Raw genomic sequence first — 62776 nt, 5'->3', positions numbered from 1 at the left:
AATTTGGCAAAAAAACCATTTACTTGGTACCAACAATGAACTGATAAGATTTGGGTGTTTAAAGGTCAAAGGTCACTGTCACCTCACATTAACCTATGACTGTGAATGCAATTTTTCAGGAACGCCTTGGGGGGTAATTTACTCAAATCTGTCACAAATTTTCACTTTGGCTCAGCAATGAACGGTTTAGATTTGGAAGTCAAAGGTCAAGGTCACTATGACTTCAATATCTATGTGAGCTTGGACAGATATACGTGCAAAGTACAACCTGGATGGTGAACGGAGGCGTAAAACCTCTCGGCAGTAATTCTAGTTTGAGGATTAGAATAACTTTTAGATTCGAGTTAGTTTAAGGTTTATGTTTAATTTAATCAAGTTGTAGTTAAAGGTTCAGGTCAGTCTCCAGGGTGAGATTAAATGAATGTTATGTCCTCTGAAGGGACAGTAACAGGAGTGTGTGTGTGTGTGTGTGTGTGTGTGTGTGTGTGTGTGTGTGTGTGCGTGTACATCTCTACTAGGTGTTATCTTTCAATCCAGGTAAGTCTCTGATGCAGGAAGCCAAAAAAAAGTCTAATACGACAAAAACCTTGAATTTAAATTCCATTACAATTAATAAAAGATGAAGTCGCTTTAATTCTCGGTTAGAAGTTTTATCATTGAGTTACATGTGTTTTACTTATTAATACAACCACGACTCAACTTACTGCTTCCTCCTTTATCCTCATTGACTTGTTCATTTAATAAGATTAAACTTAAACCGTCAGATATCATTGTATGATTGTGTGATTATACATGAGAATGAATTATATCTGAGCTTTTATGATAAATATGACAGAAAACCTGAGTCTAACTGGGAGGAAGCCATTTTGTGGCTCTGCAGACTGTTTCAGAGGAAAAATGTAAAGACAAAGACAGTTCGACTTTGAGGTAAAAACCATTAGCTGGACCACGTGACCTGCTTTTAGAAAGAGATATATGACCTGCAGGAAGCTCTGACATGAATCTGAAGACTGGACTGGTTCTGCAACACAAAGGGCTGAAACTCATTTTCACACTCTGCATACATTCGGGACACGTGGTACGTACGCCACCCTCGTCCTCGTCCTCGTCCTCACACTATTCCACCCAGCACAAAATGTGACCACCAACTGTGTTATGCAAAACGGCTTAAAAACTGACAGATTCTGGTAAACTGAGCCAGAGCCTCTGAAATGGAGAAATAGAGGAGAAATGGAGGAGACATGGAGGATATCTAGAAGAGACCTAGAGGAGACCTGGAGGAGACATGGAGGAGACCTGGAGACCTGGAGGAGACCAGGAGGAGACTAGGAGGAAGTCCCCCCCCCCTTCCACCACACCACCCACCACTATGCCCCCAGCAGGATGCAGAGGACGACATCTACGTCACTGTGACAAACACAAAACTACAATCACAGCAAAAAATAGGGAGAAGATTTTAATGTCATTATTACATAAAAGGCCGTCACATGATCGGCATTAAAACATAAAACATCATTCATGGTGCTAAAGTTTTGGAAACAAAATATTTCCCAGGTAAATATTCTAATGTAAAGGATTTGTGTTTCAGGTTTTGTGATTTTAAAATGTTGAAAAATGACTGGGTGATGAAATTCCTTCCAGAAATGACACTGCCCCCTAGTGGTGAGAATAAGAATGAACGTTCACTTCCAACCATGGAAATATTGTGCAACAGAGCCATCTGCTTTACACATATATGACAGCAGATATTCACCTGCAAGAAAACAGAGAATAAAGCAAAATAGATCAAATAATTCTTAGTAAGTTTATAATTACAGAGAAAAAGAAGAGCTGCTCTTTTAGAGTCAACAGTTCTTCCACATTTAGTATTTGGGTATTTTTATACACAATGAAACTGTGCAGGAGTCAAACTGTGAGGATTGCACATATAATGGAAGCACAGTTCAAGCTCTGCAAGATCCCGTCAGTGAGTTTGCCTTTTATGTTGTGACAGCTCTTATAAAGCCCAGCTACAGCGAAGCATTACATCAAATCATGGCTTTACATGGATTTACAACACGCAGTTTAATACAAGCAGAGCTGATGCTGCAACTCTGACAGGAAGTTTAAAACAAAAAACAACTCGGCAAGAAACTGTCCGATTTTGGTGATTTTTTTCTATTTCTAATTCTTTCTCTTCCTGAAACTTATAACCTGCATGCATTGAATATTGAGTGTTTTTCTCTAAGTTGGTCAGACACATAAAAACTTTAGAGCACTTCTCAGCATCGAAAACATGTCCGATATCGTCCCAACTCAACATACTCTTTGTCCCACATTTGATTTGCTGGAATCTGGTCTCCGTTTATCCCGTTACATCTGCACCGCATTTGCACTCATAAGCTGTTTTTCTTTTCTTTTATTATTCTGAATAACTGGACATTTGTCTAAAAAGAGGAAAAAAAGGGGAAAAAGGCTGTGTGAGCACAAAGAGCAGATTTTATTCATCACATTGATTCTTTGGGATTCACGGCAACAAAACCTCAGCGGGTCGACGTCATTTCAGGCACCAACACTTTACAAAATATACACCGAAGACATATGATGACAAAATATGTAGCTATAAAAAGAAAAACCTACATCTTATATACACGGACAAGGTAAAGATTAAGAGTTTGTGCGGTTTCCTTGTCACAGTCGGATCGTTTGGCCACAGAATGAAAGATTTCCGTTCTTCTCTCCGTCTCACTCGATCTCAGTGAAGCGTGCGAACATGGCCTTACGAACAGCATCCTTGTAGGTGTCGGACGCCGACAGCTCGTACGAGCTTCCTTTAATGCCCAGGCCTGTGCCCTTAGTCCTTAACGAAGCCTGTGAGTGATCAGAGGAGACAGATTGGACACCGGTGGCCCTCAGGTAACACTGCTAATTGCAGAAAGAGCCCGCTGACGTGCAGAGAGCATCTGTCAGAGGAGGCGTGTCTTAAAGAAAAGGTGGCAAAGTGTCGGTGTGCTCACCGAGATGGGAGTGGTGATGCCCTGCTGGCGGCGGCCCAGACCTCGGCCCTCCTGCCAGCCCATCGCCTGCAGCATTTTGTTCCCGATGTTATCGCTGGTGAGGCCGTCTTTGGTGGGCTGCTCGTAGCTGCTGTGGACGGTGAAACAAAGGAGGAGTCAAAAAAATAAACCAAATCATTTAAAAAAAAGGATAAAAAGAAGGCGCCCATTTCTGGGAGCTCATTTAGATCCGCTGCTCAACACGAGGCCTGAAGGAGGCGTTCGCTGCTCCGAGACTCACAGCTGCTGAACTGAAGCCTGATTGTAGGAATTAAATGTGACAGACATTATTATATGTATAACAAAGCCTCTCACACATTTACTCTCACTTCATATAACATGTTATATAAACCCAGATACACCGTTTCATTAAGATTCAAACCAGCGGTGTCGTTTTTGCTCTCCAACTATTCAATAAGCAACTTTACATCTCCAATCTGACTCCGCTCATTATTTCTTGCACACTTTAATATGCATCAACCTTTAATAATGATGAAATGAGCATTAATGTTTGAATGTGGGCGTTAGATATGAGGCGGATGAACATCTATGGAGGGAACATTGCTTGTTTTCATAAATCTCTTTTGTGCACACGTACACTTTTATTCAGGATCCTACTCAATGTTTTATAAATAGAGGTCCCTGGACTGTCACAGACAGTTTGTAGAGATTAAGCTCCTCCCACTTACATTGTTGGAGCCAGCGCTTGATAGAATTTCTTCTTGGGCGCCGGAGGTTCGGGAACGCCGTACTTCTCCCTCCTCTCTGCTGCTCTGTCTCTGTACTTCAGCTGTTAAAATCACCAGGAAACTCTTTTTTCGATTTGTTCTCATTGGAAATAAAAAATTAAATAAACCCTGATAAAGAAAAATGAGCCAGATACCTCCGTCTCCTTCCTCTCCAGCTCCTCCAGCTCAGCCTCCGAGAGACGCGACCTGCTGTGGATTTCCAGGTTTTGCTAAAACAATTCAAAGCGATTTTAACGTCCAAATCATAAGAAAACTAAATAAATGTGTCATCTGTTTGTTTGTTTCTGTGAAGCGGTGAACAGATGGCGGAGCCCGGGATGCTCAGAGCTCCCTGCTGCTCTCCTCCTCACCTTGTGGAGGTCAGAGAGCTGCTGGTGACGCAGCAGAGCCTCTTTGGTGGGGAACTGACGCCGACACAGCAAACACACCATCTTCCTCCAGTCCGTCACTCTCGCCTCCTCGTCGGCCGCTCGGTCCGAGCCGCCCTCCTCCGGGTCGCTCTCCCCGTTGTAGGCGACCAACACATCCACCTGTGATATGAAAACAGATTCGTGGAACGTGTTCCGAGGTTTGTTTTTATTATCAGCTGTGAAGATGAAATGAAAGAGCAGACGAACCTTCGCTGGAGTCTCCTGCTCCGTGAACTTGAACTGTTCAGTGAAGAGAGGCAGCATCTCAAAACCTCCCGTCTGCTGAGAGAAAACAAACTGTCAATCAAATATCTGACATTACAACCGGCCGTCTCCTCCTCAGGTTCATGATGAACAAAACGCTAAGAGCCCTTCAGGCTGGTGAAGGTGTCACGGAAAGCGACGCACGATGGTACAGATGCCGATTTTTGTTTTGGTAAACAAATAAATTAAATTATGAAATTAAATTCACAACAGCACTACTTTCTAAAAATGCATTCTGCTTCCTTCTATAACTTAACTGTTATTAATGTGTTGTCTTTGCAATTTTATCTGTTTGTTTGCTTGTTTCTTTTTTATTGTTAAATTACATTTTCACAGGTTTTTATGTTCCTTTATGCTTTTTATGTGAATCACTTCATGATATTTTCTTTCTGTAAAAACTTTCAGCTGCATTTCTTGTATGAAACATGCTTTGCAAATAAAGTTATTATTAACAAAATCCAAATGTCAGTCAGAGTATTTTTCTAGACTGCATCAGCTGTTTCCTGTTTGTCATTACATCATCACAAAGAAATCCTCCTTGTTCTTGATGATGATGATGATAATAATAATAATAATAATAATAATAATAATAATACAGTACCTTCTTCTCGAAGAGGGAGAACCCTGCGTCTGCAGCTGCAGACTCTTTCCTGTCTTCCTCCTTGGAAGGTCCGAATCCCTGGAAACTGCTCTTAAAGCTTTCTTTTTGCTTGTTCAAGCTTTTGGCCCAGCGCTCCATGTCCTTTGCTATCTGCAATTTAACATATAAATAGATGTTATTTTGAATATAAAGTAAGAGCCATTAGCAGAGACCAGTTGTTGAAGCAGCATCTACCTGCTGAGCCGACTTGCTCTTGGGTTTCTTGTCTTTGGGCTCTTTCCCGCCTGCGGTGACGGCGGTGGAGGAAGCGGCCGCGGCGTTCGCGGCGGACGTTTGTTCCGAGTTGGCGTCGGTGTCGGACGGTGCCGGGATGTACGTCTGCTTCTCACCGTCCCAGTAGAGGTACCGCTGAGTCTCCGAGTTAAAGTAGTACTGTTGACGACGAGCACGGGAAAAGAAAATATAAAATACCGACAGAAATGCCGTGATTGTCAGTAAACGCGGAGTTCGGAGTGGAGTGTACATACTTGGCTGCCGGGGTCGTAGTAGAGGCCCGTCTGTGGGTCGTAGTAATAACCTGAAGACTCGTCGTACTGGTATGCGGATGTGTCGGGTACAGCTGCAAAAACAAAGAGGAGGAACATGGAAAACAAAACGCTTTATCTAACAGATTTACGCTGCGTTCAGAATCACACACTTCTTTTTACTTTTAGTTCGTACTGCAGCTCCTCTTACACAGTATGTACTGTTACATGTATGTATACGGTTGGGTCATACTACTGCGTCATAAGAAATACGCCTTGACCTTTGACCCTCTTGTTCATATCTGTCTCGATCCTTTGAAATAAAAAGAAAAAAGGATGCGATTTGAAACTTCTTCTTCTTCCTTTTGTGGGCGGAGCTTCAGCGCCACCACCTGCCAGAGTAGCATGCTGGCCTGCGGACTGCAGAATACGATGCAGGAGGACATCCTGGTACTTTTACCATCCCGTGTATCTGGACATAATACATCTTTTTCTGGCAAACTCAATAGTTTGTTAGACTTTGGATCTCCGCCTCCACATACAGAGGAGTAATTCTGTAGTTGTTGATCTCACCTGATGTGGTCGGAGCAGCACAGAGCGGCGTTGCAGCCGCGGAGGACGCCGGCGTTACCGGTGACGTGGTGCCAAACCCAGCAGCCTGTTGTGCTGCGACAACCGGCCTCACGAGCTGAGGAGTCTGAAACGAAGGGAAATCAAAAGAAACCATGATTAACTTTTGATTTCACTGGGAGTGATTAATTATAGATGAGGACAAGCCATGTTTACACGCTGCTCACCTGTACGGCCGGCTGGCTGATGATCAGAGGTGGGTAAACATGAGCGCCCTGAGACACGAGCACACCTGAGGCTGCTGGGATTCCTGGAGCAGCTGCACAGGCACAATAAATTCATAAATCTTAGCCCCCTTATAAAAATGACCCACAATATGTGAGTGATGACACCTCTTATTACCTCCGAGTAATCCATCTCCCCCGACAGGAGCCAGTCCTTCAGGCTGCTGCGGCCACACCGGATAACTCTGCCCCTGAATCACAAGTGATGAACGTCACGTCAGCCGTCGGACGTTACAGGTGAAGTCTCTGATCAATGATAAAGTGAGCTGACCTGCGTTTGCTGTGTGAAGCCGTCTGGAAGAGGAACGTACTCAGAAGAGGCAGCTGAACTCCGCTGTAACTACAAGGACAGAAACAGACCCAGTTCAAATATGACATTAACTGAATGACAAATATCAACAAAGGAAAACTAACAACCATTTTTCATCTGTAGTTCCTGAACCAGTCAGGAAATATTGGATTTGAATTTGACACTCAACCACAGACTACTTAATTAAAACAACGGGCAGAACTCAGAGAAGACATAATGACAGGCATTTTAAATCACAGCGGATGATTCGATTTAATAATTTAATATTCTTCTCAAATTCAGATTTTCTGCATTTTAAAATTATATTTATTTTGACAGATGCATTTGAATTGTAATCTTCAGATCATCTCTGGAGGGCTGGCTGGTAAACACAAGCTCTTCCTACACGTCACACACTCGGCAGCCAGATATCAAGTTCAACAAACAGCAACACAAATGACCAAAAAAAGCTTCTCTAAACTCTCACGTTTGTGTTCTTAATCTTATGTTACTTGTGTGCCTCAGTGATTAAAGATGAACTCCCGATAGATACCTGACTGGACGACCACTGAGCTGCAGCGATGGCGGTGCTGGCGGCAGACAGAGCGCTGGCTCTGATGCCCTCCGGCTGCGCTGCATCTCTGCAGAGGACACACGAGTATTAGAGCTAAACCTTCATTTTGAAGCCTGTAAAGGATCCGAACCACTCCCAAATACTTGACCTTCAGGGACATTCATTATAAATGAAGAATTTAAGGACAACTGGACCAGTTTCATTTCATTCTAGGAACATAAAAAGGAAGCAGCAAATTACACCATGTGGGTCTAAATGAGTCCTCACAAAGCTGAATCAAACATTGTGTGTGTGTGTGTGTGTGTGTGTGTGTGTGTGTGTGTGTGTGTGTGTGTGTGTGTGTGTGTGTGTGTGTGTGTGTGTGTGTGTGTGTGTGTGTGTGTGTGTGTGTGTGTGTGCGTGTGATGACTCACTTCCTGGCACTCTTGGCGTAATCCACTCCGATTGTTTTCCCGTCCAGTTTGAGTGGCGGCTGAAGACTCTGGAGGATCGTGAGCAGCTGAGACGCCTCCTGTCAAAGAGAGAAAGACGCACCGTCACACGCGTGTTCGACCACCACCGTGTGACCGCAGCACGGCGACATACCAGTGGAGACGAGAGCTGCACGAAGGCGAAGCCTCTGTTCTGTCCCGTCTGTTTGTCTTTGATGAGGCGGATGTTACTCGCCGACAGGTTGGCGTACGGCGCCAACATGCTCAAAATCCCATCGCCGGTAGAGAGGGAGGAAATGTTCCTCAGAATGATGGCTGTGAACAAAAAGATCAGCTGTTAATCATGCTGGCCTTCGCCAGAAAAGTTTATTTAATTCCCGTCTGCCTGTAGGTGGCGCTATCACTGTGGCAGAATATAATCATGCAGATGTCTGCAGACCGGCACTTTCATGAAACATGAAAAGTTTGGGGATGATCGGTGGCGTTAAGATTGCACAGACCCAATTTTAAATCGGTACGATGAAGTTTGTAGGAGTTCGTTAAGAGCATAACGTGTGACAAATCGCTAAAAATGGCCACTAAATTCAAGATGACAGACTTCCTGTTGAGTTGAGGCAATGGTGCCAACAAGGTTTTTTGTAGATCAAGATATGATACACATGTCCACCGAATTTTGTGCATGTAGGTGAAAGTAGCGGGGACTGCAGTTTAGGGGGCGCTAGCGAGTCATTTGGCCACACCCACATGCAAGCCCACTAAAATATGTCATTTTTCGCCATGACTGACGCCAAGTTTCATGACTTTGAGTATGTTAAAGCCGCCAAAAATGAAATTCTTTGTGGAGAATAACAGTAATTCTTTGCATAATAAATGCAAAATATATCCTCTGGAAGAACGTAGCATTTAAATATGTGGTAATAAAGCACACTCACTGTCTCCGCTGTATTCTGCTGGCGGCTGAGACTCAATATTCAGACCGTTGACTAGGAGAGATTCTGCTGCACTCAGCAGGAGCACAGAGACACACACAGGTTAGCGGACGCTGCAACAAACCGCCAACAAGCTGCAAGAGAAGCTGCAGATTCTAGAAATTTAAAAAACTCACCGACTTTTGTCGCTCCGCACCTGAAACACTTCAGCCTCTTACGGAAATTATACAAACCACACTGTGATAAAAAAAAACAAAAAAACAAAAAACGAACAGATGCAGAAGAAAACTGGGATCAATACTCAGTCTGATTTGTATGAAATAAAACACGTCACTTCATGTAATCATATGATGAAGGAGAGAAGATGGTGTTGAAGGCCTGAGGAGGGAAATGTCTTTTCTTCCCAGGTTATCTGCAGACCACGCAGGTGGTGACCTTCCTGATACAGACGAGTCGCCCAGATAAATAGGTGTCTCCTAGCAACTGGTTCAGGGATGATTCAGCAGTATTTTTTTTACAATGGGACCAATCAGATAGCAGAGTGCAAAACTGTCGACCAATCAGTGTTTTTAAATCCACCGTGACAGAAAGGAGAAAGTTTCCTCGACCGTGTGAATTCAGGACCGTCGACCGGCAGGTTTGTATTTTGTACTCTTCGTTATCCAAAAAAATAAAAGCTGTGACACGAGTTCCTGTTTGTTTTGGTTCCTACAAACTAGAAGCCAACCGATGTGGTTATCAAACACAAAGATGTGTAATGGTGAATGAATATTTTACATTTACTGAAAAATACCAAAATAGCATTAGTGTATTGAAAACAGTGAATTTCAATGAGAATGTAGTAACTATAACTGACTTAAATAAAAATGATTTAAAGTACCCTGAGCATCTTTTTCTGCATTACGTTTTGTAAATAAATAAAAGTTTTCATATCGGACAACATTTCCAGTGATTTTACATGTTCGGACTTGTACTTGTTTAGTGCTTGAATGTCAACAGGATTTTGTTTTCTTAAACTGCACCCTGCTGTTCTGCACTGACCAGAAATAATAATAATAATAATAATAATAATAACAATAATAATAATGAATAAATAATGATTTATTTTATCCAGAAATTAATGTTTTCCTGCCCGGTGTTTAACACACTAAATAAACACACTGATGGCTTCAATCCAGCAGCAGTATGATGAAACATGAATACTTTTTTTGCAGTGTTCATCCACAGCTGCAACTTCCTGACACGCCTTATTTTGAAAGTTCTTTCTGTCAGAGGTCCCTCCCTTCCTTCCTTCCTTCCTTCCTCCCTTCCTTCCTTCCTTCCTTCCTTCCTTCCTTCCTTCCTTCCTTCCTTCCTTCCTTCCTTCCTTCCTTCCTTCCTTCCTTCCTTCCTTCCTTCCTTCCTTCCTTCCTTCCTTCCCTCTACGTGGACATGATGGCGACTGCTCAGTGTGGAAAGTTACAGCATAATGTTAAAAGATATTTTAGCCTGCAGGCCACGTAGATTGAAAAGGTTTAATTTAGTTGGCTGAAATCACCCAGCTGATAAATCTGTTGGGATCTGCTACAAAACTAGAAGAGGATATTTGGTCAGCGTTACGAGAGACAGAAGAAAATATTTGGAAATCCCACTCACAGCGTTGCAAAGCCAGTTTTCAAACTTCTGCCTCCGGTTGCTGTAGTGCACGGCGACGTTTTTCCCCTGGATCACCAGCTTGTTCTGTGAAGTCAAAAAAAGCCACCAGTTACTTCACAGTCCGAGACATCGGAGGCACAGAGGCAGGCGAGATCCTGCCACTAACCCACCCAATGAGTGAGCAGCTGGAACGGGAGGAGAGTGGCTAGGTTTACACTCGCTGCTTAGGTGGAGTGTCTCGGGGAGTAACGGGGGAACAGGAGACAGAGAGGAGAAGTTCAGAGAGAGAGCTGCAGTTCTGAGTATGAGCTCTTAAAAAAATAAGAAAATGCTTCTCAGTGTTTGGGACCGGAGTGCTGCCAGCTCGTCCATGTCTCACTCCAGTCTTCGGAGGTTTAATGGAGATGAGAAACTATCCAAGTGACTGAGCTGGAGCAGGATGTGCTATGAAACTACTCTGTGAGCAGGAAGTACTTGTACTCTTCATATTTAGCTGAAGATGCTGAATGTTTTCTGCACAGGGTTAATATTCTCAAAACAAATCTTACAGTTGGTGCTGCAGTTCACATCTCACATCAAACTAAGCAGACTGATTTTGATTGAAAAACTTGCTCTATTAGAAAAAAATCATCAATCAAGTGTGTGACATCCAAACTATCTACCTCTGATATCACACTTCTGTAAGATCAAGTAAAACACAAACAGCTTCAGATTAGCATGGCATTGCTGAATTTGGGCTCTGATCTCCAAGAATATTTTCTAGGCTTGGTGATTGTTGATGCAACCTGATTGGACTCCATCCATCGGGTAGAATCTTGCAAGTGATAAAACTCCACGAAGGCGAAACCTCGGCTTATACCTAGAGACAGCATTCAAATATAGACGGGAGGCGTGTTAGTCAGAATGCTTTCGGTGCAACATTCAAACTTACAATGGGCTCTTACAGGCCAGTCAAAGTCAAACGGAGGTGGGGGGGGAGGGGGTGCTTACAATGTCAGGGGGAGAGGGGGAAGGGAGGTCAGAGTTTGTTTACCATAGCTTGTCATGTCTGTACATAAAATGGTAAAAATATGGCACATACAGTTACCTTCTTACCTGACCAGACTGTCTACGTGACACAAAGGATCCTCTGACAATTTAACATGAGGCCGTGTTTGGTTTTCAGGCAGAGCAACAAAAGGAGGTAAAAGTGGGTCGTGAGACAGTGAATGAGAGACGCTCGTCTGACCGGCGGCGCTCACCTGTCCTTTTCTTCATCAAGCGGACGTCCACCGGCTGCGGTCCCTGGAGCTGCTCCAGTCCTGCGCAAATCTGGGAAACAGAAGGCAGGTTATTAAAAACTTGCCCGAACACAGCTGCTGCTCTTTCTCGTCGTTTACCTGACATTTAATTTATCTTTTAAAACATTCCACTAACAGCTTCAATAACAAGCTCGGACCGTGTCAAACTTTACGCCATTTGTTCTTTCTTTTTTTTTTTTAAATGGTTTCACGCACTAATGCACCTTCGTACCATCACAGATGCTGGCTTTCGAGCTGTGCGCTGATAAAAAGCTGGATGGTCCCTCTCCTCTTTAGCACAGATGATGCTGCATCCACGGTTTCAAAAAAAGAATTAAAAATTTTGATTTGTCAGATCACAGGACAGTTTTCTCGGGCCCAGAAAAGACGGCGGTGTTTCTGGGTCGTGTTTATATACATGTTTGTTTTGGTAGAGTTTTAACCTGTATTTGTGGATGCAGCTATGAACTGTATTCACACTGATATGTATCAAACAGAAGTGTTCCTGAGCCCACGCAGTGATTTCCACGAGAGAATCTCATCTGTTTTTAATGCAGTGCTGCCTGAGGGCCCGAAGATCACCACCATCCAACCTTGGCTTCCAGCCTTGTCCCTCGTGTTCAGAGATTTCTCCAGATTCTCTGAATCTTTTAATGATATTATGAACCGTAGATGAACATTTTTCTAATTTGTTGCACTCTTTGCCCACGCAGCCTTTTACAGAACTTCCTCTAACTAGTTGCGAGATATTCCACCAGGTGTCTTTTTTTTTTTGTTACAGTCTTTTGTTGACCCCGTCCCAACGTTTTTGAAACATGCTGCTGCAATCAAATTCAAAATGAGCATATCTTTTTTTTACAAAACAATAAGAATTCCCAGTTTTAACATTTGATGTTTATTTTCAATTCAATACGTGTCTACATAATTTGCAAATCCCCGCATTGTTTTTATTTACATTTTACGCAGCTCCATCTTCCTTAATGAGAAAAAAAGGCAGTTTAGATGAATTTCACTGACAAACTTAATTTCCTCAACTTGCCCGAACAGACTCTCAGAACTTATGGTGACGCCGCTCTGAAGACAGCCAGGAGCGTTCGTCAGCTTCCACAATCAGCTGCTCGTTGGCGGATAAGCTGTCATGCCAGAATCACTATTTGCAGAATAAGTTGGCAAATGAAGCAGATCAATGAAGAAGCTGGCTTTGATTTTAAAGTCCCTCTCCTTGCATTGATTAAACACATTTCTGTTCATCAAAATGACATATTTAGAATTGTCTTCCCCCCCAAAAAAAATCCTTTAACTAACTCGAGATCTTAGCCATGATGTTAACTACTAATTGTGCTCATGACACATCTTCCTGCACATTAAAAAAAAACACACCAGATGGACGAGTTATCAAGACTGAGGACTTGAACTTTGTTTTTAAAAGACGGTCGCTCTGCCAATCCAACAACCTCTGGTGTGATTTGGTGGAGTGAGAACTGTGATCTTACGTCATCCTCTGTGACGTGGAGAGAGAGACCTCTCAGCATGATGGTCTTGCTCTCCTCCTCCTGGTCCATCTTGAAGTCCTGGTCCGGATAGTCCCCGTCGTACTCATCGTCAGATCTGTCGCTGTTGCGTCGTTTTCGGCCCCTCTGAGACAAACAGTGACCGGATTTAGAGCCGAGAGAGAATATATTCTCCTGCAAAGGGATTCCTGTTCACTCACCTCCGGACTGTCTCGGTCTCCGCGCTCATCAAAGCGCTCCCCGTGTCGATCATCGACCCAGCGTCCATCATAATCCCTCTCCATGTCTCTGCTTCGTCTTTCGTACCACTCCGGGTCATCTCTCCGGCCATCCGAGCCGTACCTCCCGCTGCGTTCACCGCGGCTGGGCCTGGAGGAGAACCCACCCTGACAATAAACACCAACACACAGGATATGTGCCTCTACGTCACACTGCTGCGTGAAGCTCACCTCCGGTCAGTTCCCATGGTTCAGTGCAGGCGCGCCTGGAGAAGCCTGGAGGAGCCTGGAGGAGCCTGGAGAAGTCTGGAGGAGCCTGGAGAAGCCTGGAGACGTCTGGAGAAGTCTGGAGAAGTCTGGAGGAGCCTGAAGGAGCCTGGAGAAGTCTGGAGGAGCCTGAAGGAGCCTGGAGAAGTCTGGAGGAGCCTGGAGAAGTCTGGAGGAGCCTGAAGGAGCCTGGAGGAGCCTGGAGGAGCCTCTGGGGAACATGAAAACAGCCTTTACAAGAATCTTCTGTGAATTATAACACGGGGTGGATTGAGCTCACGGATGGACGTTAGCAGGCCAGATTTAACACGACTGACAGAAAACCTAATACACGTCAGACCAGACAGACGTTAGCCACCGGCTGAGAAAACTGCTCTAACTGACCTTGTAAAGTTCAGATCATCGTTTTTTAGTCCTGTTTTCACAAGCGGCCCGCTGCTAACAGTTAGCAGGGAGGCTAATCGCCGTTAAGATAGCGTTACGTTGAACACATCCGCCTGAATTAAACCACAAAGAAGACACAACAATCCCGATTTCAACAGTGTTGCATACCGGTTTAAATTAAACAGCTTTCTAGATATGATGACGGCCTTTTGATAGCAGAGGTTTTCTAGAAGTTTTCCCTGATCTGCATCAGCAGAGGAGGCTTCTGCTTTTCTTCTTCTTCTTTTTTTACATTGACAAACAGGACACGTGCTCATTACCGCCACCTACTGGTCAGCGTCATTTACAACCGGCGGATTCGATAGGCTCGTTTGAGATGAACTGTAGTTTTTTACAGTTATCACGTCCCATTAACCAGAGGTTTTTATTAATTCAATTAGTCCAAAGTTTATATACAACAGACTAAACTGGGATATATTGTGAGCAGTTTATTGATCAATAATCTGAATGTATTGATCCTCCCTGACTGATGAACAAAATGTATTATGTTAAAAGAATAAACCTTCAGAATGACACATAAAACCTGAATCTCTCCTTCTTCTTTTTTAAAGAACTTTATTGAACAAGATATAAATTTACAAACAATGTAGACAAATACTCATTATTTCCTACAGGATGGCAGCAATGTGGGAATAATAGGACAGCAGAATAACAAATAACAAAAGCAAAAATAAAATAAATAAATATAGATGGATTTGAATACAAAAATTCATTTTATGCAAAAATATCAGGAGAAAAAGACCCATACATAAAAACAGAATATTACTGCTCTTCAAGAATGACCTCATACAGTTGGACAGTTTTGTTACTTCTCTTAGTATACTAATATGATATAATATAAAGTATGAATCAAAACTTTTAGTTTAATCAAAACTTGCCATTGAGAATTAAGATGAACTCAAAATTATATTATTTTCGTGTTCAAAATATGTGATGACATTTTTTACATTCAATTTTAATATTTACATTTATTTTACAAATTATATAATCTTCCATTCTCGACCAGAAAAGAACAGAATGTGTAAAATGGTAAAATAAATGTATTAATGAATCTCTCCTTTTTAACAAAAAACTAAAGTTTCTTTAAAACGTCATGTTGTCGTGGCAACACCTGAACCAATCAGCGGGGAGCCAGGCGGTTTCCCGTCATGCTTTGAGGAGGAGAGCGAGCATCGTCCGCCGGGCTCGTCTCGAGCGGAGTGACTCAGCCGATGGATGCGACCTGTTAAACGGTTGTTTTAAGTGTCCTAACTACGTCCTAACTACGTCCTAACTACCTCACAGCAGCGCGTGAGTCGCAGCTGGAGAATAAACGACCAAGAGCTCGCGCCACGGTGACCCCGGACATCAGGAGGAAGGTAGCCAGCTGGCTAGCGGTAACATTAGCTCACGAGCGTCCGCTCTCAACCCTCGTGGCAGTTTAACACTGAAACAGTGAAGCTTTAAAACCAGTTTAACACTGAAACAGTGAAGCTTTAAAACCAGTTTCCACATCAGACATCGGAGCTGAAGTCGTGTTGTTCAGACTGAGCTCATCAGGCTGATGCATGTTAACGGCGCTGGAGCTAGCCAGCTAGCTAGCTAGCTGGAGGGAGTGACAGCCGTCAGTCTGATTTATTTTCCTGTTAGAAGAAGCACATCTCACATTGTTCAACATTTTATCTCTGATTTATTTTCCTGTTAGAAGAAGCACATCTCACATTGTTCAACATTTTATCTCTGATTTATTTTCCTGTTAGAAGAAGCACATCTCACATTGTTCAACATTTTATCTCTGATTTATTTTCCTGTTAGAAGAAGCACATCTCACATTGTTCAACATTTTATCTGATTTATTGACCTGTTAGAAGAAGCACATCTCACATTGTTCAACATTTTATCTCTGATTTATTTTATCTCTGATTTATTTTCCTGTTAGAAGAAGCACATCTCACATTGTTCAACATTTTATCTCTGATTTATTTTCCTGTTAGAAGAAGCACATCTCACATTGTTCAACATTTTATCTGATTTATTTTCCTGTTAGAAGAAGCACATCTCACATTGTTCAACATTTTATCTCTGATTTATTTTCCTGTTAGAAGAAGCACATCTCACATTGTTCAACATTTTATCTCTGATTTATTTTCCTGTTAGAAGAAGCACATCTCACATTGTTCAACATTTTATCTCTGATTTATTTTCCTGTTAGAAGAAGCACATCTCACATTGTTCAACATTTTATCTCTGATTTATTTTCCTGTTAGAAGAAGCACATCTCACATTGTTCAACATTTTATCTCTGATTTATTTTCCTGTTAGAAGAAGCACATCTCACATTGTTCAACATTTTATCTGATTTATTTTCCTGTTAGAAGAAGCACACCTCACATTGTTCAACATTTTATCTCTGATTTATTTTCCTGTTAGAAGAAGCACATCTCACATTGTTCAACATTTTATCTGATTTATTTTCCTGTTAGAAGAAGCACATCTCACATTGTTCAACATTTTATCTGATTTATTTTCCTGTTAGAAGAAGCACATCTCACATTGTTCAACATTTTATCTGATTTATTGACCTGTTAGAAGAACATCTCACATTGTTCAAGATTTATTTTCACATCTCACATTGTTCAACATTTTATCTGATTTATTTTCCTGTTAGAAGAAGCACATCTCACATTGTTCAACATTTTATCTCTGATTTATTTTCCTGTTAGAAGAAGCACATCTCACATTGTTCAACATTTTATCTGATTTATTTTCCTGTTAGAAGAAGCACATCTCACATTGTTCAACATTTTATCTCTGATTTATTTTCCTGTTAGAAGAAGCACATCTCACATTGTTCAACATTTTATCTTTATTTTCCTGTTAGATTTATTGTTCCCTGTTAGAAGAAGCACATCTCACATTGTTCAACATTTTATCTCTGATTTATTTTCCTGTTAGAAGAAGCACATCTCACATTGTTCAACATTTTATCTGATTTATTTTCCTGTTAGAAGAAGCACATCTCACATTGTTCAACATTTTATCTGATTTATTTTCCTGTTAGAAGAAGCACATCTCACATTGTTCAACATTTTATCTGATTTATTTTCCTGTTAGAAGAAGCACATCTCACATTGTTCAACATTTTATCTGATTTATTTTCCTGTTAGAAGAAGCACATCTCACATTGTTCAACATTTTATCTGATTTATTTTCCTGTTAGAAGAAGCACATCTCACATTGTTCAACATTTTATCTGATTTATTTTCCTGTTAGAAGAAGCACATCTCACATTGTTCAACATTTTATCTGATTTATTTTCCTGTTAGAAGAAGCACATCTCACATTGTTCAACATTTTATCTGATTTATTTTCCTGTTAGAAGAAGCACATCTCACATTGTTCAACATTTTATCTCTGATTTATTTTCCTGTTAGAAGAAGCACATCTCACATTGTTCAACATTTTATCTGATTTATTTTCCTGTTAGAAGAAGCACATCTCACATTGTTCAACATTTTATCTCTGATTTATTTTCCTGTTAGAAGAAGCACATCTCACATTGTTCAACATTTTATCTGATTTATTTTCCTGTTAGAAGAAGCACATCTCACATTGTTCAACATTTTATCTGATTTATTTTCCTGTTAGAAGAAGCACATCTCACATTGTTCAACATTTTATCTCTGATTTATTTTCCTGTTAGAAGAAGCACATCTCACATTGTTCAACATTTTATCTGATTTATTTTCCTGTTAGAAGAAGCACATCTCACATTGTTCAACATTTTATCTGATTTTATTTTCCTGTTAGAAGAAGCACATCTCACATTGTTCAACATTTTATCTGATTTATTTTCCTGTTAGAAGAAGCACATCTCACATTGTTCAACATTTTATCTGATTTATTTTCCTGTTAGAAGAAGCACATCTCACATTGTTCAACATTTTATCTCTGATTTATTTTCCTGTTAGAAGAAGCACATCTCACATTGTTCAACATTTTTCAACATTTTATCTTGTTCAACATTTTATCTGATTTATTTTCCTGTTAGAAGAAGCACATCTCACATTGTTCAACATTTTATCTCTGATTTATTGTTAGAAGAAGCACATTTTTATCTGATTTATTTTCCTGTTAGAAGAAGCACATCTCACATTGTTCAACATTTTATCTCTGATTTATTTTCCTGTTAGAAGAAGCACATCTCACATTGTTCAACATTTTATCTGATTTATTTTCCTGTTAGAAGAAGCACATCTCACATTGTTCAACATTTTATCTCTGATTTATTTTCCTGTTAGAAGAAGCACATCTCACATTGTTCAACATTTTATCTCTGATTTATTTTCCTGTTAGAAGAAGCACATCTCACATTGTTCAACATTTTATCTGATTTATTTTCCTGTTAGAAGAAGCACATCTCACATTGTTCAACATTTTATCTGATTTATTTTCCTGTTAGAAGAAGCACATCTCACATTGTTCAACATTTTATCTGATTTATTTTCCTGTTAGAAGAAGCACATCTCACATTGTTCAACATTTTATCTGATTTATTTTCCTGTTAGAAGAAGCACATCTCACATTGTTCAACATTTTATCTGATTTATTTTCCTGTTAGAAGAAGCACATCTCACATTGTTCAACATTTTATCTGATTTATTTTCCTGTTAGAAGAAGCACATCTCACATTGTTCAACATTTTATCTGATTTATTTTCCTGTTAGAAGAAGCACATCTCACATTGTTCAACATTTTATCTCTGATTTATTTTCCTGTTAGAAGAAGCACATCTCACATTGTTCAACATTTTATCTGATTTATTTTCCTGTTAGAAGAAGCACATCTCACATTGTTCAACATTTTATCTGATTTATTTTCCTGTTAGAAGAAGCACATCTCACATTGTTCAACATTTTATCTCTGATTTATTTTCCTGTTAGAAGAAGCACATCTCACATTGTTCAACATTTTATCTGATTTATTTTCCTGTTAGAAGAAGCACATCTCACATTGTTCAACATTTTATCTCTGATTTATTTTCCTGTTAGAAGAAGCACATCTCACATTGTTCAACATTTTATCTCTGATTTATTTTCCTGTTAGAAGAAGCACATCTCACATTGTTCAACATTTTATCTCTGATTTATTTTCCTGTTAGAAGAAGCACATCTCACATTGTTCAACATTTTATCTGATTTATTTTCCTGTTAGAAGAAGCACATCTCACATTGTTCAACATTTTATCTCTGATTTATTTTCCTGTTAGAAGAAGCACATCTCACATTGTTCAACATTTTATCTCTGATTTATTTTCCTGTTAGAAGAAGCACATCTCACATTGTTCAACATTTTATCTGATTTATTTTCCTGTTAGAAGAAGCACATCTCACATTGTTCAACATTTTATCTCTGATTTATTTTCCTGTTAGAAGAAGCACATCTCACATTGTTCAACATTTTATCTGATTTATTTTCCTGTTAGAAGAAGCACATCTCACATTGTTCAACATTTTATCTCACATCTCACATTGTTCATTTATTTTCCTGTTAGAAGAAGCACATCTCACATTGTTCAACATTTTATCTGATTTATTTTCCTGTTAGAAGAAGCACATCTCACATTGTTCAACATTTTATCTGATTTATTTTCCTGTTAGAAGAAGCACATCTCACATTGTTCAACATTTTATCTCTGATTTATTTTCCTGTTAGAAGAAGCACATCTCACATTGTTCAACATTTTATCTGATTTATTTTCCTGTTAGAAGAAGCACATCTCACATTGTTCAACATTTTATCTCTGATTTATTTTCCTGTTAGAAGAAGCACATCTCACATTGTTCAACATTTTATCTGATTTATTTTCCTGTTAGAAGAAGCACATCTCACATTGTTCAACATTTTATCTGATTTATTTTCCTGTTAGAAGAAGCACATCTCACATTGTTCAACATTTTATCAGATTTATTTTCCTGTTAGAAGAAGCACATCTCACATTGTTCAACATTTTATCAGATTTATTTTCCTGTTAGAAGAAGCACATCTCACATTGTTCAACATTTTATCTCTGATTTATTTTCCTGTTAGAAGAAGCACATCTCACATTGTTCAACATTTTATCAGATTTATTTTCCTGTTAGAAGAAGCACATCTCACATTGTTCAACATTTTATCAGATTTATTTTCCTGTTAGAAGAAGCACATCTCACATTGTTCAACATTTTATCAGATTTATTTTCCTGTTAGAAGAAGCACACCTCACATTGTTCAACATTTTATCTCTGATTTATTTTCCTGTTAGAAGAAGCACATCTCACATTGTTCAACATTTTATCAGATTTATTTTCCTGTTAGAAGAAGCACATCTCACATTGGTCAACATTTTAGTTTCAGTGTTTTTGGATGAAGGTGTGCTGAACCTGCAGAAAGCTTTGCTCACTTGTCTGTTGCCTCTGCAGGTTGGTCTCCCGACAGGATGGCGGAGCCGGAGCTGCTGCTGGACTCCAACATCCGGCTGTGGGTGGTGCTGCCCATCGTCTTCATCACCTTCCTGGTGGGGGTGATCAGGCACTACGTCTCCATCCTGCTCCAGAGCGACAAGAAGTTGACGTTGGAGCAAGTTTCCGACAGGTACGTGATCTCTACTTTTAAACTGTAATGATAATACTAATAATAAAAACCTTCAGTGGATATGAATATTAATGTAAATGTGACGTTCTGTGTCCCAAATCCAGCCAGGTTCTCATCCGGAGCAGAATTCTCAGAGAAAATGGAAAATACATTCCCAAACAGGTTTTTTTTAATTTTTAATTATTTATTTAAACTGTTTCATACTTATTCTTAAAAAAAACAAACACTCAACACAAAGCCACTGGTCATTACATGTATGTGTCGTGACTGTAGCGTGTACGAGCGCTTTAACGCACGTCTGTTCGTGTTTCAGTCCTTCTTGATGAGGAAGTTCTACTTCAACAATCAGGAAGATGGATTTTTTAAGAAGACCAAAAGAAAGGTTGTTCCACCTTCTCCGATGACAGGTAAACCTTTTGAGTGAAACCCCAGGATGTGATGATCAGTCATCGCTGGTTTAATCCACACCAACCAAAGAAGCTCATTTTGAATTAAAATGTCACTTTGCCACTTTTTATGTGGACATTCGTCAGTGTTGATGGTAAACGTGGTCAATTCAAGGCATAAATTCCTCAATAATACTCCATCAAAACAAAACTATCAGCCGCTATCTGTTTCCAACAGGATGGTGATACTCAGCAGCGTTAGCCACGTTGTTTGTGTTTATCATGGCAGCTAACGTTACAAGACATGACCGGTACTTGTAGCTTCCTGGGGAATAACATTTTTATTTCCTTATTTTTGTTGAGTGGGTGCAACAAGGGGACAAACGTGGGTTTGGGTTGAGAGGCTCGGGCACAATGCATCCCGGTGTCATGTCGGCACGACCAGCTGGAAAACTCAGAAGACGGAGCTTTCTCGGCCGAGTGATAATTTATCGCTTCAATTTAAGTCATCAAACATCAACACATCCACATAAATACTCTTCTCATGAGTAGACGCTGCCTTTTGGCCGACTCAAACCCAAAATTCATCCAGTAGTTGGAGTTTCTTCTTCTCATATCACGTTGTTAAAATGTTGTCCTTATAAAGCTAAGAGATCTCGTTATGAAACTAATCTGTAAGAATCCACAGACATGATGTCAGGATATATGTGACGGACCGGGTTCCCCATCACGAGTGAAGCAGTAGTTCTGCACGTCCAGATATTTTCTCCTTTGGTGCTTCAGTTGTTGGTCTGTTATTTGGTGTTAACTGACGTTGTCCGTGTCATTACTGAGCCGGTGTGCGTCTCACCGCGTGTTTCCACAGATCCGAGCATGCTGACAGACATGATGAAAGGCAACGTCACCAACGTGCTTCCCATGATCCTCATCGGCGGCTGGATCAACTGGACCTTTTCAGGATTCGTAACGAGTAAGGATCTCGTACACACACACACACACACACACACACACACACACACACACACACACACACACACACACACACACACACACGTTGCCACTCATCTTTTTTTTTTTTTCATGTAAATTTGTACATTAGTACTTTTGACTGATTGTCTTGTGCTCTGCTTCCCACAGCGAAGGTGCCCTTCCCGCTCACGCTGCGCTTCAAGCCCATGCTGCAGCAGGGAATAGAGCTGCTCTCATTGGACGCTTCCTGGTAAACAAATTAAACGAGAGCCGCGGACGACATAAACCGTGTTAGTCATTGTATTAATGTCTGTTTGTGCGTTTGTAATCCAGGGTGAGCTCGGCATCGTGGTATTTCCTGAACGTGTTTGGACTTCGTAGCATGTACTCATTAATTCTCGGCCAAGATAACGGTGAGTTTAGGTCATTTTGAGTGTTGTGTTGTGAGATAGTAAAGTTTAATGACCGTTTTTTTCCACAATTTGAATGTTATGCGAGTCGGCTGTGTGCTCTGAGTTAAATTATGAGGTGAAAGATCGTATTGTTTTTTTACACTGATTGTGATGTGACGTGACCCCCCCCACAGGTGCAGATCAGTCGAGGATCATGCAGGAGCAGATGAGTGGTGCTGCCATGGCCATGCCTGCAGATACAAACAAGGCCTTCAAAGTATGTACTGCGGGGTCAGCATAAGTAGCAACTGAAGGGGGATTTGGTGTTTTTGTTTGTTTTTAAATGTTTGTCCTTGATTTTTAGGCTGAGTGGGAAGCACTGGAATTGACTGACCACCAGTGGGCGCTGGAGAGTGTAGAGGAGGATCTGATGAGCAGGGAGCTGGACCTCGATGGCATGTTTAACAAGGAGCTGCCTAGTGGAATCTTCTGATGACGTCAGCACTTCCGCTTGGAGCCTCCGGTTTAAAACAAACAAAAGAATCGTTGCAGGGATTTGTTTCTGTGTAAAATCACAGAGGTGCGACGGATCCCTTCATATGATATGCAAAGTTTACAACTTGTGGTCATTCTTCATTTCACATGAATTTATATTCTCCTTCCGGTCCATAAAATATCTGAGAGGACTTAAAGATACACTGGTTTTGCTGCTGTCTCCTGCATATTAGAAACCATTGCTTTGTTATTTCATATTTGAGACAAAAAGCTATCTGGGAGAAATTAAGTGATTTATTTTCCCACTGAAATGCATTATTATTATTATTATTATTAGCTTGCAACTGTATGCCATGATATTGCCTTTAGGTAATAGAATCTGTACTACCGAGTGCTTCTTTTTTTCTTCTGTCATTTCACAGGTAGAGTAGCTGGCACCATTTTCATATGTATATGTTTAAACAATAGGACATAAAACCATGTGAATGATTTTAATTTAATTATACTTTAACAATCTTTAATCTCTCTTGTGTTAGATCATAGATAAGATGTTCTATGTGAGCTGCCTGGAGGAGGAAGCAGGTCTAGAAAGTTTTAATTGAAATGTTGTGTTTTTGAATTGTGTAGGCGGTTTATTTTGTAATGTAACTCCCTTGTGTTTTGTACAGTATAAAGTCTGATTTGATTTTAAAAACTGTTTTTTATTGGTTGCTGGGCACATCATCACATTTACAAGTCATTTGACTAATATATTTTAGTGACTTGGATGGCGAGCCTCCATACAATAAATTTTCAAAAGTGGGGTGTTTCTGCTTTTATAATTAATCAGTCATCAATATAAACACAAAGACGGCAATATGTCCTCAGTTTTAGATAATCATCCTCAACTCAGATTAAAATCTCTACGCTGGATATACAAAAATACTGTCAGGTTGTCAATCTGTTTCCTGCAGGGACACATATACTACATTAATTTAAAATATTTTCATCAAACAGATTTACATGCAGCTTATAATACACAATAGTCTTTTCAATTACAAAGAAGTTCCCTGAAATAAAATGTAAAAGTGTTAACTTACACTTTCACTGCTGCTGTTTTTTTTTTTTTTTTAATTAAAATGTGCATTTTCACATCAATATTTTACCTGCTGGATTAAAATAAACCCTTTATGTTTATTTCATTAAAGTCTAAACATATATTGAACTAACTGATCAGCTGTTCTGCAAATAAAACCTTTTCCATGCGACGGAGAGTCCGTGCAGAGTTCAGGGTTGTGTTGAGAGTTTGTGATCTTGAACGGGCCCGGTGCCGGTCCGGTGGTCGGTCCGGTGGTCGGCCCGGTGCCGGCCCGGTGCCGGTGCTGAACGCTGGGGGGCCCCAGCAGCTCTCCTCCGCTTCGCACCGACCGGCGAGGAAGAGCGCTTCCTATCAGCTGCGCGCGCCCGGTGCGTCTCCTCCGAGCGCGTTCACGATTACCGGCACACTGGCTGCATGATGGCCGAGGGAGGCGGACCCGAGTCGGGTAACGCGGCAGACTCCGACTCGGAGCCGGTAGCCGCACAAATGCCAACCCCTTCAACGGAAAGTCAAAAACAGACTATCGGGTCGCTTTTGAAAACAACTCTGAGAAAAGGCGACGAATGGTGAGAAGCAGAAGCAGGAACTAACCGGCTGTTCCGGCTAGCCGCGGCTAGCCGCCATTAGCGAGTGAGAAACAGGAAATGCTAACGTGCTAACGCTAGCAGGCTAATGACAGTCTGAACTCGACAGTTTCTTTCGCTCCTGATGTCAACAGATTAGCTCGTTAGCTGCTCGTTAGCTGCTCGTTAGCTGCCTCGTCTCGCTAGCTCACCGCTAGCTGCCCGCTAGCTGCTCGTTAGCTGCCCGCTAGCTGCTCGTTAGCTGCCCGTTAGCTGCCCGTTAGCTGCTCGTTAGCCCGACTTCAAATCGATTTATTAATAGAAGCGCGCGCGGTCGTGGACGTTAGTCGTAAACAACAACAACAACAGCAGCGACCCGAAGCGGCTCGTTTGTACAGTATCCGGATCTTATTGCCTGTTTTGGGAGAAGTTTGGCGACGTTAGCTGATGTGGCTGCTCGTCGGCTGACAGAAGAACTTAGGCCCCAGATTCAGGTGCTGGTTCCCCTTCCAGTCCGACCTGCTCCGGACGACACCAGCTGTGATCAGGAAACGGGCCCGCTGGCGGGGTCGGGCTGAGAGCTCGTTACCTGCGTGCAGTGACATGCCTGTTTTAAAGTGTGCGACCTGTCTTAACTTGGCCGGTGTAGTTTGACACCATCTGGTTCTGTTCTGGTTCTGTTCTAGTGGAACCAGTGTTCAAGAGGCTTCACCTCATCAAATAAAGATCACATCTGGGAAATGTCAGACGAGCAAGCACTTCCGCTTGTTTACCGGGAGGAACAGGCCACTGTGACTGTCAGCTGAAAGCTGTGAGCTCGTGTTCATAATGTTGTCTAAAATAGTCAGGTACTCCCTTCAGATGGTGTTTCAAGATGCTTTTAAAGACGAGCGGCCGTCCTGCTGGTTCCCAAACCTTTTGAGTTTCCAGGAGCACTTGCATAACTTGGCCAAATGAATCTCAGGTCAAAGGACAAAGAACTCGTACCTTATTTGACTGAGACTCATAAAACTTTCTTCGACCCGGCTGTGTGATTTTCCCTATGAAAGCTGGCTACTATGGGAAAACAAGCCTATTAACTAAAGGGGATTCTCTTTCAAAGAGATTAAGTCACACTAGCTTGGTGTTGCTATATCTGAAAATGCCAAGGCAGTGTGGTTGTTGTGTAATCTTCTTTGATGGCACAGGACTGCGTGCAGTGACTCCCTCATTCACATGCTGTTTATCATCTCATGACCCCCATTTTTCTGTCCAGGTGACACTGTGAGATATGATATGTTAAAAACTTTAAAGAGAAATGTTCGAGTGTCTTTTAAAAGTGTGATATATGTTTTTCCATTGTGTGTTTTAAGGTATCTAATAGACAGCCGGTGGTTCAAACAGTGGAAGAAGTATGTGGGGTTTGACAGCTGGGATATGTACAATGTCGGGGAACGCAGCCTCTACCCAGGACCGATCGATAACTCCGGGCTGTTCTCAGGTAAAAAACGCCGTCCTTTGTCGGGATACTTTTGCTTTCGCTTTAGAACGGCACACCTCAACCTTGTTTGTTTTTCCCCTAAAGACCAGGAGACTCAGGCCCTGAAAGAGCACCTTATAGATGAGCTGGACTACGTCCTCGTACCCACCGAGGCCTGGAACAAGCTCGTCAGCTGGTACGGCTGCCTCGAGGGCCAAAGACCCATCGTCAGGAAGGTGACGCTGCGAAAAGGATATTTTTTTAAATTTTATCTAATAATGATCATAATTTGTGTGGAGATCTCTGAAATGTCCTCGTTCCTTCTCCAGGTGGTCGAACATGGCATGTTTGTCAAGCACTGTAAGGTGGAGGTCTATCTGCTGGAGCTGAACCTGTGTGAGAACGACAACATGGACAATGTGGTCACGCGCCATTTCAGTAAAGCCGATACTATAGGTGAGGATCCAGCTGAGCACGCTACGGTTTCCTCGTGTGTGCTGGAGCTGACGCTGAAAACAACCTGATAAATGTCTGGCTTGTTTTCAGATACTATAGAGAAGGAGATGAGGACGTTGTTCGACATCCCGTCAGAGAAGGAGACCAGGCTCTGGAACAAATACATGAGCAACACCTACGAGCAGCTGAACAAGCCAGACAGCACTGTGCAGGATGCCGGTCTCTTCCAGGGACAGGTAGGGTCGAGCTGTGTTGAAAAATATAACCCTTAAGATCACTGATGGACCAAAGAACGCCTGGTTACCGTACAGGTTCTCCCTCTGTATACATAATTTACTGCCATTACATCGGAGAGCATAATGCTATCCAGTACATTAGCCCTGCAATTAGATGTATAATGTTCAGGTTATAATCGCTATAAGTTTCTTATTTATCACAGGAAATAAAGGGAGTTTGTACTTGCTTGCATTAGAAAGGTGTTCTTGTTGCGTCTGCAATCAAGTTCATTTACCACAGCAGCTGTTGAAGTCCGAATCTATCATGGCAGCTGGAAGTTAGATGATAATACAGTTGGTTACAATAGAAAAAAAACTAAAACGTATGAAAGTGCAGTTTGCGGACCAACCGGAAGCTGCTCAGGTTTAGCAGATGGTGTCACATGTACCGGACTAAAGTCCAACCTGAGACATGACAGCTCACAGCGTGCCAGCTTGGATTTAAGTCCACTTGTTTCCCCACAGGTGCTTGTGATTGAGCGCAAGAATGAGGATGGCACGTGGCCGAGACAAGCCTCCCATCCCAAGTAAGCAAGCTGCTTGTTGTTGTTACTCAGCTGTGAAGGAGAGGACTTATATATAGATAGATAGATATAGATATTTATAGATATAGAAATATATATATATATATATATATATATATATATATATATATATATATATAGAAATCTATCTATCTATCTATATAGAAATATATATATATATCTACAGATATATATATAGATAGATATCTATATGTATAGATAGATATCTATATATATAAAAAAAAATATATATATATATATAGATCTATCTATCTATCTCTCTCTCTCTCTCTATATATATATATATATATATATATATATATCAATGTTAAAGAATATTAAAAAGTTTGTAGGAATGTGCTTCTCTGAAACCTGCTTTATGTTTTGCTCACCAGATCCAGTACAACCCCATCCAGGAATTTCACTACCTCCCCGAAACTCTCCTCAAACTCATCAGCCAGCGCCTCCTCCACAGTAACCAACGGCGACAGCAGCTGTAGCCCAGGATACGCACTCAACAACAGCACTTCGTCTAGCAACAGGTGAGGCATCTTTTCTGATTTAATTAATTCATTGATAAAGCCCCTGTGTGGCTTGTAAGGGTGGGACTTATTTTATTTTTTTGGCTGGACAGAGTCAGTCCTATAAACACAGAAAAGTTGGTCGAATGCTGCGTGACTGACATGTGAAGTCTCTTTTGATTGGCTGAATTTGACAGCTTCCTGTATCCGTTTCAAATCAAATGCAGTCTTTCTAATTAAAAGCCTTTTTGCGTTGTGTACTTGGTGCAGCCAGGTTTTGACCTTGTCTCGTGCTTGTGTACCAGTTTCTCTCTCGGCTCCTGTAGTTTCCAGTTGTTATCTTTCCCAAGACTCATTAAATATTATGATGATTCTTAGTATCAAGTTGGGGGAAAAAAATAAACCAGCTCATCCAATATTTTTCATGCAGTTGTGTTGTAAACGCGACTAACGGAGATTTTAAGCTTGTCAGATTTGATCGTTTTCCATTTCCACTTCAAATTTCCCCCAGTTCCACTTTCATTTTTAAATTTCTTCTGGCTGGTTTTATGTTTTGCTTGCTGATGTCACCCAGAGTATCGGTGCATATCAACGTCTACTTGAAAGCAGGGTCGTGTCAGATACATACCTTTGGTCATATCAGCATTATTTAAATAGAATCGCACGGTGAGGAGCGCACACGGAGAGAACACGCTGTTCTGTGCTGTGGCAGCAGGAGTCCATTACAGGACTTATTGGAAAAAGAAACATTATGTCCTTAAGGTGCTCGTGTGTGCTGTTTGAGGCCCACCGCTGCACAGAGGATGGGGTAATACGATTAGAGGAGTTATTTAACTGTGAAATGGAAATATGCAGTTTAATAAGAAAATGATATACACTGAGGTACCAGGTCATTTGCAACTTCTAAAGACTTTATTGAACTCCAGACTGATTATGTTATATCAAAAGATATGTAGGATTTACTGCATAATTATTGCATTGGGTAGCAAATAAACTGCCTGTCGTTCATACGTTCAAAACATGCAGTAAAACATTCAAAAATAATGTCAAAATTGAGTTTTAGAGGGAGATTTCTGCTCATGTGTGCAGGCACAAGAAATGAACTTCTAAAGGCAATTAAAATGTGTAACTGCAGAATTGACATCTTGAGTTTAGTGCTGACTTGATTTTATTGCTACGCTTCATTCAAAAGGCTTTGATCATTTGATTTCCCCGAACAACCTCAGGAGGTGGTGTGACACTGGAAGAAGCAAAGAGGTTTTCATTCCTCTTTTAACTGCTGTCTGAGTGGAAAAGTACCATTGTCACTTTCACTGTGTGTGTGTGTGTGTGTGTGTGTGTGTGTGTGTGTGTCAGCTATAGACTTAAAAAAGATAACAAACTTGTCTGAATTTAAATGTTAGGCAAACATCAATGATACAATGCGATACACAGCTGCCCTGAGCTTCTGTTATCATGAACATTTGGACATACGGTACATTTGTTTACATTTTGCAGAGGGATTTGTGCCGGTACTATAAACAGGAACGAGACTCTGGTGTTGTATTAGTTGTTCATACAGGTCTGAATGATAACTGTTTGACATGTTCTCTCGAGGAGATGTTGTTTTTTTTTCCTCGCTGGTTGTCCTTCCATGTGTTTAAACATTCACCTGAAGTCTTAGTCTTCATCACAACACGGTGTCTCCAGGATACCAACAGTAACGGGTCTGTTCCTCCAACAGATTCGGGGGCTACAACTCGTACAGCTCCTCCTACAACTACAAAGAGTCGCAATCACAGCCTGGCCTGTGTGGTCTCAGTAATCTGGGTAATACGTGCTTCATGAACTCTGCCCTCCAGGTAAGAAACAAATACTCCAGTATGTCCAATATGTGCCATATTTCTAGGTATTATGTTCACACAATCCACCTTTTTTTTGTGTTTTTTTGTCTCTATTCCTCCAGTGCCTGAGCAACGCATCTTCACTCACAGAGTACTTCCTCAATGACCAGTACGAGGCCGAGATCAACCGAGAGAACCCCCTGGGGATGAGGGGCGAGATCGCTGAGGCCTACGCAGATCTGGTGAAGCAGATGTGGCTGAGCCGCAGCAGCTACGTGGCCCCGCGCACCTTCAAAGTCAGTTCTGTCAAAATGCTTTTTATTTTTTTCCTGAAGGTGAAAAACGATCGCACACCACAGATGAAGTTAAGAACATCTACCTTTTTGTTTCCAGACCCAGGTCGGACGCTTTGCCCCCCAGTTTTCTGGCTACCAGCAGCAGGACTCCCAGGAGCTGCTGGCCTTCCTGCTGGACGGGCTCCACGAAGATCTGAACCGCGTCAAGAAGAAGCCTTACCTGGCCCTGAGGGATGCAGAGGGCCGTCCCGATGAGGTAGAGCTCCCACGTGGGGATGGAGCGATGCTGTAATATGATGCCACGTCTTCACAGCGCTCTCAGCAGTTTTTTTTTGTTCTGATCGTTTCAAAGAGAGTGACTCAGCTATGAAACTGACAGCTCTATAAAACATGTGTTTTTGTATTGTGTGTAAGAGCGACATCAACGTTCAGCACCTTGGATTGATGTTTTAAATTTAACATCTAAAGAAAGATTCTTCTTCCCGTTCCAGATCGTCGCCAAGGAGGCCTGGACGAACCACCGCCTGCGCAACGACTCCATCATAGTCGATATTTTCCACGGCCTCTTCAAATCCACACTGGTGTGCCCAGAGTGCTCAAAGGTGTCTGTGACCTTCGACCCATTCTGCTACCTCACGCTGCCTCTGCCCATGAAGAAGGACCGAACCATGGAGGTGTTCCTGGTGCGGTCGGACCCACAGTCCAGACCCACACAGGTGAGTCGAAGACAAACAGGTTTTTTTTCTTTTGTACTTTCAAGAGAAATTGGATTTCTAAATGTATTTAAAAGAAGCAGTTCACACACTGAGAATATGATGCATTTTCCTTTTTTGTCCGTCAGTATCGGGTGGTGGTCCCCAAACTGGGATCAGTGGCAGACCTGTGCAGCGCCTTCTCCAAACTCTGTGGATTCCCTCCAGAAAATGTTCGAACTTTCTTCTCCTTCTTCTCTAGTTTTTTGCAACATTACAATCTTTAAAAAATATATATTTTTTGTCTTGGGTTGAAATAGCTGTTAAGTTTGAATCTCGCTTGTCTTTTCTAGATGGTGGTGGCGGATGTTTACAATCATAGGTTCCATAAAATTTACAGACGGGATGACGGCCTCAACCAGATCATGGAGAAAGACGACATCTTCGTGTGAGTCTCGTTGTTGACAGGACGATGAGACGTCCGTCGCCGTGGTTGCAGCTTTTAATGCGCGTGTCTCTTTGCAGGTACGAAGTGCAGGAGGAGGACAGTGAGAGGATGAACCTGCCGGTATACTTCAGGGAGCGCCACTCAAAGCATATTGGGAGCTCCACGAGCGCCATGCTTTTTGGCCAGCCTTTACTCATCACCGTGCCCAGACACAACCTCATAGCGGACGTTCTTTACGACAAGATCCTCGAGAGGATCGGGTAAGAAGCGGCCACGTGACCGTGTGGGAACAGATGCTGTAAATATCGTGGGATGAGATGGAGTCGAACGTAGGGAGCAAACCTGATGATAAACTAGGACACTTTTCAGCACAGCAGCAATATTATCGATGAGAAGAGGAACAAACTGCATCAATGCTGATAAATCTGTTCCCTGTAATCAAGCAGAGGCTGCTGTGGTTTCAGTTCTGTCTCTGAGTGGAATATTAAAACATTAATCCAAATAATTAATTAACTTTATTATCTCTTAGTTTTAGTACATAATGTACAGTGTTGTAAAGATAAATACAAAGTTTTAAAGCAATCCTCAAAAGTCCTGATTGGATCATCTTTATGTTAAACTGATAACATTAAAATAGTTGAAAACTTTAATTTAGATTTTCATTCAGATTCTTTTCATATTTGCTTCCTGCTGCTGCGTGTTGACTCTCCTCCGCTGCTCCACGTTGCAGACGCTACGTCAAACACTCCCAGAGCCCCAGCAGTGAGAGCCGGGCGTCGGCCTCGGCCACCGTGACCAGCTACAGCCAGGCTGCTGGATGTTCCACAGTGTCCGGTCTGAACCGCGGCGTGAGCGGCGGCCTGGCGGGCTGCGGCAGCACCTTGTCAGACGAGGCGTCCTGCAGCACCAGCGCCAGCGCCAGTGCCAGCGCCAGTGCCAGCGCCAGTGCCAGTGCCAGCGCCAGCGCCAGCTCCAGCAACGGCAGCAACCACTCAGGGACGTGCAACGAGACCAACGGGCTCTACGACGGTCAGCGGCTTCTCACCCCGCTCGGGAAAGATCCAATCACAGGGAGCATCAACTAACAGCGTTATTTCTGTGTGTGTGTGTGTGTTCAGGTGAAGAGGAGGCCATGGACCACCAGGTGAGTCCGGAGCCGGAGACCGGACAGTCCGAAGAGGAGGAGGAGACCTCGGACCTGGAAAACGGGTCCAAAGGAGACGTGGCGAAGCTCTTCACGTTCAGCATCGTCAACTCGTACGGGACGGCCAACATCAGCCCGCTGCCGTGTGACGGCGACGTCCTCAAACTTAATCGTCAGTGTTCATATTTTCAACCTGTTGTTGCTTTGATGGTTTTTACTTCTTTGTGTGAACGCAGCTCCTCTTCTCTCTGCAGCACATTCCACGGTGGCGATCGACTGGGACAACAAAGCCAAGAAGCTGTGCTATGACGAGCATGAAGCAGAGGTCAGTGGGTTAAATACTCAGCAGAGTCACGTGACACGATGTGAGAAACAGATTATGATTCGGTAAATATCTCGCGCAGGCCTACGAGAAGCACGAGAGCATGCTGCAGCCCCAGAAGAAGAAAGCCACCGTGGCTCTGAGGGAATGCATCGACCTCTTCACCACCATGGAGACGCTGGGAGAGCACGACCCGTGGTGAGGCGTCTCCGCCCTGACTCACTCTCAGACCTCCACCTCTCCGCTGTCCTGGTCCTCTAAAGCTCATCTTTTCTTCGCAGGTATTGTCCAACATGTAAGAAACACCAACAGGCCACGAAAAAGTTTGACTTGTGGTCGCTGCCTCGCATCCTGGTGGTCCACCTGAAGCGCTTCTCCTACAACCGCTGCTGGAGGGACAAGCTGGACACCGTGGTGGACTTCCCCATCAGGTACGTTGGATAAGGACGTCTCAGGGTTCAGATGGAGATGGAGTCCGTCCCAGCTGACTTGGAGCGTGCTATTAGTAATTAGTCATAATTACATTTAGGATGTATTAATTGAGTCAAACACTTCCTGTATTATTTCAAATTAAAAGCCCCAATTAGCATTTTATTAGATAGAAACCTCCTCATTTCTTAACGAGGCTTTTGTTGTGAAGTATTTTCAGGAACGTGTTGTGACTAAAAATCAAACAATCACACTTCAGATGAATAATCCAGAACAACCAGCAGGATTATTTAGTTTGTTAACCCCCTCCCCAGTGTGCACACGCATCACATGCACGCTACAGTACTTGTATAACAGCACATAACTGCAACATCCTCATTTGGACTCCCTTTTTTTTTTTTTTTACCACATTTCTCTCTTCCTCTTATTTCCAGTCTGTCTCCACTTTCACCAGCGAACAAAGACTTGATAAATTGATAATTATTCTGTCATTCAAGTGTCCTATTTCTATATTGTTCCCTGTGGAGGCAGAACTGAGAATTTAAAGAAGACTTGTGTTACATTGAATATCAAAGAAAATCTTTCAAAAATAAAATTGACTTCATCTCATTATTCAAAGTAGTTTTCTTGACATTTGTGTCAGAGGACCTCTGAACTCTGACCACTAGAGGGAGCTGTAGACACTGAAGCAGAGATCTGAATGAGGAAGTGCTGGTTGTATTTTCCAGAACTGGACTCTTGTTTCAGAGAAGTGTCTATCACACCTCGAGGAACAATTAGACTCATGTTCATATGTTTCACCTCCCTGTGAGTCATTGACCTCCTTCCTCCTGTTGGAACATGTTTTCCTCTGAGTTACGTCGGGATTACGGTCTCAAACTGGGAAGCTGAAATCCTGCTGAGTCATGCTTACCGAGGACGCACTGTTTTTCTTTGGCAGGGATCTGAACATGTCGGAGTTCGTGTGCGACCCAAAGGCCGGGCCTTACATCTACGACCTGATCGCTGTGTCCAACCACTACGGCGGGATGGGGGGGGGTCATTGTGAGTCAGCACATTCTCTTATTTACATCCACATACCATAAAGAGCCGGTTGTACTTTATTTATTTTTTACATGAAACCATCTTATTTTTAGCTCTCCGGTCTGTTTGGTCCTCATCCATCCACACCGTCTGTCAACAGATGGAGAGCTGAGACGTCCACTGTGTCGCCATGGTTACTGCAGTCTGTTAAAGTGTAACGGCACAGAGCCTCATTGTTCTCCGTGGACTCTGTCCAGTTCCATTTTACTCTCTTTATGGAGAACTGTGATACGATTTTATTTCCTCCTGGGTGGAGACAAGAACGGCATCACTGTTTACGGCTCCTTCTTCTACTGCTCCTTCTCCTTCTCCTTCCTCCTCCTTCCTCCTCCTCCTCCTCCTCGTTATGAACGTTGTTTTCAGTGTCGTCAGAAGTTCTCAGCGATGATTTTAAAGTTTGTCCGTTTACTGAAGGTGTCAGTCTGAACATTAAACTCTGATTTCGTCACCTGGAGCTAAAAAGATGCATTTTTGTTTGGTCGCGATGTGGAAAATTATTTCAATAGCGCATTTTATGATTTAACGTTTTAACTACGACATGTTTTTTATCGGGCATTAAACTTCTAAACGGGACTGATTTGAAAATGTCTCCTGGATCTCCGTCGTCGAGGGCAACTTCACCTTCATATTTAAGATATCCTACGCTGGTTTTAATATTTCTTTCCGGGTTCCTACGATCAGTTTAGTTTTCTCCGCTGCAGGTGTGTGTGTGTGTGTTGCCCGTCGCTGAGTCTGACGAGCGTCTCTGTTAGTTCAACACCGATAACAGTAGAAGCCTTCAACACTGCTGTGAACAACTCCACCTCCTCTTTGTGTGACAGACACGGCGTACGGGAAGAACAAAGTGGACGGGAAGTGGTATTACTTCGATGACAGCAGCGTGTCGTCGGCCTCGGAGGATCAGATCGTGGTGAGTTTCCCCCTCCGTCTGTCCCGCCGGGTGTCGGGTGTTCCTCTGCCTGTGGTGTAACCCGATTCCTCCCGTTTTGCAGACGAAAGCCGCCTACGTGCTCTTCTATCAGCGCCGGGACGAGGAGAGCCCGTCCAAACCTCCTCCCTCGGCCTCGCTGGGCGGAGCTCCCGAGCCGGCCGACGACCACATGGACACGAACTGAGGAGCCCGAGGGACACGAGTTGAACCGCATACGGCAAATAGAGACACTCGGACGCACACACAAAGCTACTTTAGTGACAGAGGACTCCACAGACTTTATAACATTATTAACCCTTTCCTTCCCGCCATTTGATTTCTGTCTCGCACGTGGTCAGTTCGCGCCGACGACCTCGTCAGGGACTTCCTCCCCGCCGCGGGAGGCCGGCTGATGTCTGAGCGTAGTTTTAAAGAGGACCAGATGTAGATCCTCTCACTGGATGAGCAGAACGTTAGAAGTGCCCTCAAAACATGTAGATAAACAAAATGTTTCTGTTGCCCACGAGAAATATAAAAAAAAAAAAAAAAAAAGCCAAATGCATATAAAGTTTGAACCAAAGCGTTCCCGGGTATTTATGGTCGAACCGCTAGCAGGAGGCGGGGCTTCTGAGAGCTTCTTGTTTTTAACAGTGTGACATACACACACACACACACACACACACACACACACACACACACACACACACACACACACAGACGCACACACACACACACACAGACGCACGCACACACACACACACACACACACACACACGCGCCACCGGTGGCTGGGGGCTTCCTGCTCCGGCCTGCTGGACCTGTCGCGGTCTGAACCACAGAGGGGACGTCCCGCTTTAGCACCGAGTCGTGCTCTCGGCCAGCCGTGTTTTTGTTTTTGTTGTTTTGTTTGTTTGACGCACAGCTTCGGGCTCTGCTGACGCTCGAGGCCCTAAACTCACGAGAGGAGTCCGGCCCTGCTAACAGTTTCTATTTCCTTTCCTTCTTTTTTTTTTTTTTTTCTTTTGTAATCACAATGAAAAAGCGGCCTTTCGATTCCTGCAACCTGACTAGAAGGAGGCACTTTGACTTCACATGATCTACCTGCTTCTGGTGAATCGGGACGTGACAGAAGTATTCGTGGTCGTTAAGGGGTCACGGCGCGTCGCACACCTACGGATCATTTTAACATGTCTTTTTAAGCATCATTTGACCGCTGCCTGATCTGATTGGACTCCCCCACCCCCCCACACCTCCACCTCGCTCACCTGCAACAGCTTGTCCTTATTAGTAGTGTACATTAATGCAGCTCTGTATTGAAATGGCTATGTTATTTGATATCTTAAAAGCACACTGAGTGAAGCTAAATAAACCGGTATAAAAGTGGTGCTTTTTATTCATGAAACTTGGACTTGGTCCGACTTGGTGTCGACATCATCACCGGATGGGGGCGTGGCGGGGGGGCGGGGCATCAGTACCTTTCACACAGCTGAACGTTTATGAGCCACTTGTTTTTCCTGCCAGCGATCTCAGCTTCACAGTTAATAATAAAACACAATGAGACTCGGAAACCATCCCAGGAAGCACATTTATTTATGCTCAATATCAAAAAGGTCTTCTAGTAACACCCGCTTCATGTATCTACTTGCATCAAGTCGTGTGCTGTGGCTTTGAATCCTGCAGCCTGTTGCATCGTGGCATGTTAAAGCTCGGGGCCTCCAGGTGCCTCGTCCTGCCGTCACTATCAGAACTGAATATAATCCCGACGACTAGAAAAGCTTTACATCATATCTGTAACGCTTCGTATTTAGTTGTAAACAGCTGCCAAATGCCAGAAATCATTTCTTCTCCGCCAGAAAAAATAAAATAAAATCACGAGAGCAATTCAACAGTAACTGAAGAGATGTAAATACTCACAACTATTTTAAATAGGTGTATAAATTCTTGTCGTCATATTTATCTTATTGCCAATATTTACAGGGTTTTTTTTTGTTTGTTTTTAACTGAGAAATATTTGAGTTCAAAGTACAATAAAGACTGGAAGCCTCAACAAGTTTTTTTAATTTTCTTGCTGCGCCATGATCACAGTGAGGACGTGACCCAGTGCAAACTCTTGCGCAACTCCTTGTCATTCCCGGATTATGAAATGAGCAGGTGATGCTGAATTACCTGAATTACACCTTCAGCAGCACCGACTCACTCGGTTAATGTTTCATCCTCTTTTAGAAGAATAAATTCAAACAGGACAGACAGGAAGTTGAATATTAACCTCATCGTGGAGCTAAATTACAAAGAAGTTGTGTTTGAGGTCAATAATCAAAACCAAAGCGTCGTTCATTGAGACCAATTTATTGAAAATAAATGTTTAATACGTCACACTGCAGCTGTGCTTCACGTGCACCCGAGGCAGCTGATCACTTCTGCCTGTCACGCTCCATCAGAAACCCTCCTCAGCAGTTTCAGAGGGTTCCTTCATACAGTGAGAGCAGAAACGCCGCCGCCGCGTGCAGGTGAGCGCAGGTGGAGAGCGAGAGGAGTCTACGGGAGCTGTGGAGGGACACGCGGCGGCCGGCGTTAGTTGGCCCGGCCGAGCAGCTTCTTGATGTCCCCCTCGATGTCGCTGGTGAGGAACCTGCGGCTGTAGCGCCTGAACGGCTTTCCGTCCGGCCCGACCAGGAACTTCTCGAAGTTCCAGGCCACGTCGTTCCTGCTCACCGGGCTCCACGTGATCAGCTTGGGGTCGTCCATCAGGGCGCTCGGCTCGTCGCTGGGGGACGGCAGCTCCCCCCGCAGGAAGGCGAACAGCGGGTGCGCGTCCTTCCCGTTCACGTCCACCTTCTCCATGAGCTGGAATTTGGGCTGGAAGCCGTTTCCGGGACGGAGGTACTTCAGGGACACCAGGATCTCCTCGTTCTTGCAGTTCTCCTGCACGGGTCATCACGACATCACTTATTCATTCACTTCACGGGTTGTTTGACTTTCTGCTTCTCAACAAGAAGCCTTCAGGTTCAGATTGTTTTCATTATCGATTCATCGGTTTATTATTTTCTCGATTAATCAATGAGCTGTTTGGTCTTTGAAGTGTCAGAAAAATCATGTAAAATATCCAACAATGTTTTCCAAAATCTGAGGCGCAGCCTAAAATATCTTTTGTCGATCAACAGTCCAAAAAAAAGAAAGAAAAAGGGTTGAGTTCCTTATCAAGGAAGCAGGAAATGTTCACGTTTAAAAAGCAGGAATCAAATTTTTTTTTCATGACTCAAAACAATGAATGGATTATGAAAATAGTCTGCAAATAATTGCATGTCAATCAACTTATTGATGAATCGACTAATTGTCGCAGCTCTACCATTAATAACAACTATTAACTGGCTTAATGTGACCTGGTGGAATATTTCTGAGTATGTCCTAAACCTGTCTTGTTGGGTGCAACCCTCTGACTCAACACCGACTTCCTCTTTCCTCGCAGCTCACGGCAGGCAGGAAACAAACGTAAAGAAATAAAAGCAGCACGTTACATTTTATTTTAAACGGGTAAAAATGTCCTCCTCACCTGATGGCCGAACTGGTTGCAGGGCACCCCCAGGATCACGAGCCCCTGGGCGCCGTAGCGCTCGTGGAGCTCGTTCATCTGGGTGTAATCCCTGGTGGTCGTCCCTCAGAGAGACGCCACATTCTCGATGAGGACCACTTTCCCCTGCAGGGAGGAGAACTTGAAGGGTTCCCCTGAGAGCAGCTTGCTCGTGAACTCGTAGAACTTTTTAGCCATTCTTCCGCTGCCCGTTTCCCTCGTGAAGAGCTCACCTGTCCCGCTTCAGTCTCCAGCTGACCTCCGCGGCTCCTTGGAGAATTTTTATACTGTCAAAGATCCTGTATTCACTGTGAGGGATGGTTCACTCCATGCCACTATCGGTCGTAGCTTCCGGGTCTGAAAAATGAGGCAGAGGCTCAGAAAAACATTTTCCAGTGAATCCAAGTGTTTGTTTAATTTTTAAATTTTTTAATCTAAAGCTGTGGAGTAAAAAGTCAAAGATTTGCTTCTGAGATTCAGTTGAGTTGAAGTATGAAGTTGCATGACATGGAAATACCCAAGTAAAGTACAAAATACATGTAATTTGTACTTAAGTAGCATACAGTATTTGAGTAAATGTACTTTGATGTGACTTTTGATTTGATGTTTGATTTTTTTTTTGGGGGGGGGGCTTCTTTGCGTGTTAAACACAATAATAGTCAAGAAACGCACTAATACCGTTTTTGTTTTTGAACTATTGAGCGCTCATATTGTAGTAATAAAGATATCTAAGAGGAACGGTGGTCCCTGTTTTGTTTATGTCACTCGTTTAGCTGTAAAACTGCTGTTGTACTCCTTTAATTATTTAAACCATATCGTTATACTCGTAGATCGAGACGTTAGAGGGTTGATGTTAAAAAACGGAGCGAGGCGGGCAGGAGTGAAGCATCTTGATCAGATTACTCTTCGATGAAGCTGCGCAGGTATCGCACGTTTACCAGCACGGCGTGTCCCGGATGACCTCTTCGCTCACTCACAAGTGGACAGTCCTAAACCCCGCCTGTCAACGGCAAAACGGTTTACTAAAACAAACGCCGCCTTTTGCCGGGAACTTCGAGCCGTTTAACGTGGTGAACGTGACGTTGACTGGAACTTTCAACGAGACGCAGTTCAGTCGAAATAAGTTCGACCGGACTTATGAATCATATTTGTAGTGGATTGATTTAAAAAGCTCTCCGGTTTGTGAAGACGTTTGTTTCTGGGGTTCAGGATCCCGTACGAGTGACGTCAGGTGATGACGCGGCAAAGCACATTGGCGCGAAAGTTTGTTTTGTAACTCCGGTCGTCTGCGGATCCACCAAACGTAAAGTACGTGTCACTTCTGTCTCTGGATGTTTCTGTCACACAACAACAACCCTTCGACTCGACGCTGCGCACCGGAAGGACGTCGTGGTCGCGTTGCGGTTGTTGAACGACGTCCAGCGGTTCGCTGTGACGTTCTCAGGCGGTTAGCTTGTTTGTTAGCTTGTTTGTTACCCTCTAACTCCGCTCTCGCCGTCCCCAGATGATGATGCGCACAAAGCGACGCTCTGCGGACAAAGGAGGAGGAGCCTCAACAAACAGCAGTAAGTTGGACGAGGCCTCCCAACAGTTCATCACGACAACGACCAGGTCCTTCCTGTGGAGCGTGAAGCTGATATTAACCTGCTAAAAGAGAAGTTCATGTTTAATTTAACCTGGTTTCTGGAGGACGCGCGTGCCTCTGCAGGTGTCACTCATCAGAATACAAACTGCATTTTCACTTCACTGTAGACTGTCATCATTACAATATGTATTTAAAAATGTGGTGTCAGCCACAAGAATGATAGTTAATAATCATATAATGTTAATCTTTATTTGTACGTCACTTTTCTAAACTTGCAATACAAAGTGCTTCACACACCATTAAATTAAAGCCATTAAATCACTTTATTAAATCCAGTTACACAATGATTTTTATAAAGTAAAGCAACGACCTGAGGCACAACCAAAAAACAAATAAAAGAAATACGGTAAAAATAACATGAAGTCTGAGACGTAGCAATAAAACAAGGTAGAAAAAGCTGTCCACTAAAAATATGATGAGATTTAATGATCAAACTTTGGTCAAATAAAGTTAATAGTGAAGCTTTAGTGGTGAAGAAACACTTGTGTGTCATAACGGAGGGAAAACCTGCAACAGTTCATTATTGATGACGGGTTTCCTGCATCAGAAACCTCGCAGATTTTTTTCCAGATTGTTTTTATTGGCGGTTTATTTCCTGTAGAGGCGAAGAAGAGTCGCAGCGCCGGCCGCCAGCCGAAGGACGCCGTTGCCGAGGAGACGAACGAGAGCGTGTTCGGCGTCTTCCTGAGGGAGGCGGGCGTCACGTTGAAACGCGGCAGCTCGTCCAATGAGATCGGTAAACACGCCCGCCCACGGTTTAAATAGTGTAAACGAGATCCGACGTTCACCGCGTCGTCTCTTCCTCCAGCGGTCGATCAAGTCGTTTTCCAGAAGCGGATCCAGAAGCAGCTGCAGAAGAGTCCCCGGTTCCCCGCCGTGAGTAGAAACCCAACGACAACCCTCGACTCGCCACGGAAACACATCACATATGTACGAGCGCTCATCGCTGAGCTGCGTTCTTTTCGCCGTTCAGATCATTCAGGAGTTCATCGGCGGATTGGAGTCGTACATCGAGAACGCCGAGCGCTTCAGGAACTGCCTCCTTCCGTGTGTCCCGCAGGCGTCGGTCGGAGACGGCAGGTGATTCTCTTTAACTAACGGAGGGAGCAGCCGGCTGAGTTCAGGCTGCCGTAACACGTTTCCTCTGTTCTGCAGCTCTTTCAGCTCCTTCCAGGAAAGCCTGATGCGTTTGTTGTTGGGCATCGAGATGCTGCAGGTACGACTTCACACGGATGTCACACACACAAAAATATCAGTTCCTCCAGGAAATCACAACAATTAACACAAATACCAGAAATCTCCACAATATTTTCAGCAGCTTGCAAGTTTTGAACTTTGTTTTAGTGTTGAATGAATGTGATTCAAACATCATCTAAAACTCACTTAAAACTCAAACTCAAACTTAAAATTTAAATTATAATTTTTGTGAAAATCTGCTGCAAAATTTAATATTTTTTATCAAAACAATCCTGGAGGGACTGAAATAACAAACTCCACTTTCTGCTGAGATAGAAATCCTCCTCCTCCTCCTTCTCCTCCTCCTCCTCCTCCTCCTCCTCCTCCTCCTCCTTCTCTTCCACCTCTCTCTCCTGCAGACTTTGATCATCAACACTTTGCTGGAGAAACTCCCTGAATTCATGCTTGATGGGTCAGTTTGTTTTTACAGCTTTTAAACTCTTTATTCCACAAGTCTTCTTTGAGTGTTTGTCTAAATGTGGACGTCTTCTGTCCCTCACAGTGTCGGTGACGCAGGACTCCACATCCCACGCATGATCATCAACCAGCTCAAATGGTTGGACAGAGTTGTTGACTCCAAGGTGATCATTTTCTGTGATGGCAGGTTTTTCTAGGTGATTAAAGGTGTTTGTGTTTGCTGACGTGTTCCCGTTGTCATGTAATCACGCACCACTCATCACTTTGTTGATGTCTGCTCCTTCCTGCAGGAGCTGGCAGTGAAGCTCATGGAGCTGGTGTCTGTAGCTCCGGTGGAGGTTCAGCGTGACATCATCACCAGCCTGCCAGAGATACTGGAGGACTCACAGCACAACGAAATAGCCAGAGAGCTCAAGTACGGACAGTAAATCTTCAGTAAACCTCCAGTAAAACTCCAGCTCTGGTTTTAAAAGTGCGATATGTAAGATTTAAGTCCTGTCTTGTAGTACCACTTTGTACATTAGGAGGCGATAGTGAGCCACGGCCGTTATGAATCCTCCAGTTCAGATTCTGTCCGTCACCATCTTTGCTAGTTCGGAGCGTTCGGAGCAGGAAGTGACCATATTTGGACGAGCTGGGGGAGGAGCCAGCGGTGGATCTGACCGATCTGATCGGAAACCTGACGATACTACGTCCCGCCCACCGATAGCTGTAACCTGACTGCACCACAGGCCTGTCAATCAAACAGACACGCCCCCAAAAACAGGTCTTCTTGAATCTTCTTTTCTAATGAATGAGGGATTATTTTCAGATGGACCTCCAGAAAACTAAGAAGAAGGAGTGACTTTAGCTAACAACACCGAGATAACTGATGGACACATTTTATTCACTTTGGATTTGATGAGAGAAGTTGAATGGGAGTCTATGGAGCCGGAGGCTTTTTGGAGCCGACCTCTAGTGGCACTCGCTGGTATTGCAGCTGAAGACACTTCTGGATCTGAACCATTTTACAGACCTGAAGCTACGAACCTTTAATATCCAGTCGGTGGTTAAAAAAACGTCTTCTTCCTCTCATGCTGGACGGAGAGCAGACAGGACGCTACAGTGACTCACTATCGCGTCTGGAGGTGCAGGGTGGTATTACAAGCCAGGGCTAGCTGGTTAGCACGCTAACTTCTGTAGATGTCTGTGCAACACAATACAAAGATGTCTTCAACATAAACCGTTTTTTGTTATTCACATTCTTTTGATAATTGTCATTGAATTTAAATATTCATATTGCACCTTTTAAAGTTTTTTTCCATGTCTGCAGCTCGTTACTTCAGGAAAACACTCAGCTGACCGTCCCCGTCCTGGACGCCCTCTCCAGTCTGAACCTCAGCTCCTCATTACTGACAGAGGTAGGACACACACACACACACACACACACACACACACACACACACACACACACACACACACACACACACACACACACACACACACACACACACACACACACACACACACACACACACACACACACACACACACACACACACACACACACACTGTTGTACGTAACCTGTTCCTGTCTGCTGTCTCAGGTCCGAGGAGCCGTGATGGCCACGTTGGCTGCTGTTCAACTGGAGGATCTGCCTGTCGTGGTCAAGTTCATTCTGCACTCCGTCTCCGCCGCCGACGCCTGTGAGGTCGGAGCATTTCCAATCATGATACAGCGATTGTACCGATTCTTTTGATATCTTATAATTTATTTAATAATCACTACGTATGCTTGGTGTTTGTGCGTTCCAGGTGATGTGTAGTCTTCGTAAAAAGCTGGAGCTGGAGCAGTGTGTTGTTCCTGCTGCACTGCAGGCCTCTCAGAGGATGAAGAGTAAAGGAGCAGCAGCGTAAGACGGCACACCGACAGCACCGATCCGCTAATAAAGCAGGTTCTGGATGTTTGATCTTAATGAATGTGGTTCTGGAACAGGTCCACTTCCACCTCGTCAGCCGGCAGCAGCCAGGACAGCATTGTGTTGGTTCTGGACTGCATCAAGTCAGCGGTTCGCTTCCAGAAGACCATTTCTGAGGCCTGGCTCAAGGTACGAACGAGATACGACCGGCCTCGTGGATTAAAGGAACTCAATCGTTTCCTGTCTCTCATAAAAAGTCGCCTCCTTTTCTTTGTTGCTGATTTACCTTTTACTGCATTTTATTATCAGGCAGTCGAGTCTGTGGACGACGTGGAGGACCATAAAGTGAGTTTCTAAGGAGGCTGAGGTTCCCACACTCGTAGTTATAGTTTAGAAACTTGTGGAAAATAAATTTGAGAATATTATGATAGGAATTTTAATAGATTTGGCCCCATATTTTAATTAATTTGTTCCAATTTTTTGATTACTTTGTTCATATATTATAATGAATTCATTCCCATATTTTGATTAATGTGTTCCAATATTTTAATTAATTAATTTATATATTTTAATTAATTTGTTCCCACATTTTGCTTAATAATGATGTAACTATGACTTTATGTATGAGTTCTGTGTTTTCCCCGTCAGGTGATAGATCTGCTGGTGCTGTTCATCCTTCACTCCACCAACGCTAACCAGAGCCGGCGGGGGGCGGAGAGGGTGCTGAAGGTCAAAGTGAGGAGCGGACTGATCCAGGAGGCTCTGCTGCACAAAACCTTCCGGGACTACGCTCAGGTGGGACGCCAACCTGCAGGCTTCAATATAACAGCAGTAATCTGATTGTATCTGATAGATGTTTTTTGTCACTGCAGGTCATGCGCGGGTTCTTCCCCTCCATCCAGGCTCTGGCTCAGGGCCTGCTGCGCTCCCCCGACCCCTGCGTGGGGCCTTTCGGTGGGCACATGTACCGACACGCGTTCACGGCGTTTGACTCGTACTGCCATCAGGTGGGATTCATCTCGAACATACAGGTGTGTGTGTTTTTATTGTAAAGGCCTCTGTGTTATTTGAAGTCCACCTGGTGTTACAGGAGGTGGTGGGCTCTCTGGTGACCCACGTGTGCAGCGGGGTGGGGGGGGAGGTGGACATGGCTCTGGAGCTGCTCTGCGGGCTGGTGGCTGAGAAACCCTCGGAGATGTCCCTGTATGCTGTTTTTGTCAAGGTACTGATGAAACATGAACATCTGGGAAGGAGCCGACGGCTCCTCACGATGGTCCATTGATTTCCTGTTGTGTTCGGTTTGTTTTTAACCGATCGATGTTTGACTCAGGGAATCTTGGACTACATGGACAACCTGACACCCCCGCAGATCCGAAGACTCTTCCACCTCCTGAGCAGACTGGCCTTCGGTCAGCAGCAGCAAGGATCTCACATCCAGGTGCACGGTCACACATTTAAGAACCACCTCTGCTGTGTTTCTGTCCTCTGATCTCTGTGTGTCTCACTGTGGGCGGAGCTCCACCTCTGCTGGGTGCGGAGCAGACACGGGTGGAGGGAGCGAGGGGAGATCGTCCACTCGTTAATCCATCGCGTTGACAGCGTCGTTCTCCGGAGACTCGTGCAGTAGATGAAGGGATTACAGAGTTTGACTTTCCTGCCTCGTCCTCGTCCTCGTCCTCATCTTCCTCATCCTCGTCTGTCTCCTCCCTTAGGACGACATGCACATCGTGATCCGTAAACAGCTGTCCAGCACCGTCCCCAAGTACAAACGCATCGGCATCATCGGTGCCGTGATGATCGTCAGCAGCATGGGAGCCTTGAGGTGAGTGTGTGAGTGTGTGAGTGTTTGTTCCTCACACACTTCGTTTCATCTCTGTGTGTCTTCATCACACCGTCTGTCCCCTGTCTCAGGCCCAACGTGAGGGAGTCCCAGAGCGGCTCGTTGTCCCAGGAGACTCTCAGACAGGTGAGAATCAGACATACGTACATATTTATATTCATTTCAAGGTCACCTTCCCTCTGGCTTCAATCTGTGTTTAATAGTGAGTTCAAACGGGTGAGCTGGTCTCTGATTGGTCCTTTTACTGTCTGCACAGGTGGACAATATTGTCTTTTTTACTTCTTTTATTACTTTTATACTTCAGTTATAGTTTCAGTGTTTTATTAGAAAACAGTCAAAAACTTTTGGACTAAAATTCTGATTCCAAGAATTTATTTTGTTTTGTTTAAACTTCAGTTCACTTCTTTCTATTTTTACCATCTCGCTTAATATTATTATTTTTTGCTAACAATATTTACTGAATGAAGGCCTTTATTGCCCCTGAGGGAATTTGGTTTTCACAAGAGCATCAACAACAGACCAAAACATGTGTTGTGTATTGTGTGTATTTGTGGCTGCTTGCAGGTGACGGCCCTGTTGGAGCTGGTGAAGTCGAGCAGTGAAAGCTCCGCCGAGGCTGCAGCTCTGTACTACGACGAGATGGCCAACCTGGTTTTAAACTCCACTCTGGACCCGCAGGTGCAGGTGGGTCTCATTAATGGAGCTTTTATTTCTTCATTTATGACATTTTAAAATATAAATGCACCGTAAACATCACTGTTGACATGCTTTTACCTTTCTAAGATGAAACCATGAGTGAACGTCTTGTTATCTACCGACAGGAAATGATCGGGAGGAGCGTCCTGAACGACTTCCAGGATGACTTTGTGGTGGACGTGGATCCAGAAATAACGGGGTGAGTAGCAGCATTTACAAGTTATTTACAAGGCTTTTTAATATGCTATAATAGGACTCACTGATCTTCCTGCCTATTCGTCTCAGCTCCTTCCTCTTCCCGGCCCGTGTGATGTACAACCTGGATGAGGGCGAGACTCAGGCGTGCATCGCCATCAACCTGCTGCCGCTGCTGAACCAGGAAACCCAGAACAAAGGAGAGCAGCAGAGTCAAAGCAGGAAGGCTCAGAGGTCAGTCAGCCTCCTCCACCACCTCCAGATATCTAACCAGCGATGTGTTGTACTGGATGATGTGGTGAAATGAAATCTCTGATCCGTCTCCTGTCTGTTGTTCGGAGCAGACGAGTGTCTCCTCTGTGTTTGTCTCCATTTTTCCGCCTCCTGCGTCTCTGTGAGGAGAAGCAGCATCAGGGCGACCTGGAGGAGATCGACGGGCTCGTGGGTGAGGAAGCAGAAGTCATGAACCTCTTCTGTAAAAAGCAGTTTGTGGCCATCCTGAACGTGTGTGTGTGTGTGTGTGTGTGTGTGTGTGTGTGTGTGTGTGTGTGTGTGTGTGTGTGTGTGTGTGTGTGTGTGTGTGTGTGTGTGTGTGTGTGTAGGCTGCCCTCTGATCCTCACTGACATGGACGTGGTGGAGAAGGTGGAGAGCCTGTCCAAGGCTGAGAGGGACTTCCTGTGTTCGCTGCTCTTTCACACCATCAACTGGTTCAGAGAGGTAAACACACGTCGTTAAAGTTTTCCTCTCTGATGTGGAGCGATCTGTGACTGAAGCTGTGTGTGTTTTTATTTCACAGGTCATAAACGCGTTCTGTGGTCAGAAAGAGACGTGGATGAAGATGAAGGTGATGTCGCGCCTGCAGAACATCACCTCCCTTCAGACTCTGCTGGAACGAGCTCTGGCAGGTCCGCCTCTTTTTCTGTAAATCTTTCCATCGAGCTGCAGAGTTTCAGATCCGCTGAGTTCAACGTGTGTTTTCAGGAACACCCGGCTACGTTCCTCCTGCTTCCAACTTTGATGGAGAAAGCTCAGACGCGATCATTCTTGCTGCTACGGTGAATAAGGCAAAGAAAGGTGATGTTTTACTCTCTTAGTTTCAACTTCCTGGTGGAAAAAAAAACACACCTGAACGCCTGTAAAACTAATGAGAGCTCAGAGAAGTTGGTTTGACGTCAGCTGACACGGCAGCGTTTGTGTTGAAAGGATAACGTGTCTAAAAATAAGGTGAAACGGCTGCAGTTGTTTAGCCGGTCTCATGTGAGCTGTCTGACAGCAGTTCCTCAAAATGTAGTGTCCAATTCATGTGAAGCTCCGGTGTGGTAAAGTAGGATGTTCCCGTTTCCCAGCTGCCTGAATGCACGGTATGTTGGGCAGGTTAGAAAGTGTAAATGATTTTTTATTCTTGTATTTGTTCTGAACCTCCACGTGTTGTTTAGACGGAGCAGGAAAGAAGAGGAAAGCTCCCGGCAGGACCTCCTCAGAAAACAGCTCTCAGCAGGAGGAGGCCACTGAAGCAGATGAGGCTCAGCAGGTGAACGTCCTCCTCCCACCTGATGCTGCTTTGAATACTTCCACAAACTAGAGAGAACAGCGTGATTCTGTTTGTGCTGAAGGAGCCGCCGGAGAAGGAGAAGGAGAGCCGGCCGGGGGCCAGTCTGGGGTCCTACAGGCACTTCTTCAGGGAGCTGGACATGGAGGTGCTGAGTGTCCTGCAGTGCGGGTTGATGTCACGCTCGCTGCTGGACTCTGAGGAGCACACCAACGTAAGAAACCAAAGTTCCTATCTGATCAAAGAGAGCTCGACTCAACCGTTTCATTTGGGTTGTTTTAATGTCCCCGTCCGCCCCTCGTACGTGACCGTGATATGTTTTTCCATCACTGAGGTGCGGGAGGAGGTTCTGCTGGGCCCGGCTCAGCTCGTCTTCCTGCTGGAGGACATGCTTCGCAAACTGGAGTTTCGACTCACCGCTGCTCCTGCTAAGAGAGCTCCTTTCCTCAAGGTGCAAAATACAACCAAATGCATGCAGAGGGAGTTTAGTGGAACAATCTGCAGCTCTTTGAAACATTTTAGTTTGATATCACTTATTCAGATGGAGGCGAGTAAATCAAGACCTGATGATTTTCTATTTTTCGATGTTGTGAAGTTGTGAGTTTCAACTGTGTAAAAGTGTATTAATAACTCAGTGAAGTATGTTTTTTGTGCAGGGAAGAGCCGATAAAAGCATCGGCTTCTCCCACCTTCAACAGAGGAGCCCCAAAGACGTGGCCTCCTGCTCGGTGCAGCTGCTGCCCGCCCTCTGCTCTCACCTGGAGAACTGCCACAACCACTTCCAGGTAATAACTTAGAAACTTACTGGACTTTTTGAGAGTCCGTAAAAAGTTCCTTCTAATGCGTTTGTGCGTTCCCAGACTCTTCTGTTGGAGAACAACGGCGTCGTGGACGGACCGGCCACAGATGTTCAGGAGCACCAGCTGATGTCATCGAGCTACCAGCTGCTGCTGCAGGTCCTCAACACCACCTTCAGCTGGTGAGGAGCCCCGGGACCAGCTGGCTCTCTAGTTTCTACACAATATATATATATATATTTAGATGTGTGTGTGTGTGTGTGTGTGTGTGTGTGTGTGTGTGTGTGTGTGTTTTTACCAGGTCTGGGTTCAGTCAGCCGGGACAGAGGAGTTTACTGAAGAAGGCTCTGGGAATTTTAGCGGGACGACTGAAAGAAGGAGGAGCTGAGTTGAATCTGGAGCAGCTGGTGAAGTGAGTGTTTAGGATTTAATTTAATATTCTAACATTTTAATTAAGCAATCAATTTATCAATCAGACTTTATTTGTGCAGCACTGTTCATAGACACAGAGCCGCAGGAAATAACTACATTATAGAGAATGGGGTGAAATCGGGGAGAACTCATAGAGGTAAAAATTAGACTTAACTAGAATACTAAAATAAAGTATACTGTTATGCCACCTAATATAACCAATTAAAATGTATTAATAATAAAATCAAATCAAATAGTTTTCACTCTGGGTGTAATTAAAAGGAAAGTAGCAGAAGACATGAAATACAATAAAAGCAAATCTGATAAATAAGATGAACCAAACTTTTATGAGGTTTAAAAATCAGTAAAAGGATTTTAAAATCCTTTAATAATAATAATTTATCTTTGATGACTCGACTGCCTCAAAACAACAAAATAAGAGCACAGTTCTTTAAAAAAGAGAAACTCGAACCAATAACACACTTTTATATTAAAACGCGTCGTGTCAGAATATTCTCTGTGTGCTGAGATTGTTTTACGTTTTCTTCTGTGTGACGACAGAATAAATGTATTTGTGTTTTGTGTTTTTCAGACACAGTTTTGAGTACCTGATGAACCTCAGCAGCTCGATGCCGAGTCTCAGCGCCGCTCTGAGTCTCTCCCAGCTGCTGTCCACGGTGGCCGAGAGAGGAGGAGACGCTGCTGCCTTCAGGGACCACACAGGTCAGCCTGATGATGGCACTTCATTTGAATTTTACTCATCCACCATCCAACAGAGCAACATGATGATCAGCTGGTTGTTGTTTCTGTTTCTGTCTTAGCTTCTCTTGCGCGGCGTTTCCTGAGTCAGCAGTGGGTGACCGCCGTTGGAGAGAGGGAACGAGGAAGCAAATTCAACGAAGCTCTTCACACTCTGCTGAGGTGAATCTGCAGGAAAAATGTCCCTCAAGAACGTAAAGGACAAATATAGCATCAGTGGAAAGCAATAAAACACGTGTGTTAGAGTCTGACTCTGGTTTTATAACATGTACAGCAGCGTGTCGGCAAGTAGGCGACAAAAAGGGAACGCTAAATGAAACGATAAGTTTAAAGTAATTCAGAAATCATGCTGACGTTAGTTTGTGTGCAACAAAACAATCAGAATTTGGTCATTTAAATGAAACAAAGTGTAAATTCACACTGTGTAAATTTGACTTTACAACCGCCTATTTTAAAGGATCTTTATCCAAAAATGTTTTAATGTGTTAATGTAAGAAAACATTAGCCGACATGTTTTTTTTTTTATATACTTCTAAATATCAATATTATCACTCAAAATCACAATATTGTTAATATTAATATGGTTAAGCTTGTGTATATTCATCACTTTGAGACAATGGTGGTAATTAATCAAAGATCAGGATTTAAATTGGTTTGTAGAATAAACAACGTGATGGTCAGTAGCATCAAATCTTATTGGATTATACTGTGTGTGTCTATGTTTGTATCTGCAGTGCAAACACTTATTATTAAACTATGTATTATCATGTATGATGATGACGATGATGATGATGATGATGATATCTGTGTGTCTCCGCAGCATCTACCTTGAGCATGTCGACGACGTCCTGAAGGCGGTGGAGGAAATCTCAGAAGAAGGAATCTCTGAACTCCTCAACACAGCCAAAGACAAGAGCTCGTCCAGCTGGCCGACTCTCAGCAGGTAGATCCTCACCTCACCTCACCGCACCTGTCACATGACCTCAGAGGGAAACGGAAGGTTTGTCAGGAACAACGGCACATTCAGATAAACAGTTAGATTCATCCATATAATTATTATTATCATTATTCATCTGTTTAATGTGTGTTTGTCTTCAGGCCGACGTTCCTGGTGTTCTACAAGGTGTTGATGGCCGAGCTGGAGAAAGCCATCCGCAAGATTCCTGTCGGCAGATTCAGTGACAACATGGAGGTCAGCCACTAGGTGTCGCACTCCACATGACGGCCTCCTGTGTGTACTGTAGATTAATAATTCATTCATTAAACCGGGAGTGTATTTCAGGACGTGAAAAGCCTCTCTGGGCGGTTCACATCTGTGTAAATCTGCTTCCTCCTTCTAGGTTCAGAGTGACAAACTGCTGACGTGGAACCTGGCTGTCAGAGATTTTCACATCCTGGTCAACCTCGTCAAGGTAAACTGATGACGTCACCTGATGTGATGTCACCGGTCACCCTACATGTTCAAACCTCATCTTCCTGTAAGTTGTGCTTGGTTTCATCCTCCCGTGTTCTTGCAGGTGTTTGATTCTCGGCCGGTCGTCATCGCGTGCCTGAAGGTGAGTCGGATCTCTGCAGAATAAAAGATTTGAACTGCTGCGACTTTCTATGAACTGATCGTGATGTGTGTGTTTTGCAGTACGGACGTCTTTTCCTGGAGTCCTTCCTGAAGTTGGGGATGCCGCTGCTGGACTACAGTTTCAAAAGACACAAGGTAGACATCAAATAAAAGTCTCTTTAAAGTCCCTTTTTCATTTCAAATACTTTGTTTTGTTTCTTCTCAGTTTACAGAATGATTCATGATCAGAGTTTCATCATTACTGCAGAACACTGTACTTCATTTAGTGATCTAATATAAGCAAAAAGCAATTAACAGCCCACCCATTAAATACTGTGATAATAATCGAATCTATATAATCTGTTTTATTTATGCTTTTATTTATTTAAACACATCGATTTTTATATAGAAACTCTAACCTGCAGAAAAGATTGTATCAAAACAAAATGTTTTGAGGTACAAAAGTATTCAGAAATATCTGTTCTTGTATATAGATTTTCTAGTTTATCTATATTTAAAGGTCCTATGTTGTATAAATTCAGATTTCCTCCTTTTATTAGACCGATTCAACCAATCAGAAGAAAGCATGGTTGATATTGATGCACCTTAAAGCTTGATGTTGGTAAAGCTGCAAAGAGGAGATGTTAAACTATATTTACATGGTTTTAAAATATCTTCTTAAGAATATACAACATGTATAAATACGATAATATATAACCTTTAAGTGGAAGATTTCAGCCTCTTTGTCACTCAAACGTGGGTTTACGGTGAAACACGGGCGTTGTTGTGTTAAATTAAGAAGTGTGTGTGTGTGTGTGTGTTTTTAAGGAGGACGTCCAGAGTTTGCTGAAGACCTTCCAGCTCAGCACCCGGCAGCTCCATCACATGTGTGGACATTCAAAGGTAACGACGGATCCTCTCTGTGATGTTTACATGGACTGATGCTAAATGTTCATCAGGAGGAACTAAATATTGCTTTTAAATTAGAGAACAGACACTCAGAGTCTCCGGGACGTCTGTAACTGAGTATTCATGATGTGTTGATGCTCAGATGAACCAGGACACCAGCTTGACCAATCACGTGCCGGCCCTGAAGAAGAGCCTGGAGCTGTTTGTGTACCGAGTGAAGGCCATGCTGACGCTCAACAACTGTCAGGAGGCCTTCTGGATGGGAAACCTGAAGAACCGCAACCTGAAGGTGACGTCACCGCCGACACTCGTCTCATGTCTCATTTAAAGGCGGGAACCTAAAGACTTAAAGCAGCGCTGCTCTGTTTCCCGCAGGGGGAAGAGATTCTGTCTCAGAGGTCACAAGGAAGTGATGATGATGATGATGAGGAGGAGAAGGAAGAGCAGCAACGATCACAGGAACAGTCAGAAGATGAGGTACCTGTCGTTTCTAGAAAGAGGCAACTCTAAAATGTGAATTTGGTCGATGCCGAGACATTTTACGTTTTTTATTTATCACAAATTAGAATCTATTATTGACGGTGATTTAAAGCAGAAGTTTCCGACACGTAGCCAACGACCCGGTTCTGATTGGCTCGCGGAAAGTTTGAACAATATGCAGTTTTTTTCCACACAGACTTAGTTGGGCATGTTGAGGATCAGTTTCAGTGTTTTTCATTTATTTTGGACGATCTCCCCTCGCTCCCTCCACCTGTCAGTGCAGCAGAGGTGGAGCTCCGCCCACAGTGAGACACAGAGATCAGAGGACACAAACAGCAGAGACTTTCACACTGAGCTGGAAACTAAATAACATAAAATCTAAAATCAATCGAAGGGAAACACTGGATTTTATTTGTTAAATCTGATATTAGAACGATTTATTTTACACTTTTCAGACGAGTTTGGCCACATAGGAGTTAAAAGAAGCTGATTCAGCTGGTTTGGGTGGAGCTCAGCTATGTAAATAAATATTACTAAACATGAGGACCTCTTGGACACTTTTATTTTGTTACTCTCAGACGAAAACAAGGATTGAGAACTCTGTTTTATAGGAAAAAAATAAATAAAATGGGAGGAAATTTGGATCTTTGAGGGAAAATCAAAATCAGAGTGAAAATAGGAATTTATTGAAAAAAAGTATGTCGACAAATAACAGCAGCTGATAAGAGGACAACAACACAAGTGTTATTTGAAGGAATAAGTCGAGCATTCACTCCTTTCACTGCGGCTGAGTTCAAACCCTCCTCGTCTGTTAGGAACCGTCTGATAAGATAACTGCTGGAGGTCTGAAGCTGATTAGTGTTACGTTGCCTCGGCGTTATGTAGTCGCTGCGTTTTCCCCTTTTAAGTTGCTTTTTATTATGCGAGCATTAAATATTCCTGTTTTCTTGCAGGAGAGTGACTCTGAGGAAACTAAAAAGACACACAGAACAGAGGATCTGGATCCAGGTGATATCACAGATGACTCGGAGTGACACTTTCTTATCAACTGAATAATAAACTGCTTGTTTTGTTTTTAACTTTTGGGTTATAACCTCATTTTCAGTTCACCTCGTCAGGTTTTTGAGGTATTTTTTTTTACGTGAACACTTTCCACATTTATGAAACGCTGCAGCTCAGCTGGCGATGGGCAGGTATACGCTCGGCGATGCAAATATGTAATTATAGTATTCTTAATCTGCGGTTTTAACACCGCAAGCACATTAAAACAATATGTATGCTCTTCCACGGTTCTGTTTTTCTGTCAAATATAAAACATGTTTGTCACAGCAGGTTCAATTCTAAAAAAAAACATTTTTGTTTTATTTGTGTTATCATTGTTTGTCTCAAAATAAAAATTCAAATAGAAAAATATTTTGTGCACTTTTTTAAAATTAATTTCAGATTATTACCAAAAGGATAATTCTCTTTGTAGACATAATAAAGTTAATCAGCTTTGATACTGAAACAATAATTAAAAAAAAGTCTATTCTAATTCTTGTGTGTCTATATTTTCCATAGACCACAGCTTGTCTTTTCTTTCTTGGTTGTTTCATAACTACAGTTTTAAAATGATCCAAATTATATAATCCAGTGAAATAAAGTGTGTGATTGGTGGTATTTATAAACACTGACTTTTTATTTTTTATATATCTCCAAAAGAGCAGAAATTCGTGGAGCCTGGGAACAGAACGCTGCAGTACACTGACTGAACACTGACATCTTTGTTCCTGACAAATCCCCTGAAAAAAGGGACAGCAGTGATTAGCATAAACTTCAAATGAGGGCAAACAATATCCTTGAGACTTTCGGTGAACATGCCGGGGCGGGACTTGACTCAAATTCGACTCAAAAGTAAAAAAAATGGAATAAACTTTTTCCTCAAATCTGCAGCACGCTGCATGATAATCTGTTCATAACAACTGATGTGAAAACACTGAATTTCAAGGAAAAAGCCAATGAAACCAGGAGGTGAATGGATTGGAGCGTTTTTTTCAAAAGGCTTCTATTGATAATAATTTCTGTCATAAATGTGCTCGGAGTCACAGACATCCTCTACAGACCCAGAGCTCAGTTTGTTGTGTAACACAACAACAAGGCTGCAAGATTCAGTATTTTTAGTCTCCAGTCTGCTTTCTAGAGTCAGAAACTTTACCTTCTTCATTTCAGTATACGGCAGAATATGTTTTATTTATTTAACAGATGAAATCCTCGTTAGGATTAAAATAGTTCTGGTTATTATTTCACATAACACCACAATAAAAAAAAAAAAAGGCTGATTTCAACCGTTTTTGGAGTAGAATCATGGTTTTCTGCATAATCTTCAATCCTAAATCTGGCTAATTAAAGGCAGCAGCCAGTCCGTCTCCTCCAGGACTCCAGGAGGAGTTAAGGAGTTGACCCATTTTATTTTCAAGGAAAAATCCACCATAAAACATAATTACAATGTTCAGATCAGGTCAACCTTTCCAAACCACATCATCTCCATAAATCAAAGCGAAACAAGGACGATGGTGTCGTAGAAACTGTAGGAGCCACTTTGAGGAGGTGATCTGTTGACATCAGAGACGGTGATAAATGAAATGTCCTCACGGTTCAGTAACGGCTGCTGTTTTGTAATTTTTTTTCCATTAACCATTTTGAAGACTTGTCTCCAGATGACATCATCATTTAAATCTGTCTTGCTTCCTTTTAAAAAGATTTTTGTTCGATTGATAAAAACGAATTTGTACAATAGTTCTTTATAAAAAAAAAACTATTTCAATTTGCAGCGGATTTTTTGTGGAGTGTAAAAGAGTTTTAACAGTTTTATCAGCAGATCATTTTAAACGTTTTTTCCCGCCATTTTTGTAGATTCTGAGGACTTCATTAAACTTAAAATGTATTTATTTATTTTTATTAAGCATTTCCAGTTTGCCCTACGTCATTCGGTCCCCAATCACCCCGCATTTTGTCCTTAATGGAGTTCCGTAGTTTTGATAAACTTGTAATCAGACTGCAATGATCAGAAAAAAACGCCAATCTTTGACCCCATAATTCTGAAAGAAGCACAAAACAGCCTTCAGATCAACTCTGCCCAGAACTCACAGTGCAGAGAATCTAAAATATGTTTTAATGAGACATAAAACAAACAGAAATCCGTGTTTTTGTTCGTTTTCTGCTCAACCTATTGGGTTGAACCATTATGAGGAGAAAAAAGGGGGAACCTTTCCTTGTAACGTGTACTCTCTTTTCCGAAGCTAAAGCTTACGAAGAATAATAAGAGTGATTTCTTTTAATACATGAAGTGTCTTAAAGGGAGGTTTGTTGTTTGACAAGAGTAGTTTACACATTCTGACTCGTCATTTAAACAGGACAAGTTCCTGCCACCCCCAAGGTTTGTGAGAATGGTCTCTCCAGGAAGCGTGTTCCACTGTTTGGGGAAACACCGCCAACAAACCGTGAACGAGCGCGTCTGTCTTCGGTTCACGACGTCCCGGTGGACACACAACGGTGGACACACAACGGTGGACACACAACGGTGGACACACAACGGTGGACACACAACGGTGGACACACAACGGTGGACACACAACGGTGGACACACAACGGTGGACACACAACGACGACGTCCCGGTGGACACACAACGGTGGACACACAACGACGACGTCCCGGTGGACACACAACGACGTCCCGGCGGACACACAACCACTAACGCAGCCACAACCTCCGTGTCGCCGTTGGCCGCTCCAGGACCGGCGGTGTCGGCGTGTGTGACCCGGGAGGAGGACCGCGAAGCTCCGACTGATTTCTCCGCTCGTGAGGACGATGTCCGACTTGTTCCTGGTGCTGCTGATCCTCGCGCTGCTCGCGTGCCTGCTGGTCACCGTGGGGGGCCTGCTGGTGTACTCGGGGCTCCTGTCCGACGTGGTCATTAAGACCGGGCCGCCTCCCGTCAGGAGCGTCACCATCGCCTATAAGTTCCGGGAGGGGTCGTACAAGGACTGCGGGGCAGCCTACACGGAGAGCTGCAGCCTGGGGCCGAAGCTCAGCTCCATCGGGGTCTTCTACGACGACCCCAAGCAGGTGTGTCACCCCGCGTGTTTACACCTGACCTCGTGACATAACCGCGGAGCCACGTGTCCTCTGTGTCCTGATAAGATGTTGTTTGACCTGGCAGGAGTCCCAAAGGTCCCTCACGAGTTGGTTCTCTGGAGGTTTAAAAAGCTGCTGCACGATCACTGCAAATGATCATCTTCATCATTGTAATAACAAACAACCCGACGATCTATGAAACAAGCTTAAAAACAAATTAAAACGAGTATAAATGAAATACGAGTTGATCACGAAACTCACTGAAGGCTCTCAGATCAAAGTCTGTTTCAAAAGATGTCTCTGACTCTGCAGACCTTTATTTAGAGAAGCTGTGAAGTCAACAGGAAAGTCTCAAAATCACTTCTAAGTCTTGAAACCGGCGGGATTTGTCCGTTTTCCTGGTTTTAGTTCAAAGTCTGGACAGTTTGAAGATTATCCACCAACCTGATCTTTATTTGTGCGATTAAAAGCTGTTTGTTCTTTAAAATGGTGCAAAAATATGAACCAGTTTCCCTAAAATGTCCAAAACCCAAAAACAACAACACTATTTTCATACAGAGATGGAAAATATCAATTTAAAGAAGCTGAACTCAAATATGTTTCGCTTTATTTTTCCATAAACAAATGATTCAAAACAGTGAATCAACTGTCTAAATAGTTTATGATTAATTTTTTCCGTCAATCAGCTCGTTTTTGCAGCTCAGTGTTTCAAAAAAGACACAAAACTAAAATGTCTGCAACTAAATTATCTGATGATTATTTGCGATATAAATTGTTCAGTTTTTAACTTGACTGTGTGGCGTCTTTATATTCCTTCTTTTGTCCAGAAAAACAGTCTAAAATCAAAATACATGTCATGAACTGGTTGTTTAAAAGCTTCAACCTGCAAATGTTTTGCTCAAAAATCAACTAAAATGACAAAACAACTTCTAAAGTGGTCGCTGAAGAAATGTCCGTGCATGAGCTAACTGATTAATTCTGGAAAATCAACTTATCATTCTGCTGTAAAAGCTGTGAATGGATCTGTTTTTTAAGTTATGCAACGCGAGTCTTCTGATCGGCCGCCTCATCCGAAGGTCTTGTAAAGATGTTAAAGTCTAATGTGCAGTGGCAGCAGTTTCCATCCAGCATGTTGGAGCGAGCGAGGCTGAAGGCTGGAACCGGTCAGCTGTTCAGTGCCACGTTGCACTGTTGATATTTAGTTTTCCTCATCGGCGGCTGCGGCCTCGTTCGTCTGCCTGCGACTTCGAGATGCCAATCAGCCGCTTCACATGTCTGCAGATGTGTGAAGGCGCTGCAGGTTGTCTGTCCTCGCGAACCAGAACCAATCTGCTGCAAACGGCTCGCGCGCTCAGCTGCAGATCTGCTTCCTGCTTTCATTCCACTAAACTGCCGTTCATCACGAGTTTGTGTTTGCTGTCAACAGGAAACGTTGTTCGACCGGCTGTTTGTCGAGGACCAGCAGCGGGGTCACATTTCACTGTAGCACCGTTTATTACTTTTTTTACTGCTGCCTGATTTAAAAAACCAAAAAGAATGAAATTCTTGTTCTCTTTTATTTGATTTTACACTTGAGTTTGTTCCAGTCTGAGTCTGATGATCTTAACTCAGCTCTCTGTGGAAGAAACACCGTGACACCCTGGCAGGGCGGCGGCTCTCCTATTTCTGCGTCCACCCACCAGTTTCTCTGTGGTGTTTTAGAAGTGACGGCTTTCAGCAGACGGTGAGTCACGTCGGTGGAAAGTCGTGGCTCTTTTGAGGAGTTTTCCAAACTTTTCTGCCAGTGCTGGAGTTTATGGAGAGTCTGGATCATAAGGAGACGTTACAGCAGGACAACATGCAAAGTTTCCCACACATGGACTTACAATATATATATTACCGGGTATATTTGGAGATCCATTTCACCACTATGATTCATTTATTTTTTGCAGCAGAGGTGGAGCTCCGCCCACAGTGAGACACACAGAGATTAGAGGACACAAACACAGCAGAGCTGGAGCTCCGCCCACAGTGAGACACACAGAGATTAGAGGACACAAACACAGCAGAGCTGGAGCTCCGCCCACAGTGAGACACACAGAGATCAGAGGACACAAACACAGCAGAGGTGGAGCTCCGTCCACAGTGAGACACACAGAGATCAGAGGACACAAACACAGCAGAGGTGGAGCTCCGCCCACAGTGAGACACACAGAGATCAGAGGACACAAACACAGCAGAGGTGGAGCTCCGTCCACAGTGAGACACACAGAGATCAGAGGACACAAACACAGCAGAGGTGGAGCTCCGTCCACAGTGAGACACACAGAGATCAGAGGACACAAACACAGCAGAGGTGGAGCTCCGTCCACAGTGAGACACACAGAGATCAGAGGACAGAAACACAGCAGAGGTGGAGCTCCGTCCACAGTGAGACACACAGAGATCAGAGGACACAAACACAGCAGAGGTGGAGCTCCGCCCACAGTGAGACACACAGAGATCAGAGGACACAAACACAGCAGAGGTGGAGCTCCGTCCACAGTGAGACACACAGAGATCAGAGGACAGAAACACAGCAGAGTTGGAGCTCCGCCCACAGTGAGACACACAGAGATCAGAGGACACAAACACAGCAGAGGTGGAGCTCTGCCCACAGTGAGACACACAGCGATCAGAGGACACAAACACAGCAGAGGTGGAGCTCTGCCCACAGTGAGACACACAGAGATCAGAGGACACAAACACAGCAGAGGTGGAGCTCCGCCCACAGTGAGACACACAGAGATCAGAGGACACAAACACAGCAGAGACTCTCACACTGAGCTGGAAACAAACGGCTGCTCACAAATGAGGTCAATAACATAAACACAGTATTTTTCAATGTTACACTGCAGGTCAGTTTATTACCGCAACTTTTCAGATTAAAAGCCCTCCAGTTTCACACAGGGTCCGGACATATTCTAGCTTTATACTGAAACGTGTTTCTTTCAGCGGGTCCCAATCGAAGGGAAACTCTGGATTTTATTAGTTAAATCTGATATTAGAACGATTCATTTGACACTTTTTAAACCAGTTCGGACACCCAGGAGATGTCTGCACTGCAGGAGGCATTTAGGGAACAGAAAACCCCTTCATCCCTTCAATTAAACACATTCAAGAAGCTGATTCAGCTGGTTTGGGTGGCGCTCAGCTGTGTGAATAAATGTTACTAAACATGAGATTATATATTCCATTTGATAAAGTAGCTCTCAAAGGAGGAAAAAAGCCTGGAGACCTCTGATCTAAGTTGATTGATATTTTAGGGATCCAAACTTTTCATGCTGAATCACCTTTTCACTGTAAAAGCTTTGTTCTATGATGCAGTTAAAAAAGTGTGATTGTTTGACTTGTCTGCACCTTAAAGCACCTGTTGGTGCGATCAGATCTCAGCGTTGGATCTGTACTCTCGTTCAGCTCCTTCATTACTGAAGCTTTAACTTCACCCGTTTGCTGTTTTCACTGTTTTCTCTCTGATCACCTCCAACAACAAAAGAGGTGAACTTTGGCTGAGCGGGAATTCTCACAGTGAAACTTGTTTTTGTGTAACTGGGCTGTGAACCGTGATGCAGTAATTCCCCCTGAGAGGTTTACCGGTCTTCCTCCAGCTGGAGCTTGATTTACGCTGGATGTTGGCTGTTCTGCTCACTCGGTCTCATCAGCGGCTCGTTTTCGCATCACAAGTGTAAAAAAAGGCTGAATAATAATTCAAACCAGTGAAATCAGAAGCTCAGAAAGTCGAACTGTTCATGTTGAGATTTATTCATGAATATTAGTTTGTGTTTTTCCCTGCAGTATTTCAGCCAAGCTGTTTAATGTAAATGGAATTGTTATTAATGTCAACACGTGTATAAAACACGGGACATGATGGTTGAAATGATGATTTGTAATGTGCTGAAAAAGGATAAATGAAATATTAATTTTTTTAAATAAGAGACGGATAGTTGTGGTAATGTTCGTGAATAGATTTATGTTCTTATGTTCTCTGCAGGTGATTTTTAGTGTGTGTGGGCGGAGCTAAAAACGTATGCAGGTCCCAGGATGTGCTCGGGTGTACGTTTGTTTTCATTTTAGTCGATGAGGAAGTTGTCCTGCCGAAGAGTTGTTGGACCGTGATTTAGTTTAATTATTTTTACGGTAATCTGTCCGACCACCTCTCAGATCGCCTCACAATAACCGGAGGGACATTTTAAAACTGAACCAGGTGGAACACTTATCTCAAATGTCTGTTGAAGGTGAAACAGAAAGTCCCTCTTTATTGTCTCAAGCACACCAGATTGAAATGATTTTCATGCTGTTACCATGGCAACACTGTTGATCACATTTAAAGCAGTAAAACTATTCTGATATTTTCCATGTTAAATCGATAGGAAGGCTTTTTAAAGAGTTTTTTTTGTTTTCCCTGCTCTCCTTTCTTTTTATCCTCACTGCAGGCTGATGGACACTAGGTGGCACTATTGGCCCTGAAATGGGAGGCAGCAGCATCCTCATCCTCAAAACACCACAACGATCTTCATCGTTAATTTGAGTGTAAAAGCATCGGGAGTGTGACTCAACTTCTCACGCACTCAGAAATGAGTTTCAGCACATTCAAAGCCAATTTCAATTTTCATTTAATTGGCTGGCTGGTCACCGTGACAGCAACGGTTCTCTCTCCTGGTTCTGGTTCTGGTTCTGGTTCCAGAGCTCAGCTGGGTTCCTACGGTTCATGTGGAATTCACCTTGTAACAGAGTCCGTGTTTAATGAGTGATGAGAGCCAGCGGGAGTCAGTGGTTCTGAGGACGAACAGCTGATGGGAGAGCTGGATCCTCTTCCGGTACCGTATCCTCCACGTGGCGGCTCAGACAGCTCGTATGGACCGTTTGCTTTCAGCAGTCGGTTCTGGTTAATGTGGGCGTTGTTGATGCAACACTTAGCGCCGACTGCTCCGGCCCGTCCGGTCCGTTAAGACCACGAAGGCCTCGTGTGTGTGTGTGTGTGTGTGTGTGTGTGTGTGTGTGTGTGTGTGTGTGCAGATACACCATAACTTCAGCTGCAACTCTACAGATGTGATGCAGCTGCATTCTCTCATCTACTAAATTCCCCCCTGAAGTTAACCAACACCCCCCCCCCCCCCCCCCCCACCACACAACAAGGAGGAGAAAATGAAATGTCATGTGTGGACGTACATGGGAGTGGCAGTGAGAGATGAGGTGCTGTGTGCAGCTGCCTTGGAGGGGGGAGGGGGGTAAAGAGGGGGGGGGTCTGACTCACCTTGAGAGCCTCGCGGTGCTCCGATTCATCAATCGGAATTTCAGATCAGAGCACGAAGCATCGCTGCACTTCCAGTCAGATTTATTAGCATTTTTACTGCCGCTTGTCTGTCTGTCGACGGCAACAACATGAAAGGGAGCTGCTGGCTTTTAAAAAGGTGGATATGAAATGAGAAGTAAATAGTCTGAAGTTTGGTCCCGCAGGTCTTCGAGTCAATATTATGCAAGACTGTGGACACGCCAGCTCTCCCTGCAGTCATGATTATGGACCGATGCTGCAAAACGAGAAGGTGGCAATCGAGATATATTAAACGGAAGAAAAAAAACAACTACCAGCTGACATGTTCACATCAGTCAGTAAAACAAGAGGCTGAAGAATGTCTTCCCGTCTTGTGCAACATCCATCTTGTGACACGTTGGACGAGATATTGGATCTGATTATTTATCAGAGGAGCACACGGGGAGAAAGATGGAGGAAGAGGAGAGGTGGACGTCTGTAGAGGAGGAAGTGAGCGTGTGCAGAGGAGGACCAACTCTTTCATA

The 62776-nt window shown here is 43.3% G+C and overlaps 6 protein-coding genes across 10 annotated transcripts in view; 4 read left to right on the top strand and 2 right to left on the bottom strand.

Moving 5' to 3' along the window:
• Positions 1 to 2458: 2458 nt before the first annotated feature.
• On the bottom strand, positions 2459 to 14232 carry LOC138626054 (RNA-binding protein 5-like). Of its 3 annotated transcripts, none has more exons than XM_069707461.1 (26): positions 14124 to 14232; positions 13761 to 13782; positions 13536 to 13730; positions 13287 to 13455; positions 13069 to 13212; positions 11537 to 11606; positions 11081 to 11154; positions 10296 to 10379; positions 8837 to 8897; positions 8664 to 8729; positions 7886 to 8046; positions 7714 to 7811; positions 7280 to 7367; positions 6709 to 6777; positions 6556 to 6628; positions 6381 to 6472; positions 6157 to 6280; positions 5587 to 5678; positions 5294 to 5491; positions 5060 to 5209; positions 4402 to 4476; positions 4135 to 4314; positions 3919 to 3993; positions 3725 to 3825; positions 2997 to 3126; positions 2459 to 2850 (listed from the first exon to the last, which is right to left on the bottom strand). In XM_069707461.1, the coding sequence occupies exons 3-26, from the start codon at positions 13550 to 13552 to the stop codon at positions 2725 to 2727; spliced, it is 2517 nt and encodes an 838-aa protein (XP_069563562.1). In that variant the 5' UTR covers positions 13553 to 13730; positions 13761 to 13782; positions 14124 to 14232; the 3' UTR covers positions 2459 to 2724. The 3 variants fall into 3 exon arrangements, with proteins under 3 accessions (XP_069563562.1, XP_069563572.1, XP_069563581.1); XM_069707471.1 differs by lacking the exon at positions 14124 to 14232 and adding an exon at positions 13956 to 14104; XM_069707480.1 differs by having other exon boundaries at positions 4402 to 4473; positions 13536 to 13782.
• A 924-nt stretch (positions 14233 to 15156) lies between these two features.
• On the top strand, positions 15157 to 23670 carry emc3 (ER membrane protein complex subunit 3). 2 transcript variants are annotated; one of them, XM_069707447.1, is made up of 9 exons: positions 15157 to 15391; positions 20456 to 20627; positions 20732 to 20789; positions 20941 to 21034; positions 21879 to 21983; positions 22151 to 22232; positions 22316 to 22395; positions 22569 to 22651; positions 22739 to 23670. In XM_069707447.1, exons 2-9 carry the CDS (start codon positions 20473 to 20475, stop codon positions 22865 to 22867), a joined length of 786 nt encoding a protein of 261 aa, XP_069563548.1. In that variant the 5' UTR covers positions 15157 to 15391; positions 20456 to 20472; the 3' UTR covers positions 22868 to 23670. The 2 variants fall into 2 exon arrangements, with proteins under 2 accessions (XP_069563548.1, XP_069563540.1); XM_069707439.1 differs by having other exon boundaries at positions 15158 to 15373.
• Positions 23671 to 24339: 669 nt separating this feature from the next.
• usp4 (ubiquitin specific peptidase 4 (proto-oncogene)) lies at positions 24340 to 36358 on the top strand. 2 transcript variants are annotated; one of them, XM_069707407.1, is made up of 22 exons: positions 24340 to 24513; positions 25863 to 25990; positions 26075 to 26205; positions 26299 to 26425; positions 26516 to 26661; positions 27166 to 27227; positions 27620 to 27766; positions 29469 to 29586; positions 29691 to 29864; positions 29962 to 30120; positions 30356 to 30580; positions 30706 to 30789; positions 30910 to 31004; positions 31082 to 31264; positions 31735 to 32033; positions 32123 to 32320; positions 32403 to 32473; positions 32553 to 32668; positions 32752 to 32901; positions 33840 to 33943; positions 34804 to 34892; positions 34975 to 36358. In XM_069707407.1, exons 1-22 carry the CDS (start codon positions 24362 to 24364, stop codon positions 35095 to 35097), a joined length of 3081 nt encoding a protein of 1026 aa, XP_069563508.1. In that variant the 5' UTR covers positions 24340 to 24361; the 3' UTR covers positions 35098 to 36358. The 2 variants fall into 2 exon arrangements, with proteins under 2 accessions (XP_069563508.1, XP_069563517.1); XM_069707416.1 differs by lacking the exons at positions 34804 to 34892; positions 34975 to 36358 and adding an exon at positions 34036 to 34693.
• Positions 36359 to 37369: 1011 nt separating this feature from the next.
• On the bottom strand, positions 37370 to 38741 carry gpx1b (glutathione peroxidase 1b). The gene is made up of 2 exons (XM_069707395.1): positions 38443 to 38741; positions 37370 to 37814 (listed from the first exon to the last, which is right to left on the bottom strand). Exons 1-2 carry the CDS (start codon positions 38656 to 38658, stop codon positions 37464 to 37466), a joined length of 567 nt encoding a protein of 188 aa, XP_069563496.1. The 5' UTR covers positions 38659 to 38741; the 3' UTR covers positions 37370 to 37463.
• Positions 38742 to 39618: 877 nt separating this feature from the next.
• fancd2 (FA complementation group D2) lies at positions 39619 to 53927 on the top strand. Its single transcript, XM_069707382.1, has 43 exons — positions 39619 to 40025; positions 40707 to 40841; positions 40914 to 40981; positions 41079 to 41185; positions 41261 to 41321; positions 41701 to 41753; positions 41844 to 41922; positions 42049 to 42173; positions 43071 to 43158; positions 43345 to 43449; positions 43553 to 43650; positions 43734 to 43845; positions 43966 to 44001; positions 44305 to 44451; positions 44529 to 44663; positions 44747 to 44878; positions 44987 to 45094; positions 45369 to 45478; positions 45568 to 45622; positions 46061 to 46180; positions 46318 to 46391; positions 46478 to 46621; positions 46732 to 46832; positions 46990 to 47105; positions 47185 to 47293; positions 47370 to 47462; positions 47825 to 47919; positions 48002 to 48151; positions 48272 to 48388; positions 48594 to 48722; positions 48798 to 48916; positions 49036 to 49146; positions 49738 to 49868; positions 49967 to 50066; positions 50725 to 50847; positions 51003 to 51096; positions 51245 to 51316; positions 51422 to 51460; positions 51541 to 51615; positions 52288 to 52362; positions 52511 to 52657; positions 52744 to 52845; positions 53802 to 53927. The coding sequence occupies exons 1-43, from the start codon at positions 39965 to 39967 to the stop codon at positions 53880 to 53882; spliced, it is 4332 nt and encodes a 1443-aa protein (XP_069563483.1). The 5' UTR covers positions 39619 to 39964; the 3' UTR covers positions 53883 to 53927.
• A 2609-nt stretch (positions 53928 to 56536) lies between these two features.
• The window catches only part of tex264a (testis expressed 264, ER-phagy receptor a), a 67423-nt gene continuing 61183 nt past the window's right edge, over positions 56537 to 62776 (top strand). Inside the window, exon 1 of the mRNA XM_069707428.1 lies at positions 56537 to 56953. Coding sequence (XP_069563529.1) covers positions 56696 to 56953 — 258 coding nt within the window. The 5' untranslated portion in view covers positions 56537 to 56695. The remainder of the gene's footprint in view (positions 56954 to 62776) is intronic.

This window comes from Brachyistius frenatus, unplaced genomic scaffold, assembly GCF_029030835.1.
Source record: "Brachyistius frenatus isolate BFR_SWC_R1_liver_20210118 unplaced genomic scaffold, ASM2903083v1 Contig_4, whole genome shotgun sequence".
Taxonomy (NCBI): domain Eukaryota; kingdom Metazoa; phylum Chordata; class Actinopteri; family Embiotocidae; genus Brachyistius; species Brachyistius frenatus.
This window is presented reverse-complemented; position numbering and strand designations above follow the sequence as displayed.

Coding starts and splice junctions, on each gene's coding strand:
- LOC138626054 (XM_069707461.1), bottom strand. Junction 10,380..11,080: donor GATGGATGGAGTCCAATCAG/GTTGCATCAACA, acceptor TTGACTTCACAG/AACAAGCTGGTGATCCAGGG. Junction 5,210..5,293: donor AGAGCAAGTCGGCTCAGCAG/GTAGATGCTGCT, acceptor GTTAAATTGCAG/ATAGCAAAGGACATGGAGCG.
- emc3 (XM_069707447.1), top strand. CDS start 20,473: ATGGCGGAGCCGGAGCTGCTGCTGGACTCCAACATCCGGCTGTGGGTG. Junction 21,035..21,878: donor TCCACCTTCTCCGATGACAG/GTAAACCTTTTG, acceptor GTGTTTCCACAG/ATCCGAGCATGCTGACAGAC. Junction 22,652..22,738: donor ATACAAACAAGGCCTTCAAA/GTATGTACTGCG, acceptor CTTGATTTTTAG/GCTGAGTGGGAAGCACTGGA.
- usp4 (XM_069707407.1), top strand. CDS start 24,362: ATGATGGCCGAGGGAGGCGGACCCGAGTCGGGTAACGCGGCAGACTCC. Junction 24,514..25,862: donor CTGAGAAAAGGCGACGAATG/GTGAGAAGCAGA, acceptor GTGTGTTTTAAG/GTATCTAATAGACAGCCGGT. Junction 33,944..34,803: donor CGGGATGGGGGGGGGTCATT/GTGAGTCAGCAC, acceptor TTTGTGTGACAG/ACACGGCGTACGGGAAGAAC.
- fancd2 (XM_069707382.1), top strand. CDS start 39,965: ATGATGATGCGCACAAAGCGACGCTCTGCGGACAAAGGAGGAGGAGCC. Junction 41,186..41,260: donor GCGTCGGTCGGAGACGGCAG/GTGATTCTCTTT, acceptor TCTGTTCTGCAG/CTCTTTCAGCTCCTTCCAGG. Junction 52,658..52,743: donor TGAAGAACCGCAACCTGAAG/GTGACGTCACCG, acceptor TGTTTCCCGCAG/GGGGAAGAGATTCTGTCTCA.